The sequence below is a fragment of the Coregonus clupeaformis genome, chromosome 26 (assembly GCF_020615455.1).
Source record: "Coregonus clupeaformis isolate EN_2021a chromosome 26, ASM2061545v1, whole genome shotgun sequence".
NCBI lineage: Eukaryota > Metazoa > Chordata > Actinopteri > Salmoniformes > Salmonidae > Coregonus > Coregonus clupeaformis.
This window is the reverse complement of record NC_059217.1, coordinates 26793833-26865921: the sequence shown is the minus strand read 5'-3', so window position 1 is coordinate 26865921 and position 72089 is coordinate 26793833.

Below are 72089 nucleotides of genomic sequence, written 5' to 3'. Positions count from 1 at the left end.
ACTTGTTCTCCCCACTGTATTTCAATATCTATATCTTGAAACTAAGCATTTCTCTCTATCTAGATTTAGTGTGTGTGTATTGTGTTAAGTAAAAACGTTATTGCTGATGTTGAGATAATCAAAAACAGATCCAGAATGAGACTAACCATTTTCAAATTCCTACTACACACTAGGCATTCTATTAGGTAGCACTAGGGCAAATACATGGCTCAGGACACAGGCCTATGTTAACACATTTTCCTAATACCTTGAGTACTGTTCGTGTTAGACAACTCAACAATCATTAGACTAAGCTGAGGGACCACAACCTTGTAGCATGTTATTGTTCTGGCTTAGCCAACAGTAGCGACAGACTAGAACATCTCCAGCAGTGCTTTTGACACTGTTTCTTACATTGAGAATCACTGACCAGAAAAAATCGAATGGGAGCCTGTGTTACACACACAGTGGGATCCAGTGCCATCTGCATGATGTGAAAAATCTACCATGCCACTTGCATCCTACATGTAACTCCCAGCATGTAATGTGTCAGGAGACCAACTACAGAGACACAAATTAAAAAGGACAGCTCAACCACAGACAGCAGTCATAATAACATTACAGGGAGTGTCATTTTATTAACATGGCAATCTTGATTGCTGTCCTTGAATTCTGACTGGGTAACTAACCTCAACATTCATAATCCTATCATAACCCTAGCCTTCAGCAGCCTTATCTAGGTCTGCAAACCTGGGCGAGAGTGGCTTTACATCCACCCCAGAGAGCCACTATTCTCTCATCCTCTAAGGCTGAAATCCATTACAGACTATTATTTAAGATGGCAGATTTGTTCAATTATGAGTGTATAGGCGTTTGAACTAGCACGCCAGACCATTGTCTTAAATTTCCTATGCATTATTAATACATTTAAACAGTAGCCACATCCAAGTAAGAAACCATATGCATTTTTAATGAGTCTATATTTCAGATTATTAATTTTATATTCAGTAGAAGTCAACCTTAACTGTAAATCCCTGACTGGTGGTAATTAGCAGGCCAGCAGCTGACACATTTCCTGTCACGCTCTTCTCATCTGCATGTTCATTTGGATGCTTGGCAGCCAGACATCACCTCCTAAGACTGTTTAACATTACTGCTGACCCTTAAACGTGATTTATGCTTGATCCGGCAATGCAGTGCGGAGGCTCCATATGCACCGCATTGCCGGATCAAGCATCAATCACATTTAAGGGTCAGCAGTAATGTGATGCAATTGAGGAGCCTCCGGAGGCTTGCGGAGGCCAAATCGAGCTCCGTACAACAATCCTGTGCACCCCCGAAATTTTGTAATAATGCGTTGGGCTCCACATAGCTCTGTATAGCTCCGCATTGACATGCTTGGTTGACGGTAGGTGGGGTCAGTACATCCTGTATAAACACAAACTCACTTCCTTGACAACTTCCTTCACAACAAACATGGAGAACTTTGACAAAAGGTTATCGGAAAATGTTTGCTCATATAAACATTTTTATGATACCTCGTGTGGGGATTTCAAAGACACGAAAATGTGTTTAAACTCCTGGAAAGAGATCAGAGAGGTAATGGGGATAGATGTGGTAAAGAGGTCAATGGAACGCATACCGTGGGGATAGAAGGACACTTGATTGGCGCACATTCAACAAATCTGATCTAACAAAGTGGATATTTGTCAAATCCGTCATGATTGATGTATTGCAACAGGCTCACAATGTGGTTATTAAAGTCTGATTTGGATATATAGTATATGGCTGTTTTTGATGCATAACATTTAAAAGTTGTTCCTTTTCAGGTTTAGAAGAAGTGACTGCTAAATGCTAACTCCCGTTCGTATAAGCTGGTAGCATAGACAGGATACAGAAATCGGTGGTGGTAGTCAGTCGTTTTTAACTGTAATGCAGTTGATTGATGACGCTGACATGAACGTCATTATACTCAGATTTTTACCTCAACATAGCGTGAAATACGCATATAAACAATAGCCTAATTGGAGGCAATTTTGCTGGGGGACAATGGGGAGATTTGGGTTCTTTCACCCACGCATTTCCATGGCATTTCATTGTTTTGGTCGAGTGGAAGGGGAAGCTTGCCACAAGAAGTGGAGGCAATTGCGGGACAATAAAAATTAAGGGTTGAAGTGGAGATGCAGGTGGGAAAACGGTGCCTCCTTTTTACTTAATGATATCTTGGCTGAGCTCCTATGTCAAGCACCGAGAAACCGACTCCAACATCTCAGAAGAGGTAAGGCCTTGTCTTTTCTTTTAGCCAGCTGCTCGTAATTAGCTGGCCGGCTATAGAGATTAGCCCTGAATCACTACGAGTGGTGCGTTTTAAGTGGTACAGACCAATTTATTGGATGAGTATGACACACTCCAATCTGCTCTGATCCCCGAAGCCAAAGAAGTATGAATGCTCTAACTTCTGTGGAGGCTGCATCCCTGTAAATGCTGTATGGCCACTGCAGACCCCAGATTGCCCATACATTGGCTTTTACAGAAATGGAACCAGAAGGGAGGGAACCAATTGGACAGGATCTAGGATTCTGTGTTACCCAAGGAACTAGAACCAGCTACAGTACATGAACTGGAACAACAGAGAGAGAGAGAGGGGGTCCATATCGGTGGATTGTGAACAAAAAACAACTATAATCACTACAATTAATGTGTGGTCATTTACTGTTTGATTCTATTACTGTCAGGGAAATAAAATACAAGCCCCCCCCAATTACATTTTAATTAAGGCGTACATTTAGGTGTGGAACACATTTCAGTAGTGCCTTGTTCAACAGTGTCAGATCAGATCTGTCCCACAGTATGTAATGGGATTTAGTCCTAGCCTATGTATTGTGGGGCCTGGCCCTGAGAGAGGGATGCCTGCCTGTCTTTGGATGGATCCAGGTGTTGCTGAGATGTGCTGTGATTCACTTTGTGACCAAACTGGAGGCTGGGGCTGCTCCTGCTGTGGCCCATAAAGCTGGCACACACAAATGATACCCGCCCAAATTACAGATGAGCCCAGACGCCACGGACAAGGATAATACATCAATGAAGGTGAGCGATGAAGCAGATTTGTCCACTGATGAGACGTGGATGAAAATTACTGTCAAGTACCTAAGTGTCAGGTGGCAAGAGGACAAGTCCCCTGTTTGATGAATGACTGAGCGTGGTTATTCATAGTATCAATACAGTGCAGTGTCGCAGAACAGTGTGTCACTGATATATTCACAATCCTCTGGACTACAGTAGATGAGGTTTCTAGAATCAACTACACAGTGACTGGCACTGGCAGGAGGACATCACTGCTCTTCTGAACTGAAATATAGAGGAATAATTCATTCCCCAATCCCTTAGTATTCAGCTTTAAATATCCAAACCAGAACATGTGATTTACAATAATAATATAAAAAACTGTAGCATTTGAGAGAGAATCCAAAAATGAACTGCTAGGGTAGCTTTGAGAAGGAATAAAAAGACTGTTAATTGGTATGAAATATTCCAGGTATTATATTCAGTTTGCCGATATTAAACAAAGGTCCTGTGAAGGTAATACAATCCTTTAATCTTCTGCAACAACATCCATCGCAATCTCTCAGAGGTGGCACTTTAATATGAATTTTTATTGCATTTCTGTATTTGCATTCAACTACTGAGGGTATGAGACGTCACTCACAGGCACCGCTCCTTTCTTACCTCAGGGGTTGAAAGAAATGGGTGTGCTGCTCACTTTGTGGGTTTCTTTGACCTAATAAATCACGTGTCAGAAACCATTATCATTTAATAATTACATCCATTATGTCTGCTGGGTCATCTCCCTGTCTTCATCTCAGTGGATTATTAATTTCCATCCATCTTTATGACTCTTTATGTAATCTAATGAAGCAGTCACCTCATGAGAATAATAAAGGCATAGCTGTAAACACAGCAGGCCAAACTGAGCGGAATCCAAAACCCCTTTACACTATTCTAAAGGTACCGTACACGCTCATAAAACACGGTAGCAATCAGGTAACTGCCAAAATAAAGGAAACAACAACATAAAGTGGGAATTGAACAGTTTCAAGGCACCTTGGCATAGATTCTACAAGTGTCTGGAACTCTACTGGAGGGATGCGACACAATTTTTCCAAGAGAAATTCCATAATATTGTGTTTTGTGGATGGTGGTGGAAAACGCTTTTTCAGGCGCTGCTCCAGAAACCCCTTTAAGTGTTAATTTGGGTTGAGATCTGGTGACTGAGACGGCCATGGCATATGGTTTACATCGTTTTCATGCTCATTAAACCATTCAGTGACCACTCGTCCCCTGTGGATGGGGGTATTGTCATTGTATGAGGGCATAGCCATGGTAGCCAAAATAATGGCCTGCCCAGCATTTTTATACATGAACCTAATGGGATGTTAATTGGGATATTAATTGCTTAAGTAACTCAGGAACCACACCTGTGTGGAAGCAACTGCTTTCAATATACTTTGTATCCCTCATTTACTCAAGTGTTTCCATTATTTTGGCAGTTACCTGTGTATAGCATTATTCAACATTGTCATCTTGGGAAATTGAGCCTATGATTTAAAAAATGCCTGGAATGAAATAGTCAGGTACAGAACTATTGGCACCCTTGATAAAGATGAGCAAAAAAGACTGTAAAATAAATAATACAAATACTGAGCTATATTGTATGCTCCAATTTTTTAAAATAACATTATATTATTTTATACTAATACAATTGCTCAGATAAAGAGATTTTGTTTAACACCGTGGGAGGGATCAGAACATTCCTCCATAAAGAATATTTCCAGATCCTTGATATCCTTCGACTGCTTATGGTCTGCCCACTTCAATTAAAACCACAGGTTTTCAATGGGGTTCAAGTCCGGAGACTGACATGGCCATTGCAAAATGTTGATTTTGTGGTCAATTAACAGTTTCTTTGTGGATTTTGATGTGTGCTTGGGGTTACTGTCTTGCTGTAATTGTTTTTCCCTATGGACTATAGGCCTATGCCTGTTGTCAAAGACATCTTACTAATGCCATTAATAAATAAGATTAGAATACATTGTAGTGTACAATGGCCTCATTTCTCACTCAGATCATTTGGTTTGGCCAGAATGGACTGTGGGATGGAAGATCCCACTAACCTATAGATTTTTGCCTCCAGGGGATCATTTGAAATTCAATGGGGTTTCTCTGTCCAATAACCCAGCCTGCTCTCTGAGCCTATATCCAGCAGATATTCCCAGCCAATAATGTGTTCTTAATGAACCGCTCAGGCATTTACATGGGCTGCACCCAATCCAACTGGAAACAGATACTGTGAATAATATTTGGTTAAGTGTTTACTGGGGCGGAACAAAATAAATTACCTCTCCAAACTGATAAAGGTAATTACAGCCTAATTCCCATGGAGACGAAGAAAAAAACAAAGATACAGGGAGCTCAATTTGACTCAACCTTGCCACAGCTGCCACAGAACATCTAATGCATCTAGCCAGGTGAGTGGCCCTGTGTTCTTGCACTGCAATTCCCATTGAACCCAATCTTAGCCTATTGTGCATACAGTACCAGTCAAAAGTGTGGACCCACCTACTCATTCAAAAGGTTTTCTTTATTTTTTACTATTTTCTACATCAAAACAATGAAATGCTTTCCAACAGTCTTGAAGGAGTTCCCACATCTGCTGCACACTTATTGGCTGTTTTTCCTTCACTCTGCTGTCCGACTCATCCCAAACCATCTCAATTGGGTTGAGGTCGGGGATTGTGGAGGCCAGGTCATCTGATGCAGCACTCCATCCCTCTTGGTAAAATAGCCCTTACACAGCCTGGAGGTGTGTTGGGTCATTGTCCTGTTGAAAAACAAATGATAGACCCACTAAGCCCAAACCAGATGGGATGGTGTATCGCTGCAAAATGCTGTGGTAGCCATGTTGGTAAAGTGTGCCTTGAATTCTAAATAAATCACAGACAGTGTCACCAGCAAAGCACCCCCCCTCCATAACACCTCCTCCTCCATGCTTTACGGTGGGAACTACACATGCGGAGATCATCCGTTCACCCACACCACGTCTCACAAAGACACAGCAGTTGGAACCAAAAAGCTCAAATTTGGACAAATTTCCACTGGTCTAATGTCAATTGCTTGTGTTTCTTGGCACAAGCAGGTCTCTTCTTCTTATTGGTGTCTTTTAGTAGTGGTTTCTTTGCAGCAATTCAACCATGAAGGCCTGATTCACACAGTCCCCTCTGAACAGTTGATGTTGAGATGTGTCTGTGATTTGAACTATGTGAAGCATTTATTTGGGCTGCAATTTCTGAGGCTGGTAACTCTTATGAACTTATTTTCTGGAGCAGAGGTAACTCTGGGTCTTCCATTCCTGTGGCGGTCCTCATGAGCCAGTTTCATCATAGCGCTTGATGGTTTTTGCAACTGCACTTGAACAAACTTTCAAAGTTCTTGAAATGTTCCGTATTGACTGACCTTCATGTCTTAAAGGAATGATGGAATGTCGTTTCTCTTTGCTTATTTGAGCTGTTCTTGCCATAATATGGACTTGGTCTTTTTACCAAATAGGGCTATCTTCTGTATACCACCCTACCTTGTCACAACACAACTGATTGGCTCAAACACATTAACTTTTAAGAAGGCACACCTGTTAATTGAAATGCATTTCAGTTGACTACCTCATGAAGCTGGTTGAGAGAATGCCAAGACTGTGCAAAGTTTTCATCAAGGCAAAGGGTGGCTATTTGAAGAATCTCAAATATAAAATATATTTTGATTTGTTTAACACTTTTTTGGTTACTACATGATTCCATATGTGTTATTTCATAGTTTTGATGTCTTCACTATTATTCTAAAATGTAAAAAATAGTAAAAATAAAGAAAAACCCTTGAATGAGTAGGTGTGTCCAAACTTTCGACTGGTTTTATTTATTTATTTTTATTTCACCTTTATTTAACCAGGTAAGCCAGTTGAGAACAGGTTCTCATTTACAACTGCGACCTGGCCAAGATAAAGCAAAGCAGTGCAATAAAAACAACACAGAGTTACATATGGGTTAAAAAACATAAAGTCAAAAATACAACAGAAAATATATATACAGTGTGTGCAAATGTAGCAAGTTATGGAGGTAAGGCAATAAATAGGCTATAGTGCAGAATAATTACAATAGTATTAACACTGGAATGCTAGATGTGCAAGAGATTATGTGCAAATAGAGATACTGGGGTGCAAAAGAGCAAAATAAATAACAATATAGGGATGAGGTAGTTGGGTGGGCTAATTTCAGATGGGCTGTGTACAGGTGCAGTGATCGGTAAGGTGCTCTGACAACTGATGCTTAAAGTTATTGAGGGAGATAAGAGTCTCCAGCTTCAGAGATTTTTGCAATTCGTTCCAGTCATTGGCAGCAGAGAACTGGAAGGAATGGCGGCCAAAGGAGGTGTTGGCTTTGGGAATGACCAGTGAGATATACCTGCTGGAGCGCAGACTACGGGTGGGTGCTGCTATGGTGACCAATGAGCTAAGATAAGGCGGGGATTTACCTAGCAGTGATTTATAGATGGCCTGGAGCCAGTGGGTTTGACGACGAACATGTAGTGAGGACCAGCCAACAAGAGCGTACAGGTCACAGTGGTGGGTAGTGTATGGGGCTTTGGAGACAAAACGGATGGCACTGTGATAGACTACATCCAATTTGCTGAGTAGAGTGTTGGAGGCTATTTTGTAAATGACATCGCCGAAGTCAAGGATCGGTAGGATAGTCAGTTTTACGAGGGCATGTTTGGCAGCATGAGTGAAGGAGGCTTTGTTGCGAAATAGGAAGCCAATTCTAGATTTAACTTTGGATTGGAGAGTCTTTATGTGAGTCTGGAAGTTGAGTTTACAGTCTAACCAGACACCTAGGTATTTGTAGTTGTCCACATACTCTAGGTCAGACCCGTCGAGAGTGGTGATTCTAGTCGGGTGGGCGGGTGCCAGCAGCGTTCGATTGAAAAGCATGCATTTAGTTTTACTAGTGTTTAAGAGCAGTTGGAGGCTACTGAAGGATTGTTGTATGGCATTGAAGCTCGAAAAAAAACATGAATAATAAAGCGTGTCTACTGTAAAAGCATTTGATTGCAGCCTTTGCCCTCAACCCTGTATGATTTCAAGGTCGATGGACTGTAGTCTGACTGATGTTACTGATGGAGGGTTTTTTCAGCCAAAGACAGATGTGAGCTTTGCTTTGAGGTTGTCCAGATGCATTAACAGAGAGTATCAGTCGAGTGGCTAAATTCAGTCAACATGAAATAAATGGTCTTGAGATTTTGGTATGATTACATGAGCTGTGCTTGCCTATGCATGGTATAACATTTATATTTCTGATACACCTGTACTATAAATGTACTACATACCTTTCAGCAGCCAGACATGAATAGGCTATGTCATGCTTTGAATTCTAAAACCTATTGATCCCTCCTTTTGATTTCCTGCTTACAGAATAATTTCCGCTACAAATCTATTATCATAAAGAGCTTTTTCCACTGTTAACTGCTGAGCTGCTGAATATTACTTTGACCGTTAAAACAAACAAACAATACATCTCGTCTGCAGTCCCACACATCTTTTTGAAACTTTATCAATGCATTTGCTTTGAAGGCCAGGATTTGTCTGCATATTTTCCCATATGTGCGCTGTAAGCATATGGGTACAGAGGGGAGGTCGTGCAGGGAGACTGTGGCAGGAGAAGCTGTGTGGGGAGAGTGACAGTGTGAAATGACAGCATCCACAGTCCAGATGGGAGTATTGACATCCCTATCCCCACATGCTGGAGCTGACATCACACCAGAGTAGCGTCACAAGGCATACCGCCATAAGGGAAACAAGCTCATTCTAAAGCCTGTTCTCTGAATCCCTGAATCACACACTACAAGCTCACTGACTTTTATTAAACTAATGAGCAAGATAATCAGTTTTATACTCGAGCAGGAAGCTAAACAAGAAGATAATGAACTCACCCCGTTCACATGACAAACTATACATTTTTGCATCACAGAGAACAAACAAATATCTCTACAACAGTAATATACCCCATTAGTGTTATTATTATTACTTACTAACTTACTACTTTTGGGCAGTTTGGCTATTCAAATTCAGAGGCAGGAGGATATCTGTTAGTAATAGTATGGTAATCAAGTGAGGCTAGCTGTCTGTGTTGATTCATCGGCCTGCCATCCCAGGGCTCCTCTCCACAAAGCACTTCTCAAATGAAATCCACTAGCAGGACACATACACCAAGAGGGAGGGGAGGGGACAAAGCAGTAAGCAATACCACCGCTCAAATTGCTTATGGATAAATTTCCCTAATAAATAAACAGATTAATTATTAATATGCGAGGAACTTTAAAGTGCTTGCTTGGTTCGGTTGCCTGGTAGATTAATTTTTCTTTTCAGTCTGATAATAGAGTATGATTTCTTGTTGTGGAATTTGTCTCTAGTGTATGTTTTTAGAGGAAAGCTGGAGGAAGTACTTTAATTAAAATGAAAAAGCTCTGTGGTCAGAGATTCACCTAACTCAAGGGCAAAATAAACATCAGAGCCACTTTTAAGAGGTAGGAGGCAAGTTTTGGAGTTACAATTATGTTTTGATTTTAGATATCAGCCTTGGTGAGATATTGTACCTCACACTCTGTACCTCACAGGTAAAATAATTCATAAACAAAAATATAAATATCCAAACAAACAACCCATCAAACCTGTGAATGCAATGTGTGAAAGTTTATGCACAGAACTAACTTTTATTATTTATTATTTTTTTATATTTTTACCTTTATTTAACCATGTAAGCCAGTTGAGAACAAGTTCTCATTTACAACTGCGACCTGGCCAAGATAAAGCAAAGCAGTGCGATAAAAACAACAACACAGAGTTACATATGGGGTAAAAAAACATAAAGTCAAAAAATACAACAGAAAATATATATATACAGTGTGTGCAAATGTAGCAAGTTATGGAGGTAAGGCAATAAATAGGCTATAGTGCAAAATAATTACAATTAGTATTAACACTGGAATGCTAGATGTGCAAGAGATTATGTGCAAATAGAGATACTGGGGTGCAAAAAGAGCAAAATAAATAACAATATAGGGATGAGGTAGTTGGGTGGGCTAATTTCAGATGGGCTGTGTACAGGTGCAGTGATCGGTAAGGTGCTCTGACAACTGATGCTTAAAGTTAGTGAGGGAGATAAGAGTCTCCAGCTTCAGAGATTTTTGCAATTTGTTCCAGTCATTGGCAGCAGAGAACTGGAAGGAATGGGGGCCAAAGGAGGTGTTGGCTTTGGGGATGACCAGTGAGATATACCTGCTGGAGCGCAGACTACGGGTGGGTGCTACTATGGTGACCAATGAGCTAAGATAAGGCGGGGATTTGCCTAGCAGTGATTTATAGATGGCCTGGAGCCAGTGGGTTTGACGACGAACATGTAGTGAGGACCAGCCAACAAGAGCGTACAGGTCACAGTGGTGGGTAGTGTATGGGGCTTTGGAGAAAAAACGGATGGCACTGTGATAGACTACATCCAATTTGCTGAGTAGAGTGTTGGAGGCTATTTTGTAAATGACATCGCCGAAGTCAAGGATCGGTAAGATAGTCAGTTTTACGAGGGCATGTTTGGCATCATGAGTGAAGGAGGCTTTGTTGCGAAATAGGAAGCCGATTCTAGATTTAACTTTGGATTGGAGATTCTTAATGTGAGTCTGGAAGGAGAGTTTACAGTCTAACCAGATACCTACAGTGGGGGAAAAAAGTATCTAGTCAGCCACCAATTGTGCAAGTTCTCCCACTTAAAAAGATGAGAGAGGCCTGTAATTTTCATCATAGGTACACGTTAACTATGACAGACAAAATGAGAAGAAAAAAATCCAGAAAATCACATTGTAGGATTTTTAATGAATTTATTTGCAAATTATGGTGGAAAATAAGTATTTGGTCAATAACAAAAGTTTCTCAATACTTTGTTATATACACTTTGTTGGCAATGACACAGGTCAAACGTTTTCTGTAAGTCTTCACAAGGTTTTCACACACTGTTGCTGGTATTTTGGCCCATTCCTCCATGCAGATCTCCTCTAGAGCAGTGATATTTTGGGGCTGTCGCTGGGCAACACGGACTTTCAACTCCCGCCAAAGATTTTCTATGGGGTTGAGATCTGGAGACTGGCTAGGCCACTCCAGGACATTGAAATGATTATTACGAAGCCACTCCTTCATTGCCCGGGCGGTGTGTTTGGGATCATTGTCATGCTGAAAGACCCAGCCACGTTTCATCTTCAATGCCCTTGCTGATGGAAGGAGGTTTTCACTCAAAATCTCACGATACATGGCCCCATTCATTCTTTCCTTTACACGGATCAGTCATCCTGGTCCCTTTGCAGAAAAACAGCCCCAAAGCATGATGTTTCCACCCCCATACTTCACAGTAGGTATGGTGTTCTTTGGATGCAACTCAGCATTCTTTGTCCTCCAAACACGACGAGTTGAGTTTTTACCAAAAAGTTCTATTTTGTTTTCATCTGACCATATGACATTCTCCCAATCCTCTTCTGGATCATCCAAATGCACTCTAGCAAACTTCAGATGGGCCTGGACATGTACTGGCTTAAGCAGGGGGACACGTCTGGCACTGCAGGATTTGAGTCCCTGGCGGCGTAGTGTGTTACTGATGGTAGGCTTTGTTACTTTGGTCCCAGCTCTCTGCAGGTCATTCACTAGGTCCCCCGGTGTGGTTCTGGGATTTTTGCTCACCGTTCTTGTGATCATTTTGACCCCACGGGGTGAGATCTTGCGTGGAGCCCCAGATCGAGGGAGATTATCAGTGGTCTTGTATGTCTTCCATTTGCTAATAATTGCTCCCACAGTTGATTTCTTCAAACCAAGCTGCTTACCTATTGCAGGTTCAGTCTTCCCAGCCTAGTGCAGGTCTACAATTTTGTTTCTGGTGTCCTTTGACAGCTCTTTGGTCTTGGCCATAGTGGAGTTTGGATTGTGACTGTTTGAGGTTGTGGACAGGTGTCTTTTATACTGATAACAAGTTCAAACAGGTGCCATTAATACAGGTAACGAGTGGAGGACAGAGGAGCCTCTTAAAGAAGAAGTTACAGGTCTGTGAGAGCCAGAAATCTTGCTTGTTTGTAGGTGACCAAATACCTATTTTCCACCATAATTTGCAAATAAATTCATTAAAAATCCTACAATGTGATTTTCTGGATTTTTTTTCTCAATTTGTCTGTCATAGTTGACGTGTACCTATGATGAAAATTACAGGCCTCTCTCATCTTTTTAAGTGGGAGAACTTGCACAATTGGTGGCTGACTAAATACTTTTTTTCCCCACTGTAGGTATTTGTAGTTGTCCACATAATCTAGGTCAGACCCGTCGAGAGTAGTGATTCTAGTCGGGTGGGCGGGTGCCAGCAGCGTTCGATTGAAGAGCATGCATTTAGTTTTACTACTGTTTAAGAGCAGTTGGAGGCTACTGAAGGAGTGTTGTATGGCATTGAAGCTCGTTTGGAGGTTTGTTAACACAGTGTCCAGTGAAGGGGCAGATGTATACAAAATGGTGTCGTCTGCGTAGAGGTGGATCTGAGAGTCACCAGCAGCAAGAGCGACATCATTGATATACACAGAGAAAAGAGTCGGCCCAAGAATTCAACCCTGTGGCACCCCCATAGAGACTGCCATAGGTCCAGACAACAGGCCCTCCGATTTGACACATTGAACTCTATCTGAGAAGTAGTTGGTGAACCAGGCGAGGCAGTCATTTGAGAAACCAAGGCTATTTAGTCTGCCAATAAGAATGCGGTGGTTGACAGAGTCGAAAGCCTTGGCCAGGTCGATGAAGACGACTGCACAGTACTGTCTATAATCGATCGCGGTTATAATATCGTTTAGGACCTTGAGCGTGGCTGAAGTGCACCCATGACCAGCTCGGAAACCGGATTGCATAGCGGAGAAGGTACGGTGGGATTCGAAATGGTCGGTGATCTGTTTGTTAACTTGGCTTTCAAATACTTTCGAACAAACAACCCATCAAACCTGTGAATGCAATGTGTGAAAGTTTATGCACAGATCTAACTTCCCATCAGAGGCCCCACAGAATCACCAGACTGGCAAGATAGATGAAGATATGCAACTATCTCAAGGATAGGCCCAACTGAAATTGCAAAAACTAGCACCAGGTTGCAATTAAGAGTTTTTTTTTATTGAATTAGGATACCATATGCTGTTCTTGGAGAGGCTACCAGAGTCTGTTTATTCAATTTTCCTGTTTATGTGTGGAGCTAGTGCTGAATACTGATGGCCACTTCAACATGGAACCTGAAAGATAATGCCTTGAACTTGTCTACTTTCTGAAAGGGCACCTTTGATTTCTAAGATGGTGGAGAAAAATAAGCACCTCTTTTATGGTGCCATATCAATGGATGAAAGAAAAAACACTAGATTTTTCATTAATATAGGACAATGTGAAAACAGATATTTTAAAGGTAAAAAGGTTTTAGCTCTGAACTGAAAAAGGACTATATCTTGATATGTGTAGTAAGAAAAACTAAAAGAATGTCTTCCCTAAATCAAAAAGATTTCTCAGATACATATAAAGTACTGTTTCTGTTTTGTTCTTCTTGTAAAACCGGTGTTTGTACTTTGAAAAAGAGAGTCACCAGATCCCCCTGCCTATGGGCAAGATATAATGAGTTGTGGTGTTTCAAGTTGTGCTAAAATATTTTTTTATCGTACAGACAGAGGCCATAATCCTTTCGGATATGCCAGTAGTTAGTGGAGCAATCTCAAATATGAGTTTAAAGTAAAACATTGAGAGTCGCGATAAAAGTGAATGAGTTGTTCAAAGCAAAGCTTTCTAAAGACGGAGACATTAAAGAGATAAACAGTCTTACAAAATTTCAGAAACATGAGGAGCAATGTTCACAAGGACCTACTGCCCGAATCTAAAAAATATAAATAAAATACAAAAAAGTCACAATGTTTTATGTAAATTTTTTAACTGTCTGTCTTAATTATGCTTTCCTTACATCTCATCTAAAACTTGAGACTTACTATTAAAAAACATTGTGTTCCAATTTGCCTGAGGGTTTCAGCTACATGTACTGTATAACAGTTGATGTATTAAGGGGTTGTCATTAAATTATGTTGTGACAGCCATTATGATGTTTTCAAAATAGTCTAGTGTTATGACAGCACAACTCAAGCTGAGTGTTATAACCAGTGTTTTGGGGGGACATAAAAGACTGTAAAAATAGTTATTTTAATTTTGAAAATCTGTTCCAAAGTATTCCCACGAATAATGGAGAGATATACAGTATGTGATCGTATAGAAATGTAAGCAAGGTTTGAAATTATTATGGTTTAGTCAAATGTTATATCTTTTTGGGCTTCTTGCGGTCAATTTGTAGTCTACAAATTATTTGTAATTATACAACGGGTGGGTCTAATCCTGAATGCTGATTGGTTAAAAGCGCATTCCAGCCGGTTTCTATTCCACAAGTTAGCACCGACTAAATCTATGACGTTAAAATGCCTATTTACTCTGTTCCATCTGACTGCGCAATCCACTGTCTCATCAGCCCAGCCAAGCAATTTATAAACCTTATCTCACATTTCTTTAAGACTAGCATTTAGTTTTCAACAGCGGAGATTTGTATAAACCTTGTTGTCTGTCTCTCCGACATTTGCAACATTGTTTCAATATTCAAATTCGAACTCTAGCTGTCCCATAGTAATGAACATGTAGGGGTCGGGAGTCGGGAGGAGACAGACAGACAGGCAGCATTTCTCAGCCAGTCTAAATCATGAATCAGCTGGCATAATTTTTATGGATATATACAAAGAAATGTCAATTGAAAAAAAGTTAAACTAAACGAAGTGCAGCTAGTTTGCAGTCTTTCCAGCTTCAGTTTGAAGTGATTGTGTTAGCTGTGTTGTTGGCTAGCTCCTCTGAGCAACAGTGTCCTGACGAGAGAGCACATTTTCTATGCCATGCCAAATCGTGCCTCATTAGCTCATTGTTATGGATGTATCCAAATAAATGTCACTCGAAAACAGCTTAAACAAATGCAAATGCAGCTACTGTTGTTATTCTATTTGACGTTTGAGTAAGTTAGCTGTAGTTGGCTAGCTAGCAAGCAAGGGATAAGAATGTTGCCAGCCAGTATGGCAATGGAAGATTTAGAACAAACGACTGGGTCGCGTCCATAGTCGCGTCCATAGATACAGAACAAAAAGACTGAATGACTGGGTTGTGTCTCTGGCAACTGAACCAATAGAACGAACGACCAGCCGAATTGTGTAGCAACCCTAGATTTGTGTCGGGACTATATCTTGTGGAAGGATGAAATATTATGAATAAATTAGTCAAAATAACGTTTTTAATGAAATGTATCAATCATTATTTGAATATGTTGGTAACCCGTTGTATAAAAGTGATAATGCCCTTGAAGCCGGTGTTTGGAGCATATATTGCCACGGTTTGCCAGCCCTCGACTTCGCCTCAGGCCTAACAACACCCGTGCCAATACAGTGGCTTGCGAAAGTATTCACCCCCCTTGGCATTTTCTCTATTTTGTTGCCTTACAACCTGGAATTAAAATAGATTTTTGGGGGGTTTGTATCATTTGATTTACACAACATGCCTACCACTTTGAAGATGCAAAATATATTTTTGTGTGAAAAAAAAAAGAAATAAGACAAAAAAACAGAAAACTTGAGCGTGCATAACTATTCACCCCCCCAAAGTAAATACTTTGTAGAGCCACCTTTTGCAGCAATTACAGCTGCAAGTCTCTTGGGGTATGTCTCTATGAACTTGGCACATCTAGCCACTGGGATATTTGCCCATTCTTCAATGCAAAACTGCTCCAGCTCCTTCAAGTTGGATGGGTTCCGCTGGTGTACAGCAATCTTTAAGTCATACCACAGATTCTCTATTGGATTGAGGTCTGGGCTTTGACTAGGGCATTCCAAGACATTTAAATGTTTCCCCTTAAACCACTCGAGTGTTGCTTTAGCAGTATGCTTAGGGTCATTGTCCTGCTGGAAGGTGAACCTCCATTCCAGTCTCAAATCTCTGGAAGACTGAAACAGGTTTCCCTCAAGAATTTCCCTGTATTTAGCGCCATCCATCATTCTTTCAAATCTGACCAGTTTCCCAGTCCCTGCCGATGTAAAACATCCCCACAGCATGATGCTGCCACCACCATGCTTCACTGTGGGGATGGTGTTCTTGGGGTGATGAGAGGTGTTGGGTTTGCGCCAGACATTTTCCTTGATGGCCAAAAAGCTCAATTTTAGTCTCATCTGACCAGAGTACCTTTTTTTCTTAAAGCAATGGCTTTATTCAGGCCACTCTTCCGTAAAGCCCAGCTCTGTGGAGTGTATGGCTTAAAGTGGTCCTATGGACAGATACTCCAATCTCCGCTGTGGAGCTTTGCAGCTCCTTCAGGGTTGTCTTTGGTCTCTTTGTTGCCTCTGATTAATGCCCTCCTTGCCTGGGCCATGAGTTTTGGTGGGCGGCCCTCTCTTGACAGGTTTGTGTGTGGTGCCATATTCTTTCCATTTTTTAATCATGGATTTAATGGTGGTCTGTGGGATGTTCAAAGTTTCTGATATTTTTTTTATAACGCAACTCTGATCTGTACTTCTCCACAACTTTGTCCCTGACCTGTTTGGAGAGCTCCTTGGTCTTCATGGTTCCGCTTGCTTGGTGGTGCCCCTTGCTTAGTGGTGTTGCAGACTCTGGGGCCTTTCAGATCATGTGACAGATCATGTGACACTTAGCTTGCACACAGGTGGACTTTATTTAACTAATTATGTGACTTCTGAAGGTAATTGGTTGCACCAGATCATATTTAGGGGCTTCATAGCAAAGGGGGTGAATACATATGCAGGCCCACTTTTCCGTTATTTATTTTGTTGAATTTTCTGAAACAATATATTTTTTTCATTTCACTTCACCAATTTGGACTATTTTGTGTATGTCCATTACATGAAATCCAAATAAAAATCAATTTAAATTACAGGTTATAATGCAACAAAATAGGAAAAACGCCAAGGGGGATGAATACTTTTGCAAGGGCGGTATATCCTCCAAGCACCGGCTTCTCTGACATTATCACTTAATTATGTTACGCCCCCCTGACCATCCGCTCAATAATTTTTTGGGGGGGATGATCCCTGCTGTAAACCAAACAGATTACCACATACTGCAAAAACCATGAGAATAAATTATTCAATGTAATATCGGTCTGTGGGTCTGAATAGGCCTTATTTGTTGAGACCTGAAAAGCTTCTATAGTGAATGAGGTCTGATCAGGATGAATACAACAACACAAATAAAAGAGGTATCATCTTTCGTAGGCTTTATCTTTCGTAGGCTGTTAAATATAAAACTTGTTTTCTGTGTGGATCCATACATTGTCAAAAGAACATGAGCAGTAAAGGGAACTGAGTGCCATTTGACTCAAGGCCTTACAACCATACTTATCCACAGGAGGATGCTTTGCCTTTATGGGTTAGGAAACTGTGCGAGTGTGTGTGTGTGTGTGTGTGTGTGTGTGTGTGTGTGTGTGTGTGTGTGTGTGTGTGTGTGTGTGTGTGTGTGTGATGGGGAACATCTCTGCAGAGTTAAAACTTTACCACTCTGTGTCAGCCTGCCTGCCAGGGTTTAATTTATTAGCTGGGCCCTACAGGGTCTTACCATTAAATATTAAAATACACCAGTAGTTAGTGTAGCAATCTCAAATATGAGTTTAAAGTAAAACATTAAAAGTAATGATAAAAGGGAATGAGTTGTTCAAAAAGCTTTCTAAAGACTGAGACATTAAAGAGATAAAAAGTCTTACAAAATTACAGAAACATGAGGAGCAATATTCACGAGGACCTACTGCCCGAATCTAATAAATATACAGTATAAATAAAATACAAAAAACTCACAATGTTTTATGTTAATTTTAAACATTATGTTGTACTGTCTGTCTTAATTATGGTTTCCTTAAATCTCATCTAAAACTTGAGACTTATTAAAAAACATTGTGTTCCAATTTGCCTGAGGTGTTCAGCTACATGTATAACAATTGATGTATTAATGGGTTGTCATTAAATTAGGCTGTCAATTGCACTTCCAAATAGAAAGAAGACCCTATAAACCAACCGGTCTTCGTTTACTGATATGGCCCTAATCCTAACCTTTGAACCCTATTTTACCCCAGTTCAATAACTCATCCGCCCTGTTGAAGTCAACATTGGCAAACACTATGAGAGGTGCTAACACCTCAAAAGGGGTTAAGAATGAACAGCAGAAAACGTGATCTACTGTCACACTGTAATAAGACAATATTCTGACCAATGTGTGTCTGTCAGGTTTTTGTGCTCACTGTACTGCATATTTACCTCACATGTAGAAGAGCTGCGTAGGCCTCACTGCCAGCTTGGACATAGCTGATCCCTATAGACACAGTGAGAACACAGAGAGAGAGGGGACTTGTTATTTATCAGCCCTCACTTCATCACACTAATTAGCGTCTGTTTCACTCAAGTTTGCAGTGACGAGTTACTCAAACTGACATCAAGCAGGAAATCTGTTCTGTGCAGAGCGTCTTCAACAAACTGAGATAAAGTTACCACAAGACAAGTTAGACAACAACTATTTTGTACTTCAATCAAGTGACAGAAGACAAGCTCATATCTTACAGATGTTTAATTTCTCACATCCGAAACAACGGTATCATCTTTGAGGAAGTGAAATTTGAACACAAATGTTTTGAAAGGCTTCAGGCCACAAAATCTAATCATCGAGCAGGAAAAAAACATCCAATTAAGAAGATTACATTTTGATTTGTGACAAACAGTAGGCGGAGTGAGGATGATAAAGGATCATGAAGAAGGAGCTAGTGGATGATGAAGAAGAATGAGATACTGTATAGATACAGTGAGGGAAAAAAGTATTTGATCCCCTGCTGATTTTGTAAGTTTGCCCACTGACAAAGAAATGATCAGTCTATAATTTTAATGGTAGGTTTATTTGAACAGTGAGAGACAGAATAACAACAGAAAAATCCAGAAAAACACGTCAAAAATTTTATAAATTGACTTGCATTTTAATGAGGGAAATAAGTATTTGACCCCTCTGCAAAACATGACTTAGTACTTGGTGGCAAAACCCTTGTTGGCAATCACAGAGGTCAGACGTTTCTTGTAGTTGGCCACCAGGTTTGCACACATCTCAGGAGGGATTTTGTCCCACTCCTCTTTGCAGATCTTCTCCAAGTCATTAAGGTTTCGAGGCTGACGTTTGGCAACTCGAACCTTCAGCTCCCGCCACAGATTTTCTATGGGATTAAGGTCTGGAGACTGGCTAGGCCACTCCAGGACCTTAATGTGCTTCTTCTTGAGCCACTCCTTTGTTGCCTTGGCCGTGTGTTTTGGATCATTGTCATGATGGAGTCCCCATCCACGACCCATTTTCAATAGCCTGGCTGAGGAAGGAGGTTCTCACCCAAGATTTGACGGTACATGGCCCTGTCCATTGTCCCTTTATGCGGTTAAGTTGTCCTGTCCCCTTAGCAGAAAAACATAATGTTTCCACCTCCATGTTTGACGGTGGGGATGGTGTTCTTGGGGTCATAGGCAGCATTCCTCCTCCTCCAAACACAGCAAGTTGAGTTGATACCAAAGAGCTCCATTTTGTTGAGTTGATGCCAAAGAGCTCCATTTTGGTCTCATCTGACCACAACACTTTCACCCAGTTCTCCTCTGAATCATTCAGATGTTCATTGGAAAACATCAGATGGGCATGTATATGTGCTTTCTTGAGCTGGGGGACATTGCGGGCGCTGCAGGATTTCAGTCCTTCACGGCGTAGTGTGTTACCAATTGTTTTCTTGGTGACTATGGTCCCAGCTGCCTTGAGATCATTGACAAGATCCTCCCGTGTAGTTCTGGGCTGATTCCTCACCGTTCTCATGATCATTGCAACTCCACGAGGTGAGATTTTTTAAAAACCTTTATTTAACCAGGTAAGCCAGTTGAGAACAAGTTCTCATTTACAACTGCGAACTGGCCAAGATAAAGCAAAGCATTGAGATAAAAACAACAACACAGAGTTACATATGGGGTAAACAAAACATAAAGTCAAAAATACAACAGAGAATATATATACAGTGTGTGCGAATGTAGTAAGTTATGTAGGGTAGGCAATAAATAGGCCAAATTGCAAAATAGTTACAATTTCTTTTTAACACTGGAATGATAGATGTGCAAAAGATGATGTGCAAATAAAAATACTGGGGTGCAAATTAGCAAAATAAATAACAATATGGGGATGAGGTAGTTGGATGGGCTAATTTCAGAATGGCTGTGTACAGGTGCAGTGATCGGTAAGCTGCTCTGACAACTGACGCTTAAAGTTAGTGCGGGAAATAAGAGTCTCCAGCTTCAGAGATTTTTGCAGTTCATTCCAGTCATTGGCAGCAGAGAACTGGAAGTAATGGCGGCCAAAGGAGGTGTTGGCTTTGGGGATGACCAGTGAGATATACCTGCTGGAGCGCATACTACGGGTGGGTGTTGCTATGGTGACCAGTGAGCTAAGATAAGACAGGGATTTGCTTAGCAGTGATTTATAGATGACCTGGAGCCAGTGGGTTTGGCGACGAATATGTTGTGAGGGCTAGCCAACAAGAGCGTACAGGTCACAATGGTGGGTAGGATATGGGGCTTTGGTGACAAAATGGATGGCACTGTGATAGACTACATCCAATTTGCTGAGTAGAGTGTTGGAGGCTATTTTGTAAATGACATCGCCAAAGTCAAGGATCGGTAGGATAGTCAGTTTTACGAGGGCATGTTTGGCATCATGAGTGAAGGAGGCTTTGTTGTGAAATAGGAAGCTGATTCTAGATCTAACTTTTGATTGGAGATGCTTAATGTGAGTCTGGAAGGATAGTTTACAGTCTAACCAGACACCTAGGTATTTGTAGGGTTCCACATACTCTAGGTCAGACCCGCCGAGAGTAGTGATTCTAGTCGGGTGGGCGGGTGCAAGCAGCGTTCGATTGAAGAGCATGCATTTAGGTTTACTAGCGTTTAAGAGCAGTTGGAGGCTACAGAAGGAGTGATGTATGGCGTTGAAGCTCGTTTGGAGGTTTGTTAACACAGTGTCCAATGAAGGGCCAGATGTACACAAAATGGTGTCGTCCGCATAGAGGTGGATCCGAGTGTCACCAGCAGCAAGAGCGACATCATTGATATACACAGAGAATAGAGTTGGCCCGAGAATTGAACCCTGTGGCACCCCCATAGAGACGGCCAGAGGTCCAGACAACAGGCCCTCCAATTTGACACATTGAACTCTATCTGAGAAGTAGTTGGTGAACCAGGCGAGGCAGTCATTAGAGAAACCAAGGCTATTTAGTCTGCCAATCAGAATGCGGTGGTTGACAGAGTCGAAAGCCTTGGCCAGGTCGATGAAGACGACTGCGCAGTACTGTCTTTTATCGATTGTGGTTATAATATAGTTTAGTACCTTGAGCGTGGCTGAGGTGCACCCATGACCAGCTCGGAAACCGGATTGCATAGCGGAGAAGGTACGGTGGGATTCGAAATGGTCGGTGATCTGTTTGTTAACTTGGCTTTCAAATACTTTCGAAAGGCAGGGCAGGATGGATATACAGTGGGGAGAACAAGTATTTGAAACACTGCCGATTTTGCAGGTTTTCCTACTTACAAAGCATGTAGAGGTCTGTAATTTTTTATCATAGGTACACTTCAACTGTGAGAGATGGAATCTAAAACAAAAATCCAGAAAATCACATTGTTTGATTTTTAAGTAATTAATTTGCATTTTATTGAATGACATAAGTATTTGATCACCTACCAACCAGTAAGAATTCCGGCTCTCATTGACCTGTTCGTTTTTCTTTAAGAAGTCCTCCTGTTCTCCACTCATTACCTGTATTAACTGGACCTGTTTGAACTTGTTACCTGTATAAAAGACACCTGTCCACACACTCAATCAAACAGACTCCAACCTCTCCACAATGGCAAAGTCCAGAGAGCTGTGTAAGGACATCAGGGATAAAATTGTAGACCTGCACAAGGCTGGGATGGGCTACAGGACAATAGGCAAGCAGCTTGGTGAGAAGGCAACAACTGTTGGCACAATTATTAGAAAATGGAAGAAGTTCAAGATGACGGTCAATGACCTGAAGAGAGCTGGGACCACAGTCTCAAAGAAAATCATTAGTAACACACTACGCCATCATGGATTAAAATCCTGCAGCGCACGCAAGGTCCCCCTGCTCAAGCCAGCGCATGTCCAGGCCCGTCTGAAGTTTGCCAATGTCCATCTGGATGATCCAGAGGAGGAATGGGAGAAGGTCATGTGGTCTGATGAGACAAAAATAGAGCTTTTTGGTCTAAACTCCACTCGCCGTGTTTGGAGGAAAAAGAAGGATGAGTACAACCCCAAGAACACCATCCCAATCATGAAGCATGGTGGTGGAAACATCATTCTTTGGGGATGCTTTTCTGCAAAGGGGACAGGACGACTGCACCGTATTGAGGGGAGGATGGATGGGGCCATGTATCGCGAGATCTTGGCCAACAACCTCCTTCCCTCAGTAAGAGCATTGAAGATGGGTCTTGGCTGGGTCTTCCAGCATGACAACGACCCGAAACACACAGCCAGGGCAACTAAGGAGTGGCTCCGTAAGAAGCATCTCAAGGTCCTGGAGTGGCCTAGCCAGTCTCCAGACCTGAACCCAATAGAAAATCTTTGGAGGGAGCTGAAAGTCCGTATTGCCCAGCGACAGCCCCGAAACCTGAAATATCTGGAGAAGGTCTGTATGGAGGAGTGGGCCAAAATCCCTGCTGCAGTGTGTGCAAACCTGGTCAAGACCTACAGGAAACGTATGATCTCTGTAATTGCAAACAAAGGTTTCTGTACCAAATATTAAGTTCTGCTTTACTTATGTCATGCAATAAAATGCAAATTAATTACTTAAAAATCATACAATGTGATTTTCTGGATTTTTGTTTTAGATTCCGTCTCTCACAGTTGACGTGTACCTATGATAAAAATTACAGACCTCTACATGCTTTGTAAGTAGGAAAACCTGCAAAATCGGCAGTGTATCAAATAGTTGTTCTCCCCACTGTAGGTCTGTAACAGTTTGGATCTAGACTGTCACCCCCTTTGAAGAGGGGGATGACCGCGGCAGCTTTCCAATCTCTGGGGATCTCAGACGTTATGAAAGAGAGGTTGAACAGGCTAGTAATAGGGGTTGCGACAGTTTCGGCGGCTAATTTTAGAAAGATATGGTCCAGATTGTCTAGCCCAGCTGATTTGTAGGGGTCCAGATTTTTCAGGTCTTTCAGAACATCAGCTGTCTGAATTTGTGTGAAGGAGAAGCGGGGGGGCATGGGCAAGTTGCAGCAGAGGGTGCAGAGCTGGTGGCCGGGGTAGTGGTAGCCAGGTGGAAAGCATGTCCAGCCGTAGCAAAAAGCTTGTTGAAATTCTCGATTATTGTAGATTTTATCGGTGGTGAGTGTTTCCTAGCCTCAGTGCAGTGGGCAGTTGGGAGGAAGTGCTCTTATTTTCCATGGACTTTACAGTGTCCCAAAACTTTTTAGAGTTAGTGCTACAGGATGCACATTTCTGTTTGAAAAAGCTAGCCTTTGCTTTCCTAACTGATTGTGTATATTGGTTCCTGACTTCCCTGAAAAGTTGCATATCGCGGGGGCTGTTCGATGTTAATGCAGTACGCCACAGGATGTTTTTGTGCTGGTCAAGGGCAGTCAAGTCTGAGAAGAACCAGGGGCTATATCTGTTCTTAGTTCTGAATTTTTTGAATGGGGCATGCTTATTTAAGATTGAGAGGAAAGCGCTTTTAAAGAACAACCAGGCATCCTCTACTGACGGAATGAGGTCAGTATCAATCCAGGATACCCGGGCCAGGTCAATTAGAAAGGCCTGCTCGCTAAAGTGTTGTAGGGACCGTTTGACAGTGATGAGGGGTGGTCGTTTGACCGCGGACCCATTACGGACGCAGGCAATAAGGCAGTGATCGCTGAGATCCTGGTTGAAGACAGCGGAGGTGTATTTAGAGGGTGCATTTGTCAGGATGATATCTATGAGGGTGCCCATGTTTACAGATTTAGGGTTGTACCTGGTAAGTTCGCTGATCATTTGTGTGAGATTGAGGGCATCTAGTTTAGATTGTAGGTTGGCCGGGGTGTTAAGCATATCCCAGTTTAGGTCACCAAGCAGTACGAACTCTGAGGATAGATGGGGCCAATCAGTTCACATATGGTGTCCAGGGCACAGCTCAGGGCTGAGGGGGGTCTGTAGCAAGCGGCAAAAGTGAGAGACTTATTTCTGGAAAGGTGGATTTTTAGAAGTAGAAGCTCAAACTGTTTGGGCACAGACCTGGATAGTATGATAGAGCTCTGCAGGCTGTCTCTACAGTAGATTGCAACCCCACCCCCTTTTGGCAGTTCTATCGAGATGGAAAATGTTGTAGTTGGGGATGGACATTTCTGAATTTTTGGTGGCCTTCCTAAGCCAGGATTCAGACACTGCTAGAACATCACGGTTGGCGGAGTGTGCCAACGCAGTGAATAACTCAAACTTAGGGAGGAGGCTTCGGATGTTAACGTGCAAGATACCAAGCTTTTACGGTTACAGAAGTCAACAAATGATAACGCCTGGGGAGTAGGAGTGATACTGGGGGCTACAGGGCCTGGGTTAACCTCTACATCACCAGAGGAACAGAGGAGGAGTAGAATAAGGATACGGCTAAAGGCTTTAAGTACTGGTCTTCTAGTGCGTTGGGTACAGAGAAAAAAAGGGGCAGATTTTCGGGCGTTGTAGAATAGATTCAGGGCATTATGTACAGACAAGGATATGGAAGGATATGAGTACAGTGGAGGTAAACCTAAGCGTTGGGTAACAATGAAAGAGATAGCATCACTGGAGTCACCGATTGAGTTGGTCTCCGCATGTATGGGGGGTGGGACAAAGGAGCTATCTAAGGCAGGTTTCAGCTGGGCTGGGGGATCTACAGTGAAATAGTACAATAAGAAATAACCAAAACAGCAATAAGCAAGGCATAATTGACATGGGAGAGAGGCATAAAGCAATCACAGGTGTTATTCGAGAGAGCTAAGACAACAACTGGTAATTGCTGAGGCTAAACATAAACAGGATGCGGTACCGTATAAAGGAACAGTCCAGCAGGTATCAGCTGTATAGCTGAGTTTTCATAAGGTCTGGTGAACAGCAATAGGAGAGTTCGGAGGTAGTTCGGGGGCTGCTACAGCACTGGCGAGCAAGAGGCCACGGCTTGCGTGTGCTAGCGGGCCGGGGCTAGCAGATGGATCTTCGTGGTCGCTGTTGTAATGGGAAGCCTGTTGAAACCACATCCAACGATTTCGTCGGCAGACCAGTCGTGTTGGATCGGCGGGGCTCCATGTCAACACTAGGAGGTCCCGTCCGGTTGACAGAGAGGTAGATAGCCGGGAGATGGGCCTGGCTCGAGGCTAGATCAAGGCTAACTGGTGCTTGCTTCGGGGGCAGTGGTGATTAGCCAACAGCAACATCCATTCGGTTGCGGCTAGCTAGTTGCGATCCGGTGTCAATGTCCAGTGATTCAGAAAATCCAATGTTCTGGGTGAGAACCGCTAATGGTGGCTAATAGCAAGTAGCTAGTTAGCTGGCTAGCTAGTTTCAACTGGAGATTCTAGATAAAAGGTAAGTCAATAATAGAATCCGTTCCACATTGAGTGAGACGGGTTGCAGGAAAGTATATTTTGTAGAAGGATGAAAAGTGTGATAGGGAAATATGTACGAAAAATACAAAGAAATACAAAAAACAGACTATTTACACGGACACACAACAAAGAACACGACCGCACTGCTACGCCATCTTGCATGGAGCCCCAGGCAGAGGGAGATTGACAGTTATTTTGTGTTTCTTCCATTTGTGAATAATCGCACCAACTGTTGTCACCTTCTCACCAAGCTGCTTGGCGATGGTCTTGTAGCCCATTCCAGCCTTGTATAGGTCTACAATTTTGTCCCTGACGTCCTTGGAGAGCTCTTTGGTCTTGGCCATGGTGGAGAGTTTGGAATATGATTGATTGATTGCTTCTGTGGACAGGTGTATTTTATACAGGTAACAAGCTGAGATTAGGAGCACTCCCTTTAAGAGTGTGCTCCTAATCTCAGCTTGTTACCTGTATAAAAAACACCTGGGAGCCAGAAATCTTTCTGATTGAGAGGGGGTCAAATACTTATTTCCCTTATTAAAATGCAAATCAATTTATAACATTTTTGACATGTGTTTTTCTGGATTTTTTTGTTGTCTGTAGACTGATTATAGACTGATCATTTCTTTGTCAGTGGGCAAACGTACAAAATCAGCAGGGGATCAAATACTTTTTTCCCTCACTGTAGATGCTGGGTGGGAAGAGGGAATTGGCTTCATAGTGCTTTCCATCATCCCAGGGCCACCGTCAGCAGGTACTGTAGCACTGTGCAGCAGCAGTGTTGAGGTGTAGCGATGGTGGTTTTAGGAGCAGGCAGGTGGAGGGGGAAAGAGAGGGGTCACAGCTGAGCATTGATCGACCACTAAGCCCCTTGACCACAATAAAGGGGTTATCGATTGAGAAGGTGTTAGTGAGAGCTGTCTAAATGCTGATAACAAGGTTCACTCCATCAACAGACTGGGGGCCAGTCCAGTAGAGTAATAAACCAAACATTACACCGCAGATCACCACTGACATTTTGGTAAATGCTCTTGTGTCCGACGGCGTGATTCTCATTTGCAAAAACCCCACCTGAAAGGGAGCAGTGGTTGATGTACTGCATGTATTCTTCAACCAGGAAAAAAATAGAAAAAGGTACACATGCTCCGAGACAGCTTCTACATCCAGGCCATCTTACTGCTGAACAGCTAACTCTTGCTGTCTCCCTGCAGAGACCTGCACCTTAGTGGCTATTTGCACCTTAGTGAACATTTGCACCTTAGAGACTATGTGCACCTTAGAGACTATTTGCTCCTTAGTGACTATTTGCACCTTAGAGACTATGTGCTTCTTAGAGACTATGTGCACCTTAGAGACTATTTGCACCTTTGTGACTATTTGCACCTTAGAGACTATTTCAACCTTAGAGACTATTTGCACCATAGAGACTATGTGTACCTTAGAGACTATGTGGACCTTTATGACTATTTGCACCTTGGAGACTATATGCACCTTAGAGACTATGTGTACCTTAGAGACTATGTGCACCTTAGAGACTATGTGAACCTTGGATACTATTTGCACCTTAGAGACTATGTGCACCTTAGAGACTATTTGCACCTTAGAGACTATGTGCACCTTTGAGACTATTTGCACCTTAGTGACTATTTGCACCTTGGAGACTATGTGCACCTTAGAGACTATATGAACCTTTGAGACTATTTGCACCTTAGAGACTATGTGCACCTTAGAGACTATTTGCACCTTAGAGACTATGTGAACCTTGGAGACTATGTGAACCTTGGAGACTATTTGCACCTTAGATACTATTTGCACCTTAGAGACTATGTGCACCTTAGAGACTATTTGCACCGTAGAGACTATGTGCACCTTAGAGACTATGTGGGCCTTTGAGACTATTTGCACCTTAGAGACTATGTGCACCTTAAAGACTATTTGCACCTTAGAGACTATGTGCACCTTGGAGACTATTTGCACCTTAGAGACTATGTGCACCTTGGAGACTATTTGCACCTTAGAGACTACGTGCACCTTTGAGACTATTTGCACCTTAGAGACTATGTGCACCTTTGAGACTATTTGCACCTTAGAGACTATTTGCACTAGGGCTGACCCCAATTAGTCGACTGGCTGATTGTTTGGTCAATAGTCTGTTTGTCGACCAAGTTTGTTTTTAGTCGAGCAGTAGCAAGTATATATTTATATATATGCTACTAGTCAAAAGTTTGGACACACCTACTCATTCAAGGGTTTTTCTTAATTTTTTTATTTTTTTACATTGTAGAATAATAGTGAAGACATCAAAACTACGAAATAACACATATGGAATCATGTAGTAAAAAAGTGTTAAACAAAGCAAAATATATTTTATATTTGGGATTCTTCAAATAGCCACCCTTTGACTTGATGACAGCTTTGCACACATAACTGGCACACAGATCGGTAGAAATTGTAAGATAAATTGCCATTCCACATGAGAAATGTTGCAGACTCCTCGTGTAGCCTATTACCGGCAACTTCAGGAGCGTAACGGCAGAATCTGTGAAATCCAGCAGGAGCGGGAGGATGGTCGGGCCAGGTTAAGTTTATTTTCTTCTGGTTGTCTTGATCTCTGGCTCCCTCTTGAGTCATTTGTGTCTAATGTCATCCAACAGTGCGCTTAAAGCATTAGACAAGCTCAATGCATATCGTTGATTTTATTAAAACAAAAACAAAATAATAAAAACAAAAATTAACGTTTAAAAATGTTAACCAATCGATTAGTTGAAAGAACAGATGACTTTTCTGGTACCCCGTGTATATAGTCAAGTTATCGCTACTCATTGTGTATTTATTCCTTCCTCGTGTTATTAATATTTTTATTTTATATTTAGTTTTGCTCTGCATTGTTGGAAAGGATTTCACTGCTAGTCTACACCTGCTGTTTACGAAGCATGTGACAAATACAATTTGATTTGATTTGAGTGTACATATTAGGCTGTTACTATGCATACTACTGTCAAGGCTGAGGTGTATGTGGTGTGGGAGTCAGGCGCAGGACACCGAAGCTTAGTCCAACAAAGTTTACTTGTGAACCACAAGGCAAAGATACAACGATCGGCCTCAAAACAAAACAGAGGCGAGCTATTACGCAAACCATGCGTAAAACAATAAAACAACAAAACAGAGAAAAAACACGCAGCACTACGGACAGGCGAAAAACAACACACAACCTAACCAGTACAACACAGGCAACTTATAGAACACGTAATCAGACACAAACGGACACAGGTGTAACAGACAGACAAAAGCAATCAAACATAGAAACATTCAACGGTGGCAGCTAGTACTCCGGGGACGACGAACGCCGAAGCCTGCCCGAACTAGGAGGGGGAGCAGCCTCGGCAGAATCCGTGACAGTATCCCCCCCCCTTGACGCGCGGCTCCAGCCGTGCGCCGACCCCGGCCTCGGGGACGGCCAGGAGGACGCGGACCCGGGCGCGTGGGATGCCCACGGTGGAACTCCGTCAGGAGGGATGGATCTAGGATGTCCCTCCTAGGCACCCAGCACCGTTCCTCCGGACCGTACCCCTCCCACTCCACGAGATACTGGAGACCACTCATCCGGCGCCTCGAGTCCAAGATGGTCCGGACCCTGTATGCCGGGGCCCCCTCGATGTCCAAAGGGGGCGGAGGGGTCTCTCCTATCTCATGTTCTTGGAGTGGGCCAGCTACCACCGGCCTGAGAAGAGACACATGGAACGAGGGGTTAATATTCTTGTACTCAATAGGCAGTTGTAACCTGTAACACACCTCGTTCAATCTTCTCAGGACTTTAAAGGGCCCCACAAACCGCCGACCCAGCTTCCGGCAGGGCAGGCGGAGGGGCAGGTTTCGAGTCGAGAGCCAGACTCGATCTCCCGGTGCGTATACCGGTCCCTCACTGCGGTGGCGATCGGCGCTCGCCTTTTGTTGACGGATGGCCCGCTGCAGATGGACATGGGCAGCGTCCCACGTCTCCTCCGAGCGCCGAATCCACTCATCCACCGCAGGGGCCTCGATCTGGCTCTCGTGCCATGGTGCCAGGACCGGCTGATAACCTAAAACAAACTGGAAAGGCGTTAAATTGGTGGAGGAGTGGCGGAGAGAGTTCTGGGCCATCTCTGCCCAGGGGATATACCTAGACCACTCCTCCGGCCGGCCCTGGCAATAGGACCTCAGAAACCTACCCACATCCTGGTTGACTCGTTCAACCTGCCCATTGCTTTCTGGGTGGTACCCCGAGGTAAGGCTCACCGAGACCCCCAAGCGTTCCATGAACGCCCCCCAGACTCTGGAGGTGAACTGGGGACCTCGGTCAGACACAATATCCTCGGGGACCCCATAGTGCCGGAACACGGGTGGGTAAATAGGGCCTCAGCGGTCTGTAGGGCAGTAGGGAGACCCGGCATCGGGAGGAGACGACAGGCCTTGGAAAACCGATCCACAACGACCAAAATGGTGGTATTCCCCTGGGAGGGGGTAGGTCGGTCACAAAATCCACCGAGAGGTGGGACCATGGTCGTTGTGGAACGGGCAGGGGATGTAACTTTCCCTGGGCAAATGTCTAGGCGCCTTACACTGGGCGCACACCGAGCAGGAGGAGACATAAACCCTCACATCCCTAGCTAACGTTGGCCACCAGTATTTCACGCTAAGGCAGTGCACTGTCCGGCCAATACCTGGATGTCCAGAGGAGGGTGATGTATGAGCCCAATAAATAAGGCGATCACGAACCTCGAGCGGAACGTACGTCCGCCCCACAGGACACTCGGGGGAGTAGGGTCGGTACGCAGTGCCCGCTCGATCTCCGCATCGACCTCCCACACCACCGGAGCCACCAGACAAGACTCCAGCAGTATGGGAGTAGGCTCAATGGACCTCTCCTCTGTGTCATACCGCCGGGACAGGGCGTCTGCCTTACCGTTCTGGGACCCTGGGATGTATGTGAACTTAAAAACAAACCGGGTCAGGAACATGTTCCACCTAGCCTGACGAGGGTTCAATCTCCTAGCTGCCCGGATGTACTCCAGGTTACGGTGATCAGTCAGAATGAGGAAAGGGTGTTGAGCCCCCTCAAGCCAATGCCTCCACACCTTTAGGGCCTGGACTACAGCTAACAGCTCCCTGTCCCCTACGTCATAATTACGCTCCGCCGAGCTGAGCTTCTTAGAATAGAACGCACAGGGGCGGAGCTTAGGTGGCGTGCCGGACCGTTGCGACAGGACTGCCCCAATACCGGCCTCGGACGCGTCTACCTCTACTTGGAATGGTAAAGAGGGATCCGGATGCGCCAGCACCGGAGCCGAGGTGAACAGGTTTTTCAGTTTGACAAATGCCCTGTCTGCCTCAGCTGACCACTGCAAGCGAACCGGACCCCCCTTTAGCAGGGACGTAATGGGAGCTGCAACCTGTCCAAAGCCCTGGATAAACCTCCGGTAGTAATTAGCAAAACCCAAAAACTGATGCACCTCTTTTACAGTGTTTGGAGTTTGCCAATTACGCACGGCCGACACACGGTCAACCTCTATCTTCACACCAGACGCGGACAACCGATAACCCAAAAAGGAGACGGACTCCTGGAAGAACAAGCATTTCTCTGCCTAGACATACAAGTCATGCGCCAACAGTCTCCTCAACACTCGGCGCACCAGGGCTACATGCTCGGCTCGTGTAGAAGAGTACACTAGGATGTCGTCGATGTATACTACCACACCCTGCCCATGCATGTCCCGGAAAATCTCGTCAACAAAGGATTGGAAGACTGAAGGAGCATTCATTAACCCGTATGGCATGACGAGATACTCGTAATGACCCGAGGTGGTGCTAAATGCTGTTTTCCATTCATCCCCCTCCCTAATGCGCACCAGATTGTATGCGCTCCTGAGATCCAACTTTGTGAAGAACCGCGCTCCGCGTAATGATTCTGTCATAGTCGCAATCAGTGGAAGAGGGTAACTGTACTTAACCGTGATCTGATTGAGACTACGGTAATCAATACACGGGCGCAAACCCCCGTCCTTCTTCTTCACAAAGAAGAAACTCGAGGAAACCGGGGAAGTGGAGGACCGTATGTATCCCTGTGCCAAGGACTCGGCTATATAAGTCTCCATAGCCGCTGTCTCCTCTTGAGACAGGGGATACACACGGCTCCGTGGAAGTGCCGCTCCTGTTTGGAGATCTATCGCACAATCCCCCTGTCTATGAGGTGGTAGCCGCGTTGCCCTCGTTTTGCTGAACACAAGTGCTAAATCCTCATATTCAGGGGGAATGCGCATTGCGGGCACTTGGTTCGGACTCTCTACCGAGGTCGCCCCTAAGGAAACACCTAGACATCTCCCTACACACTGGGCAGACCACTCCATAAGAGCCCTCTGTTGCCACGCAATGGTAGGATCATGGGTGCTTAACCAGGGAAGCCCCAGCACCACGGGATACGCAGGAGAGTCAATCAGATAAAACTGAATGATCTCCTCATGACCCGCCTGCGTCGTCATCTTAAGTGGTGCTGTGACTTCTCTGATCAACCCCGACCCCAACGGCCGGCTGTCTAGGGCATGAACAGGAAAGGGGGCTTCTACCGGCCGAAGGGGAATTCCTAACCTATAACAAAATGCACGATCAACAAAATTCCCAGCTGCGCCTGAATCTACTAGCGCCTTATGCTGGGAATGAGGTGCCACCTGTGGAAATCTCACAGGTATACTCATGTGACCAACAGAGAGCTCTGGGTAAGTGGGGCGCCTACTCACCTGAAATGACTCCCCAGTGCGTGACCTGTTGTCTCCTCTCCCAGGAGACCCTCCCCAGCACCTGGCCGCGGTGTGTCCTCCACGGCCACAGTTGGTGCAGGGGATGGCCCCCCTCGGGTTCTCTCTCCTCCTCTCTCTAGCGCCAGCACCTCCGAGCTCCATGGGAATCGGCTCGGAGGTGCTGGAGGGTGGAATGGACGAACCCCACTCGGGACGTCCGCGGGTGGCCAGCAGGGTGTCGAGACGGATGGAGATGTCCACCAACTGGTCGAAGGATAGGTTGGTGTCCCTGTAGGCCAGCTCACGACGAACGTCCTCTCGTAGGCTACACCGGTAATGGTCGATGAGGGCCCTCTCATTCCACCCCGCATCCGCCGCTAGAGTCCGGAACTCCAGGGCGAACTCCTGTGCGCTCCTCTTCCCCTGTCGGAGGTGGAACAGACGCTCCCCCGCCGCCTTCCCCTCAGGTGGATGATCGAAGACAGCCCTGAAGCGGCGGGAGAACTCCGCGTAGGTGATGGTAGCAGCGTCTATTCCCCTCCATTCGGCGTTGGCCCACTCCAACGCCTTGCCGGATAGACAGGAGATGAGGGCGGAGACGCTCTCGTATCCCGAGGGCGCTGGGTGTATGGTGGCCAGGTAGAGTTCCACCTGCAGGAGGAACCCCTGACACCCGGCTGCAGAACCATCATATGCCCTCGGGAGCGAGAGCCGAATGCCACTGGGTTCCGGTGCTGGGAGAGGAGGACTGGCCGTTGGTGATGGTATGGTGTGGGAAGGCGTGGGCACCTCTCCCGTAACCAACCGGCGCAGAGTGTTGGACACCTCGTTCATGGCGGCCCCAAGTTGCCAGATCATGGTGTCTTGGTCGCTGATCCGATCCTCCAGCGACTTGGGTGCCGCCGCTGCTCCTGCTGACTCCATACTGGTGTGTTGTTCTGTCAAGGCTGAGGTGTATGTGGTGTGGGAGTCAGGCGCAGGACACCGAAGCTTAGTCCAACAAAGTTTACTTGTGAACCACAAGGCAAAGATACAACGATCGGCCTCAAAACAAAACAGAGGCGAGCTATTACGCAAACCATGCGTAAAACAATAAAACAACAAAACAGAGAAAAAACACGCAGCACTACGGACAGGCGAAAAACAACACACAACCTAACCAGTACAACACAGGCAACTTATAGAACACGTAATCAGACACAAACGGACACAGGTGTAACAGACAGACAAAAGCAATCAAACATAGAAACATTCAACGGTGGCAGCTAGTACTCCGGGGACGACGAACGCCAAAGCCTGCCCGAACTAGGAGGAGGAGCAGCCTCGGCAGAATCCGTGACAACTACCTCTTCTATTACTGGTTATTTTTTATTTGACTCTTTATTATTGATATTGATTATTTTGCTACACCTTCTATACCTGCTGTAAACTGTGTACGTGACGAAAAAAAGTGATTTGCTCTGGTTTCAAGGCCTGAAAGGCCAGAATACTACGGTACAAACGGAATGACAGAGATGAATCAACAAAATAGAAAATAACTAGTTTTTTTTAAGCTTTAAGGCATACTATCTACCACATAGCACTAATGTTCCGAATGGATTCTTGATCAGAACAAAAAAATACCATTATGCAAATCCCCCAAAATACCATTATGCAAATCATGTGTCAAAAATGATGCCACCTACAAAATTAAGTCAGCTGATTAATGCTCACTTTGTCATTTGTGCATTTGACTGGACGGGCCATTATTTTGAAGAGGAAAAATACATGACATTTCACCTATAAATAACAGGCGGCTCCCCGCCAGTCTAGAGGGCACGAGCTGGAATTAAAAACCCACTTAGGGTTCTGATCCTACAAGGTCAAGTCTTCCCCTTAGTCACAGACAGCAGGAGAGAGAGAGAGAGAGAGAGAGAGAGAGAGAGAGAGAGAGAGAGAGAGAGAGAGAGAGAGAGAGAGAGAGAGAGAGAGAGAGAGAGAGAGAGAGAGAGAGAGAGAGAGAGAGAGAGAGAGAGAGACAGAGAGACAGAGACAGAGAGACAGAGAGTCAGAGACAGAGAGACAGAGAGACAGAGACAGAGAGACAGAGACAGAGAGACAGAGACAGAGAGAGAGACAGAGACAGAGACAGAGAGACACCAGTGATAACATACTCCAGTGCCTTGCCTTCATTAACCTTTTTGTCTTTATTAAAATTAAAAGACAAGGACCCGGACCGAGCAAATCTTTATCAGCTCAGCGGGGTGGCACTGGTGACATTTTAGGAGTTTCCATGTCACTTCAGGAGGATCTGCTGGAGACTAGCTGGCTCCCAGCAGGTGTGTTCTTCCTTCCCCTGAGGCTGAGACTCTAGGTCTTCCTTAAACCATTAGTGTATGACAGATACCCCAACACCCCATCCACCCCAAATGTGTAGCACCCATAGCGGATGCATAGCAGCCATTTTTCACCAGAACACTCACTACTCATCAGCCATCATATTGGACAGCAGTTGGAAGGGGCGTCATGCAACCATCATTTTAGAGGGGGCACGAAGTACATGAGGATGGAGGCGGGGTGGAGAAAAGGGAAGCTGGCCCCCTCCGGCAGAATGTCACATTTTTCAAACATGTTTTCCCTGCAATCTAGAGCCATAACCATTATGCCTAGGTTATCTAAGCATACCATTTCAATTGTCATTTTAATTAATGATGGACATTGATTCTTTAAGAACTTTTATGCCTTAGGAGTTTAGTATAACTGCCACACTGGTATATAGTATCATAACCCAAGAATTAAAGCAATTTTAGTATTTTCTCAAGTCTGGCAACCTTGCCAGCAGGCATGCCAGCTAAGATAGTTAGACAAGCTACTCTAACATGATTGATAGCATGAAAAGGCTTGGTAGCTAGTTCTGATGTTGGGAGTTTGGGAACCTACTGTATCTTAACAAGCTCTCACAGTCTCACTGCAGAATCAGATGTCCAAACCCTTGTCCATGAACGTCAAATTTCGAAGGTTAAGTATAGGCATTAATTCCAAATGGTTAAGTTAAGGGTTAAGGTTTGGGATAGGAAAAAAAACAAAAAAAAACGAGTGCCTAGCACTGGCATTGAACACACAACCCTCGGTGCTGGATCTGCCATCCCCGTCCATAACGCCCTAGAAAACCCAAGCCTATGTAGTGTATTAAAGATTATGACTTTCTTAATGGAACCAGAGGATGTTTATCTTACTTCAAATGTAGCCGTTTGTAGGGTGACGCCCCAGGGGAGACCGGTGATTGGACGAAAGAGGGAGCAACCCATTTTTGCCATTGTTTATAAGTAGGAGCTAGACAAAGAGGCGGCAGAGGCATTCAGTTTAATTTGGGACGGTGCTTCTCCAGACACCGCGGGTCTGTAACTTATGCTGTAAACTTGTGATATTAATAAAAGCTTCTAATCAAGGTGCAGCCTAAGCGGACTCTTTGTTTGACAGCAATAGCCACCAACATCCCACTTCTGACACGACAGAATGGGGGCTCGTCCGGGATACTGATTGCATCGTTCTTGGTTCCTTTCCTGAGTCGCGAGTTGACTACTGCTCAAGCCGGCTTTAAAGGTGAGATTACTCACAAAATTTGGGCATTAGTTATTCCGCTGATTCATGAGAGGGCATTGAAGGTGTACAGTGAAAATTAGTTGGGATTGTGCGGATGTGGTGCGATTGCGGTCGACTAGGAGTCTGTAATAATTATTCTAAAATGTGGTTGCATTGGTAAACGGTAAATAATTGGAATTTTAGAGCAATCGATGGTAGGAATTAAGGCAGATATGCGCATACATTAGAGCACTGTACCGCTTAAGACCCCAGGGGGGCCATTTAGAATGGGCCGACAAATCCGGTTGCGCGTTAGAATGTGCAGTCGGTGTGTTTTAAAGAAAACTCGGGTTGATGAAATTTATCTGATTGTGATTATTGCTCGACTTTCATCCGACGGGGGGTCCGCTTGGGTGTAATTTCTCGGTGAATTGTCGTTAAATCCACGGTAGCACAAACGGTAGGAAAATAAGTCAAAAGAAAAGGGCAGTGCAGGATGCTTATTGTGTGGGGTAGGCCACAGTTAGCTAAAGGCTAATGCTAATGCTAATGCTAAATGCTGGTTCAGGCCACATTGTACATAAAGGCTAATGCTAAGGCTAAATGCTAATTGTGTTGCGTGCTACATGCTAACGGGTGTCCTTAGAGGTCCCATTGCGATGGGATAAAGCCTCTTAAATTATGTTTGTGTGTGTGTGGAATTCAGAGTTCTACGCAAATGTGAGCTCTGTTAAAATAATAAATAAATAATAAATAGTGTTATTGTCTGACTATAAGTGTAAAATAGAGAACTGAGGTAGAATGCTGGCGTTCTATTGTTTGGCCATCGTATTGTTAAATGGATTTGCGCATGCGCTTGATTTTACGGCGCTAAAACTACAACACGAGGGGATTGGCTAAAACTACAACACGGGATTGTGGGTAAAGTGTCATATTTCTGTGGGGTTGTGTGCCGCAGGGGGAGACAGAGAAACACAGACGAGGGAACAAAGAGGAAAGATTTGAAAATGAATTAAATCTTCTAGTTGTTACATCGGCTGTTGGTTAAAGATGAAATTTGTTTTGTGATCTATTGAATTTATAAATTAGATATATGTTGACGGATTATAATAAATTAAATTAAATGACGATTAAAATAAATAAAAATTAAATAAAAATGTTATTGATCTATTTAGTCCTGAGTTGATTCTTAGAGCGAATGTGAATGAAGGAATATTAAATATGGTTGAAATAACTCTGTGATTGCATTAACTACTGAAATCTTTTTGTGTCTCTGTTCTTTTGTCATATGAGAGGAACAATGGAGAGAGAAAGAGAGGTGGTGCTGACGTACACATCACGTGACGCGACAGAGGATCAAGTCAAAAAGGTTTTGGTACTGGTCTGGTTACAAAATCTTCCCCTACAGGATATTTGATGTTATGACAATTTCACATAGGCTTGGCAAATACTGATTCATTAAAAATTGCATTTTAGAGTCTCTGGCATCACTTGGGTTTGATTGGAATTGTGTTGGGAATCAAGGACTGACATTATTCTTTAAAATTAAGATAATTAGGTGCTTATAGAGCAAGGGGGTTATGGGAATTGTAGTGTTGTAAGGTTAGAAGGCTTTGTTTTTGGGATTGCTTTGAAGTTGACTAACTTACATTTACTTTCCTGATGGGTTGTGGTAAGATAACCACCACTAATATTAGAACATATAAATTGGTAAGATATGATATAGAAATAAAAAATTGGTTTTAATTATTCATAATTTTTAATTGATTTTTTAATTGATTTTTTATTTTAATTAGAAATGGTTTTTGAATAAAAAAATTAATTGAATAGACATATTCATATTTTGGTTTTCAAAATTCAAATTTTTTTTGGGGGTTGTTTGGTTTATATTAATAATTAAAGGGGGGAAGCCATAGGCTATATAGTCTAAAATAAAATAATTCACGATAAAGGAATATAAAAGGGTTGTTACAATGGGGAAAAACGACATCAAGGCTATGAAAGTCATTACACCGGTTGATATAGTAAAAAATAGTAATCCTTTAACTAAAGTAGTGTTAGGTTATCCGGCAAATGAAATAAAAGTTGCCCTTCATTCTCAAACAAAAACTGATAAAAGATTCCAGCGATAAGATAAAGGTATAGAGAAAATGCTAAAGGAAGAAAAGGCGACAGAAAAACTAATGGCAGAAGTTAGTACACCTTTCTCACATACGGATTCAGCAAAAAGACACCCACCTTATGAGAAGGAAGTAGAGCTTAGGGATGTTTATCCTCAGCTTCCAGTGATCATCCAGCAGGGTGATTATTGCATCAGAGATGAAGATGAAGGAATAATAGATAGAGGACAAGCAGAAACGACGATAAAGATGAATCCAAAACTCCAGAAGGAAGAAAATGAGATGTCTGGAAGAGAAGAGTGAGGTTAAGGAAGATGGAACTCGAAGAAGATGATGAAGATGAAGATCAGAGTGATTGAGAAGAGGTGGAAGATGATATTTCGAGGACCGAACTTAGAATATAAGCTTTTGAAGAATCCTGATATGTCAACAGCAAGAAAGAACAGGATCAAGAAACTCTCAGAAAACTCAATCATACAACTGGTGGAGAAGAGAAGCTTTGGTTATGAAGAATCAGAGTGAACCAAATCAACAATCACTGTTACAGCTTCAACTGAACAAGGCCAACCGCAATTGTACCAGCCACCAAGGGCGGTACCAGGTGTTTCATATCCACAGCCAGTTTCTGGACAGACACAGAATTGGAGAGGAAGAGGACGAGAAGGCTTAGAAGGAGGAGGAAGATTTCAGCTACACTTCCAGCAACTTTCAGAAGACTGTTATAATTATGGACAGGGTGGTCACTTTACCTGTGAGTGCAATGGGCCAGGAGGAAACAACAGAGAACATTTTTAAGGAAGATACAGGGGCCAGTCAAGATCACCTGTTCTCCAGGTGAACCCTAAGGATTCTAGAGTGCCTAGAAGATACGAAGGGGGGTGTCAGCTGATAGCACCGATTAGAGAAGAGGAAGAAAATATCTAACAATTGAAGTAAAAACAGAGGACTATGAGAAATAATGGTGAATAGTGGAAAAACTTATCTGTGTTCAGCCTAAAGAGGTTAAACATCTCACTATGTAAAATTAACTAATTAGATAGGGATTTGAGGTAATAAAACAGTTAATTACTCTTAAGGAACCAATTGAGCTCTGCTATAGAACTCAAAGAGAAATTAAAACAGACATACTAATATTAGAACATATACCTATTGCATTGTTGGGAAGAGATGCATTGTTTAAATTGAATTGTACAATAAGATGTACACTAAACGGCTGTCTGGTAGAAGATTTTAAAAAGTAGGGGTTTTGGGAATCATATTTGCTTAAAAAGATAATATCATAGGAAGGATGATAATCTATTAGACTGCCTATTAGACAATCTGTCTGAAAAATAAAGTTAAAAGGGGTGACTGTTATTCTGGGTTACATTCTTACACCAAGGGATTTCAGGCTAGGCTAAAAGGTGTTTAGTCGTTTGCCAAGTCTGTGTGTAAAGAAGTCAGAAGCATGTGGGGACTTCCCAATCACATATCCTAAAAATTTGGTGGTAAAAGGATTTTGTGAATAAATCAGTGGAAAAGGTTTTTAAGGGTTAGGAGAAAAGATTAGATTAAAATAAGTTAGGAGAACTAGGTTGAAGGAACTCTAAGACAGTAAGCTAAGTTTCAAAGTTAGTAGTAAGAGAGAGAACAGTGGTGAAGGACATTTTAGAGTTTAGTGGGAAGATATGGTAGGAGTTTAGATCTGTTAGGAGCAGATGCGTTGCTGAATGATAAGAGAAGATTGAGGGTGATTGAGTATCTATATTTACAGTTCCCAGCAGGGAGATCAAGGTAATTATAGGTGTATTTTTGATAATCAAAAGTTTGAAAGTCAGGGATTAGAGGTAGGACTGAGAGTTGGAAAAAGTGACACTAGTGGTGATAGATGGAAGTACAAGCAAAGAGTTCAAAGCTTTGGGGAAAATGGATGAAGTAACTAAGGACATTAACACTTCAGTCTATTAAAACAACAGTGAGAAGCAATTTAACTCTTTCAACATTGATAGTTATTAAAGCCATAAATATATCGCATTTGATTATAAGGGAACCAATAGCTCCAGCACCAATTTTAGAGGAAAATACTTATTAGGGTTAGGATGGGGACGTTCCTCCCACATGGAGAGATAATTATGGAGAAGAAGTATTGTTATCAGGACCAGATGTAGAAGCTGTTGCACCTAGTCAAAGGAGGTATAGTTTGTACAACAATATGAAGTGGAAGAGGGTTATGAGTGATTGTTCACTTATTTTGCGTAAATGATAAGAGAAGATTAGGGAGAATATGTGTACTTATCTAGTGCAAGCATTAAAATTTGTTCCGGTTAAGAATTATTGGTTAAAGGGCTATGTAATTCGTAAAGTGACGCTTATAATGGAAGATTTGAAGTCTGTTGAAGTTTCCACAGTCACCAAAGGAGTTCAGGAAGAATATGTTACAGTAGTCACTCCAACAGTAAATAATGCACATAGGATATCGGTAGCTTTCCCACTAGAAATAATTAAGGTTAATACATCAACTAAATCAACTACTTTAATGGTAACTTTGGAAAGGGATTAATGATACGATGGCAATAGCAAATGTAGGAAGTATGACACCGACACGACAACAACTTTTCTGAAATTAAAGGAGGTAGCAAGAGAGACTCAGGGGTTTATGATACGGATAGAGAGTGCTGTCAATATAGATTCATCTGAAATAGTGAAGAATACTATCATGGAGGCACAGGATGAGGTCTTTGATTTTAATGACAGACAAGGAGAGGTATCTGATCAGTACCGCTCGTTAGGGAAGAGAGAAACTAAATGGATGGGTTTGATTCTTCTGTTGTGAAAATTAGAGATAGTTGGGCAGGTAGGAATCTTTGGTTCCAGCAGCTCATTCTGTAAGATCAGTGAGGAATCTTGAGGGTCCATGTCTGTTGAGAATTCCAGCCAAACATTTTAGAGACGGTCGCTCGACCTCTATCAAGTATGTGTCAATCTTATGCTTTGTCATGACTGTGGTATCAGCAACAATCAGTAACCGATAAAATAATGTCGTTGTCAAAACATTTGTTTAAGCCTAGGTTTAGGTGTTCTGGGTTAAGTAAATTAACTTATGTGAATTTGTTAGATGGGAAGGAAAATCAGGTAACAGCAAACCCTGAAGCATTGGAGGTGAAACCATTGAGGGCTAAAAATTGTTTTTGTTCTAATAAAACATATGATGTAAGGGGTATGTTTATGGGAATATCAGATTGTGATGTTATATGATAACTTTGGGTATGCATGACCTTAAGGGTAGTAATGAGAAATATGTTACTTTTTATGTTCCAGTTAGTAAGAAGAGCAGGAATTTGATGGTTAAAAGATTAGCTTTTGCCTGACAATGTGACTATGGGGAATTTTAGAGATATTTTGAGGGTTTGTGGTGATAAAGCATATATATTCTTACCCTATCGATGGATAGGATGTTGTTACATGTCAACGTTGAAGCTTCCATATGAGGTTTCTACCATTAAAAGAGGGGTAGCACCGGACACAGATAAATCTAGGTTTGGAAATAGGGTGAAAAGAGACATGGCGACATGTCATAGTCTTCAAGCCTATCATTGAAGGATAAATCTAAGGGAGAAGGGGGGACTTTTTCCATGGTATGGTGTAACATTTGGGAAGATCATATTGATAATATTAGTTATACTTTGAGTCCAGATAGTTCAGATATTATCACTAGGGTTATATATGCATTGAAGAATATAAGGGATGCATTTGGTAGATCTGAAGGAGCTGGATGGTCAGCGAAGACTTGGTTGCAAGATCAGGTAGGCCAGTAGGAGCAGTGATGGATTACATTTTAATAGCAGTTTTGATAGCACTGTGTGTGAGGTTTGTAATTTGTTACTGACCTTTGAGAAAGCTATGATATTGAGATAGGTTGGAGAGTGATGCCTGGAGACAACACTCAGATGCCGTTGTTGACTGTTCCTGATCTGGATGAAGATGGACAAGGGGGTCTGGATGGAGTATTAATGGATAAATATCATTTTTGAATATTTGATCATTTAAAAAAAAAAAAAAAAAAATCAATATAAGGGTGATTTTAGTATGATTGTATGAATCAAAGGGGGGAAGTGTATGAATGAATCGTATTATCCTATTTCATTAGTCTATCATTTATATTGATTCATACATCATTTATATATACTTTTTATATTCTTAATTGATATTGATGTTTAATTTGAAAGTGTTGTTTTGCAAAAGATACTGTTTGGTCTTTTCTTTTCTTCCAGAAGCATTTCGGGGAATATGTGGAGATTGAAATACTCAAACAAGGACAATATGAAGGGACAATATGAAAGGACAATGACTGGAGGAGATGGAACAAAGAAGGTGTGGAAAGATTCCGATTCCATCATCAACAATTCATTGGAAGAGGAGACTACGGAGGAGATGAAGTGTAGTGGACTACATTCCAGTGTCTGCAATGAAATATAGACATATTTGCATGTGTAATACATAATTTGTGTCATATTCTTAGGTATTAATTTTTGTAGAATGATATTTGATGTTATTGGATACATGTGGGGATCTTAGATGTTTTTGTTTATTTCGTTGATGCTTAGGGACAGGGAGTCTAGGCAGGGAGAGGTCCACTGTAGGGTCCAATGGGTTGACCAGCCTTAGAGTGGACATTTTTTGGATAGGATTTTGTTTGCAGGGGCTTACATGTGTATTTAATTGCATCATAGTTTCAAATGCATTGATAGGGATTTATGAGTTTATCTGGAGTATCTAGGTGGTTGCCTGGGGCAGAGGAACCGTGAGAGAATTTTACTGTCTTGATTGATGGATGGATATCTGGAAAGATGGCTGCCGGACAGTTTTTCGCTCTCACACTCCATAGAGATTTGTTCATATTTCATAATAATGTATTCACACTTCATAAACATTTGTTCATATTTCATAGAAAGGTATTTACACTCTAGAGAAAAATGTTTTTTTGGTTTAATGTTAAAGATACTCAATAAGATAAATTGTTACTAGTCATAATCCTATTCTGTTTGTTTTCGAGACTTTTAGTTAGTCTCGAAGGGGGGAAATGTAGTGTATTAAAGATTATGACTTTCTTAATGGAACCAGAGGATGTTTATCTTAGTTCAAATGTAGCCGTTTGTAGGGTGACGCCCCAGGGGAGACCGGTGATTGGACGAAAGAGGGAGCAACCCATTTTTGCCATTGTTTATAAGTAGGAGCTAGACAAAGAGGCGGCAGAGGCATTCAGATTAATTTGGGACGGTGCTTCTCCAGACACCGCGGGTCTGTAACTTATGCTGTAAACTTGTGATATTAATAAAAGCTTCTAATCAAGGTGCAGCCTAAGCGGACTCTTTGTTTGACAGCAATAGCCACCAACATCCGACGGGACACGACACCTACTTGATGGTAATAGTGCGCACCGTTGCCCCTAGTGGCCGGTGTTGAAGTCATCTCCTGACGTCCTGCTTAACTGGACAGACGTCTAATTTTGAAAGTGGATCTTGTGCGACCTGGCTGAGATTTAAAGCCAACATCATAAAAATGCTAGGTGGCTAGTATTACAGAGAAACAACAAAACATTTTCGTTTTTCATTTATTCATCAAAAAGGAATCAATAGGCTACATAGCTTGATCAAATTCATTTACAAAAAAAACATATGTTTTATTGTCACATACACCAGATAGGTGCAGTGAACTGTGATGTTTTTACAGGGTCAGCCATAGTAGTACAGTGCCCCTGGAGCAAATTAGGGTTAAGTGCCTTGCTCAAAGGCACATCAACAGATTCTTCACCATGTTGGCTCGGGTATTCGAACCAGTGACCTTTCGGTTACTGGCCCAACGCTCTAATTGCTAGGCCACCTGCTACAAACATACAGTATCTTAAAGCCAGGCCCCTACTAAGCCATGCCTCCAGAGGAACCCATTGCTACATTGAACCGTTAAAGGTTCCTCCAAGTCCCACTCAACTAACCGAAGGTGTGAATATGAAACATTGACTACCAATGATTTGTTGAGGAACTCCAGGGTTCCTCGAGTCACTATTAATTCTAAGAGTGTGGACGGAACCACTTACTAGGTAGAATTTTAATCTGTCAAAATACTGCTGACATATTTTTATAAATAATTATGGGAAAACGTGGGCTTAAAGGTCCACTGCAGACGTTTTTATCTCAATATCAAATTATTTCTGGGTAAAAATTAAGTACCTTACTTTGATTGTCTGGGATAGGTCTGACTGGGGAGGGGAAAACTGAAAACTATTTGTTATTGGCAGAGAGGTTCTGGACCAGACTGACTTTTTTAGTGTCCTGTGCCTTATAGTGCCAGAAAGCCCCATCTGTCTGCTCTCTGCTCCCACTCTCTCAATGGAGCTGACTTGAAGAGTCAGGTTTCAGACCTAAAATTTGCATAGGGAGTGACGTGTCACATTTTCTGGCCTATCCAGACAAATAATTAATTTGCTCTTCCTCTGAGTGACGGAGAGATAGCATATGGAAGGTGACAGTCTAGTGAATCCAACAGTTGTGGTTTCATCTTGCTGTGATATTCTCAGACAGATTTAGAGCTCTCAACATGAACAAATACTAAATCATTTCATAGAATTTAAACAAGACCACTTTCTCTTGATCACAGATGGACGAAATCACGTTGTGCTTAAAGCTGCAGTTGTAACGAGTCTGCACACATTTGAATGGTGTCTTTGTGCCGCTCAGCGGATGTTTAGGAGAAAATTCTCTGTCGTCAGATACATGAAATAGTTCCAATATTGTACTGTCACTAAGAATGACTATTATTTTACAGCTATAGAAAAAGGTGAAATCTTATAGTAAGTTGTTTATAATTTGATTGTTACTATATTTAGAAAGCATTTCAGTCATTACAAGCCCTATTGGCCCACTTTTGTTGAATAGGAAAAAAATTATATAGGATTTTTCATATTTTAATAATATTTGTACTATGTGCTTGTGTTCTCAAAAGTGAGTACACCTCAGCAATTTATAAAAAAATGTTTTACCAGAAAGGTGAGTTCAAGACTTTTCTAAAACTCTGCAACATTACCAGTTTATTGTTTATGGTGATCTCATGAAAAATTATTACGTTTGGGTATGTCTATTTAGGCGGAAAACAAAATGTTTCCCTATTAGAGGTTTTAACAAATTTACCGCCTGGTGATGTCACCAAAACAGGCTGAAATTTCAGGTGGCCTTTTCTAGCAACTCTTACACTAAAAGGATATTATCATCATTTTCACAATTTCACAGTGTTATTCCAACCTCAGCGTGGAAATATTTATAAAACACAGGAAAATCAGTATTTTGATTGTACTGGGCCTTTAAAAATGAATTCTAGTAATTCATTGAACATCCAATTTTTTTTTCAACAGGAGAAATCTGAGGGGCTTGCAAAAGTATTCACCCCACTTGGCATTTTTCCTATTTTGTTGCCTTACAACCTGGAATTAAAATTGATTTTTGGGGGGGGGTTGTATCATTTGATTTACGCAACATGCCTACCACACAACATTACTATTTTTTATTGTGAAACAAACAAGAAATTAGACAAAAAAAACAGAAAACTTGAGCGTTCATAACTAACCCTTATTTTTTTCATTTCACTTCACCAATTTGGACTATTTTGTGTATGTCCATTACATGAAATCCAAATAAAAATCTATTTAAATTACAGGTTGTAATGCAACAAAATAGGAAAAATGCCAAAGGGGATGAATACTTTTGCAAGGCACTGTACCCTTGTGCCCCCTATGGGCATGACACTTTTAGCAGTGGGGATGAGAAACATTGCAACTCATCTAAAGAGAAACGGGCTTACAGCTCAACTGAAGCACAAGATCTATAGGATCTAAACATGTTTTCAAGGTAAGATAAGGTATAATACAGTAAGATAAGGTAAATTAAGATACATTCATATTCACAATATACTGTATTGTCAAGACCACATGATAATAGACACACTATTGCTGTTGAGAAACATGACAATGTCTTTCCAAGATGGCAAAAATTGGAGAATAAATTATTAAACATGAATATGCGTCAATTTAATGTTTGTCTGTAATATCTGTCTGTGGGTCTGAATGGGTCTTATTTGTTGAGACCTGAAAAGCTTCTATAGTGAATGAGGTCTGTTCAGAATATGACAGGATATGATACAATACAAATAATAGAGCTAACATTGTCAAAAGAGCATGAGCAGTAAAGTGAAATGAGTGCCATTCGACTGAAGGCCTTCCAACCATATTGATCCACAGGTGGATGATTTGCCTTTATGTGTTAGGAAACTGTGTGTGGGAGGTGTGAGCATGCGTGCATGCGTGTGCGTGTGCACGCGGGTGTGTGCTTGTGCCTATTCCTGTGTGATGGGGAACATCTCTGCAGAGTTAAAACTTTACCACTGGGACAAAGTCAGCCTGCCTGCCAGGGTGTGATTCATTAGCTGGGCCCCACAGGGTCTTACTATTAAATAATGCAGTAAGGCATGAGATTAAATTACATCATTGAAAAGTATAGCCCAAATTAGATGCACCACATATGCCCACAAGGCATAAGTGTAGCTTGGAATCATAGATGTGGACAAAGGTCAATTCAGCACCCATAATAAAAAAGATTCAGAGGGAAAAAAGGATGGAGGTAGCAGATACATTCAGCATCAATATTTGAACAAAAAGCTAAGGATTCACACAAACACTATGCTGAGTCCCATTTGTACAACAAAAGCCTTTAACCATTTTCATTAAGCCAAGGAAAATTACAGAAAGATTTTTCATAGAATAAAAATAAATACCAAGTAGACTCCCATCAAAGGTAAAAGCTTCCAAGTATCAGACTAATTGACAATGCGAATTAGCAGTATTTTGCAAACATAGAAAAAACTGATACTGCATAAACACTGCTAAGGTCAGGTAGACTGAATCCAGCCCTGAGTCTGCCCTTTGTGCAGAGTCCACACATTTCTCAAGGTGTAAAAACAAGGGGTGTAATGGATGGACTGACACAAAGAGAGGTGGTGACAAATGTTGATCATTGAGATGATAGGAATCTTGCCAGGGGGCATGGTTACAGCTGGATGGAGTCATATTCATCTGTGTTTTGGAATCATACATTTTGTTTGTTTAATTATGCTGTAGATGATAAGCGGTTCTGGACCGGTTCCGGTTCTGGACCGATTCCGACCGATAATTCAGTATTTCTGTGTACAGTGCGCGCTGTGAATGGTGCAACATCAATTGCTTTATGTTATAGTGTGGACACTATATAAATAATTACACTGAATATGTGTTGTACTTGTTGTACTTGTACTTACCTGCTATTCATGTGTGCATGGTTATTATTGGGATTGACCGTGACCTTTCCCCTTTGATGATGTCATCACCAAGAGTCAGATCTGTACAATGTGATTCTACCACAGGTTGAGTGGGCTGTATCGTTCTGCTGTTTTTGTACTGTTTGTATGTGGCTGTACACCTTTTATTTATTGGGTTGAAAGTAAAGGAAAGTAATATTGAAATGCGTGTGGCCATTCCTTGTCAAGTTACTACACTTTACATTCCCTAAACGCGGTGGTTGTCCCGATTCATATGAGCTATTGCAAGCGCAGATTTGAGGTTCAGAGACACAAGAAATTGTATATTTGCATAGGGAGCGACACGTCACATTTCCTGGCCTATCCAGACAAATGAACAATTTTCTGTGCCTGTGAACTTCGTAGCTGCGCTTGCAATAGTGCATATGTAACGGGAGAGTCTAGTGGATGCAACAATAGCAGCTACAATAGCTCTCAAAAGGAAAACTATTAAAGGTGAAGCTGTAACTAGTCTGCACACATTTGAATGGTGTCTCTGCACTGCTCAGTGGACTTTTGGCAGAACATTCTCTGTTGTCAGTCATATGAAATGGTGCCTATATTGTACTGTCACTAGGTATGATCATATTTATTTTACAGTTACAAGAAAGGTGAAATCTTATAGTTTAGTTGTTTATAATTTGATTCTTACTTCTTGACTATGATGAAACCAAAACACAATATGCAGTGTCATTAACCCAACACTTAACAGACACAACATGCAACCACATCTATTTACACTGAACAAAAATATAAACACAACATGTAAAGTGTTGGTCCCATGTTTCATGAGCTGAAATAAAAGATCCCAGAAATGTTCCATATGCACAAAGCTTACTTCTCTCAGATTTTGTGCACAAATTTCTTTACATCCCTGGTAGTGAGCATTTCTCCTTTGCCAAGATAATTAATCCACCTGACAGGTGTGGCATATCAATAAGCTGATTAAATAGCATAATCATTACACAGGTGCACCTTGTGCTGGGGACAATAAAAGGCCACTCTAAAACATGCAGTTTTGTCACACAACACAATGCCACAGACGTCTCAAGTTTGAAAGGGAGCGTGCATTTGGCATGCTTACTGCACCAGAGCTGTTGCCAGATAACATAATGTTAATTTCTCACCATAAGCCGCCTCCAATGTTGTTTTAGAGAATTTGGCAGTACGTCCAACTGGCTTCACAACTGCAGACCATGTGTAACCACACCAGCCCAGGTCCTCCACATCCGGCTTCTTCACCTGTGGGATCGTCTGAGACCAGCCACCCGGAGAGCTGATGAAACTGTGGGTTTGCACAACCAAAGAATTTCTGCACAAACTGTCAGAAACCGTCTCAGGGAAGCTCATCTGCATGCTCGTCTTCCTCACCAGGGTCTTTACCTGACTGCAGTTCAGTGTCACAACCGACTTCACCGGGCAAATGCTCAACTTCGAAGGCCACTGGCACGCTGGATAAGTGTGCTCTTCACGGATGAATCCCTTTTCAACTGTACCGGGCAGATGGCAGTCGTGTGGGCGAGCGGTTTGTTGATGTCAACATTGTGAAAAGAGTGCCCCATGGTGGCGGTGGGGTTAAGGTATGGACAGGCATAAGCTATGGACATCAAACACAATTGCATTTTATCAATGGCAAATTGAATACACAAAGATACTGTGACAAGATTCTAAGGCCCATTGTCTTGCCATTCATCCACCTCAACCACCTCATGTTTCAGCAAGATAATGCACAGCCCCATGTTGCAAGGATCTGTACACATTTCCTGAAAGCTGAAAATATCCCAGTTCTTCCATGGCCTGCATACTCACCAGATATGTCCCCCATTGAACATGTTTGCGATGCTCTGGATCGATGTGTACGACAGCGTGTTCCAGTTCCCGCCAATATCCAGCAACTTTGCACAGCCATTGAAGATGAGTGGGACAACATTTCACAGGCCACAATCAACAGCCTGATCAACTCTAAGCGAAGGAGAGGCAAATGGTGGTCACATCAGATTCTGACTGGTTTTCTGATCCACGCCCCTACCTTTTTTTAAGGTATCTGTGACCTATATGTGCATATCTGTATTCCCAGTCACGTGAAATCCATAGATTAGGGCCTAATGAATTTATTGCAATTGACTGATTTCAATATATGAACTGTAACTCAGTAAAATTGTTGAAATTGTTGCATGTTGCATTTATATTTTTGTTCAGTATATATGTAAAAATAATTTCAGTCATGTTAAGCCCTATTGCCCCGCTTTTGTTGAATAGGGAAAAAAATCATATATGATTTTTCATATTTTTATAATATTTGTACTATGTACTGTACACTTGAAGTCAGAAGTTTACATACACCTTAGCCAAATACATTTAAACTCAGTTTTTCACAATTCCTGACATTTAATCCTAGTCAAAATTCTGTCTTAGGTCAGTTAGGATCACCACTTTATTTTAAGAATGTGAAATGTCAAAATAATACTAGAGAGTGATTTATTTCAGTTTTATTTCTTTCATCACATTCCCAGTGGGTCAGAAGATTACATACACTCAATTAGTATTTGGTAGCATTGCCTTTAAAATGTTTAACTTGGGTCAAACGTTTCGGGTAGCCTTCCACAAGCTTCCCACAATAAGTTGGGTGAACTTTGGCCCATTCCTCCTGACAGAGCTGGTGTAACTGAGTCAGGTTTGTAGGCCTCCTTGCTCGCACACGCTTTTTCAGTTCTTCCCACAAATTTTCTATAGGATTGAGGTCAGGGCTTTGTGATGGCCACTCCAATACCTTGAGTTTGTTGTCCTTAAGCCATTTTGCCACAACTTTGGAAGTATGCTTGGGGTTGTCCATTTGGAAGACTCATTTGCAACCAAGCTTTAACTTCCAGACTGATGTCTTGAGATGTTGCTTCAATATATCCACCTAATTTTCCTTCCTCATGATGCCATCTATTTTGTGAAGTGCACCAGTCTCTCCTGCAGCAAAGCACCCCCACAGCATGATGCTGCCACCCCTGTGCTTCACTGTTGGGATGGTGTTCTTCGGCTTGCAAGCATCCCCCTTTTCCTCCAAACATAACGACGGTCATTATGGCCAAACAGTTCTGTTTCATCAGACCAGAGGACATTTCTCCAAAAAGTATGATCTTTGTCCCCATGTGCAGTTGCAAACCGTAGTCTGTCTTGTTTATGGCTGTTTTGGAGCAGTGGCTTCATCCTTGCTGAGCGACCTTTCAGGTTATGTCGATATAGGACTAGTTTTACTGTGGATATAGATACTTTTGTACCTGTTTCCTCCAGCATCTTCACAAGGTCCTTTGCTGTTGTTCTGGGATTGATTTGCACTTTTCGCACCAAAGTATGTTCATCTCTAGGAGACAGAACGTGTCTCCTTCCTGAGCGGTATGACGGCTGCGTGGTCCCATGGTGTTTATACTTGCATACTATTGTTTGTACAGATGAACGTAGTACCTTCAGGCGTTTGGACATTGTTCCCAAGGATGAACCAGACTTGTGGAGATCTACAAAAAAAATTCGGAGTTCTTGGCTGATTTCTTTTGATTTTCCCATGATGTCAAGCAAAGAGGCACTGAGTTTGAAGGTAGGTCTTGGAATACATCCACAGGTACACCTCCAATTGACTCAAATTACAATGCTGTGAAAAAGTGTTTGCCCCCTTCCTGAATTCTTATTTGTTTGCATGTTTGTCACACTTAAATGTTTCAGATCATCAAACAAATGTAAATATTAGTCAAAGATAACACAAGTAAACACAAAATGCAGTTTTGAAATGAAGGTTGTTATTATTAAGGGAAAACAAAATCCAAACCTACATGGCCCTGTGTGAAAAAACTTCCGACTTCAACTGTACTTAAGCTTGTGTCCTCAATGAGTACACGTCAGCAATTTATAACTATTCTGACCAGAAAGGTGAGTTCCAAACCTTTATTAAAACTATGCAGCATTAACAGTTATTGTTTATGGCCATCTAATGAAAAATAATGTCTATTAAGGCGGAAATTTACATTTTGTTTAAGAGTTAAGAATCCACTATACAATTGGAGTATGTTATCATCTCCTCATGAATATTTTAAATGTGTTGAGTGATCCCTTAGAATCCAATCTTATATAACTTTATACAATTATTATCAGTTTTATTTCCCTACACTGATTATGCCTTATTTATTTACCTGTGGTCCAAGTTGTGGTGTTGTTCTGTCATTAGATTATTCTAAAGGCTGTTTCAGTTTGGCAGCTAGCTATAGTGGTTTTCTATGAGTGTAACTTGAACGCATGACTCATGGGCTTGCTGAGGAAGAGGAGCCCCAACCCATGGAGATAAGGCTGCAGCTTCTCCTCCAGAATCTGCCTGGCCGCGTCCTGCTGCAGTAGGCCCGTGTCTAAAACAGGGACGACAGTTTTCAGAAATCAAACCTCCCTGGGAGACAATGCTGTATTTCTGGAATAAACAGTGATTCCTGGTGACAGGTACATTTTGGAGAATAAGTGTGTGGGATAAATGGTGCTGGGAACGGTGCGACTCAGTCAGCTGCTGAGCACGTAATGGATGAGCAGTGCCATCCTCCAGTGCCGCCGAGGTCCACAACACATCACTCTCCATTGCCTCGCCCTAGAAGACACACACTTTGACTCTGGGAGTACCTTTTAACTCCACTTTTATGTGTTAAATAATGAATCAGCAGCTAGATGAATGGGAGAGATAGAATGCAGGGAGATTAATACAGACAGATAAAGAGAGGAGGTGTTGAGGAGCAATAGAGGAGGAGGAATACCAGATCACTGAGAATAAGTCATATTCTGATAATCCTTTTAGCAGTCTGACGGAACAGCAAATATGACAAAACACATAGAAGATTCATAACCTCTCATTCAAAATGTTTTCAAATGCAAGGACTCAACCATGCTCTAACTGATAATGATGGAGTATAAAGTGGTTCTTTGGAAATAAGTGAGTTTCTCTCAACAGAAAACTTGGAAAGATACAGGCATCTGTTTCTGCATACAACTCCTTGGCGTACACATCACTGACAATCTGAAATGGTCCACCCACACAGACAGTGTGGTGTAGAAGGCGCAACAGCGCCTCTTCAACCTCAGGAAGCTGAAGAAATTTGGCTTGGCCCCTAAGACCCTCACAAATTTTTACAGATGCACAATTGAGAGCATCCTGTCGGGCTGTATCACCGCCTGGTATGGCAACTGCACCGCCCGCAACCGCAGGGCTCTCCAGAGGGTGTGGTCTGCCCAACGCATCACCGTGGGCACACTGCCTGCCCTCCAGAACACCTACAGCACCTGATGTCACAGGAAGGCCAAAAATATCATCAAGGAAATCAACCACCCGAGCCACGGCCTGTTCACCCCGCTATCATCCAGAAGGCGAGGTCAGTACAGGTGCATCAAAGCTGGGACCGAGAGACTGAAAAACAGCTTCTATCTCAAGGCCATCAGACAACCTCTTAAGGATCGGACCCTTTTTTTCAATTTTCGCCTAAAATGTCATACCCAAATCTAACTGCCTGTAGCTCAGGACTTGAAGCAAGGATATGCATATTCTTGATACCATTTGAAAGGAAAAACTTTGAAGTTTGTGGAAATGTGAAATTAATGTAGGAGAATATAACACATTACAACTGGTAAAATGCAAGATAAAGGCCACAATATAATATTGCAGTTTAGGGGCAATTTAGATTTTGGCCACTAGATGGTAGCAATGTGTGTGCAAAGTTTCAGATTGATCCAGTGAAGCATTGCAATACTGGACTATTTTGTATCAAGTCTGCCCAAATGTGCCGAATTGGTCAATGTATACATTTTCAAGTACATAACAATAGAGAACATACAAAAACGTGTCTATGTCCTGGAAGGATTGCTGTTACTTACAACAGTCATGCTAATCACAGTAGCGCACGTTAGCTCAACCATACCGTATACGGGATACCGATCCCGTAGAGGTTAAATAGCCATCACTAGCTGGCCCCCACCCAGTAACCTGCCCTGAACTTAGTCACTGTCACTAGCCGACTACCACCCAGTCACTCATCCCTGCACCTTGGTGGCCGCCTTCGGAAAGTATTCAGACCCCTTGACTTTTTCCACATTTTGTTACGTTACAGCCTTATGATTTTTTTGTGTGCAATATACCCACAATACCCCATAATGACAAAGTGAAAACAGGTTTTTAGAAATTTTAGCAAATGTATTAAAAATAGAAAACAGAAATACCTTATTTACATAAGTATTCAGACCCTTTGCTAAAAGACTCGAAATTGAGCTCAGGTGCATCATGTTTCCATTGATCATCCTTGAGATGTTTCTACAACTTGATTGGAGTCCACCTGTGGTAAATGTAAGTAAATGTAAATGTAAATTTGAAAGGCACACACCTGTCTATATAAGGTCCCACAGTTGACAGTGCATGTCAGAGCAAAAATCAAGCCATGAGGTTGAAGGAATTGTCCGTAGAGCTCCGAGACAGGATTGTGTCAAGGCACAGATTTAGGGAAGGGTACCAAAAAATGTCTGCAGCATTGAAGGTCCCCAAGAACACAGTGGCCTCCATCATTCTTAAATGGAAGAAGTTTGGAACCACCAAGACTCTTTCTAGAGCTGGCCGCCCGGCCAAACTGAGCAATCGGGGGAGAAGGGCCTTGGTCAGGGAGGTGACCAAGAACCCGATTGTCACTCTGACAGAGCTCTAGAGTTCCTCTGTGGAGATGGGAGAATATTCCAGAAGGACAACCATCTCTGCACCACTCCACCAATCAGGACTTTATGGTAGAGTGACCAGACGGAAGATACTCCTCTGTAAAAGGCATATGACAGCCCGCTTGGAGTTTGCTAAAAGGCACCTAAAGACTCTCAGACCATGAGAAACAAGATTCTCTGGTCTGATGAAACCAAGATTGAAGTCTTTGGCCTGAATGCCAAGCGTCACGTCTGGAGGAAACTTGTCACCATCCCTACGGTGAAGCATGGTGGTGGCAGCATCATGCTGTAGGGATGTTTTTCAACAGCATTGACTGGGAGACTAGTCAGGATCGAGGCAAAGATGAATGGAGCAAAGTACAGAGAGATCCTTGATGAAAACCTGCTCCAGAGTGCTCAGGACTCCAGAGTGCTCAGACTGGGGTGAAGGTTCATCTTCCAACAGGATAACAACCCTAAGCACACAGCCAAGACAACGCAGGAGTGGCTTCGGGACAAGTCTCTGAATGTCCTTGAGTGGCCCAGCCAGATCCCGGATTTGAACCCGATCGAACATCTCTGGAGAGACGTGAAAATAGCTGTGCAGTAACGTTCCCCATCCAACCTGACAGAGCTTGAGAGGATCTGCAGAGAAGAATGGGAGAAACTCTCCAAATACATGTGTGCCAAGCTTGTAGCGTCATACCCAAGAAGACACGAGGTTGTAACCGCTGCCAAAGGCGCTTCAAGAAAGTACTGAGTAAAGGGTCTGCATACTTATGTAAATGCAATATTTCCGTTTAAAAAATATATAAATTAGCAAATATATAATAAAAACCAGTTTTTGCTTTGTCATTATGGGGAATTGTGTGTAGATTGACGAGGGAAAAAAAACAATTTAATTAATTATAGAATAAGGCTGTAACGTAACAAAATGTGGAAAAAGTCAAGGGGTCTGAATACTTTCCGAATGTACTGTACAGTATGTACAGTAGACATGGAATCACTGGTCACTTTAATAATGGAACACTGGTGACTTTAATAATGAAACACTGGTCACTTTAATAATGAATCACTGGTCACTTTAATAATGGAACACTGGTCACTTTAAGCATGTTTACATACTGTTTTACTAATTTCATATGTATATACTGTATTCTACTCTATTCCAGTCAATGCCACTCCGACATTGCTCGTCCTTGTGGTGAGTGATTTTGAAGGGTCAGGCGCAGGAGAGTAAATCACAGAATAACAGGTTAATTCCGAAAACACAGCGGTACACAGCAATGCGTCAAACACTCCAGTGAGGAAATCAGGTGCACTGGAAACAACAAAGCACACGGGTGAAATATCCCGGCGATACAAAATACAAGGAGCTTCACCGAGCTAATCTAACCTCCACAATAAACAATCACACACAAAGACAACGGGGCAGAGGGAACAATTACCCCACCCGACGCCTCAAATCCAGGATGGAACGGACGGAGTATGCCGGGGCCCCCTCGATGTCCAGAGGTGGCGGAGAGACCTCCCGCACCTCAGACAAGCTGGAGCGGACCAGCCACCACCGGCCTGAGGAGAGACCCATGGAACGAGGGGTTAAAACGGTAATCTGGAGGGAGTAGTAACCTATAGGTAACCTTATTTATGCTCCTCAGGACTTTGAACGGCCCCACAAACCGTGGGCTCAGCTTCCGGCAGGGCAGGCGGAGGGGCAGATTCCGGGTCGAGAGCCAAACCCGATCACCCGGTACAAAGACCGGGGCCTCACTGCGGTGGCGGTCAGCGTTGGCCTTCTGGCGACGCACGGCGCGCTGGAGGTGGACGTGAGCAGTGTTCCACGTCTCCTTCGCGTGCCGAAACCAGTCATCCACCGCAGGAGCTTCGGTCTGGCTCTGATGCCATGGTGCCAGAACTGTCTGATATCCTAAAACACATTGAAATGGCGATACATTAGTGGATGAGTGTCGGAGAGAGTTCTGGGCATATTCGGCCCATGGCAAGAACACCGACCACTCCCTCGGCCGGTCCTGGCAGTAGGACCGCAGGAATTTACAAACATCCTGATTCACCCGTTCCACCTGCCCATTAGACTCGGGGTGAAACCCAGAGGTCAGGCTGACCGAGACCCACAGACGTTCCATGAACTCCTTCCAGACCCTGGATGTAAACTGGGGACCCCAGTCAGACACTATGTCCTCTGACACCCTGTAGTGCCGGAAGACGTGCGTAAACAGGGCATCTGCAGTCTGCAGGGCTGTGGGGAGACTGGGCAGAGGAAGGAGGCGGCAGGCTTTCGAAAAGTGGTCCACAACGACCAGGACGGTGCTGTTACCCTGAGAGAGGGGGAGATCGGTGAGAATAGTGTGTGCCCAATAGATCAGACGGTCACAGACAAGAGACGGCACGCACCACAGCCCAGCTGGGCACTGAGGTGGAGATGGCTCTGTGCGTAACGCCCGCTGTATGTCCGTGTCCACCGCCCATACTACCAGCGCCACAATGCAGGAGTCAGGGAGTATGGGGGTGTTGTTTATGGACCTCTCCTCTGTGTCGTACAGCCGTGACAGTGCGTCTGCCTTCACGTTCTTTGTACCCGGTATGTAGGACAGTGTAAAATCAAACCAGGTGAAGAACAGGGCCCACCTGGCCTGGTGAGGGTTCAGCCTCCTCGCTGCCCGGATGTACTCCAGGTTACGGTGGTCAGTCCAGACGAGGAAAGGGTGTTTTGCCCCCTCTAGCCAGTGCCCATGCGGTCAGGGCTCGGACAACAGCTAACAGCTCCCGATCACCAACGTCGTAGTTCTGCTCCGTCGGGTTGAGCTTCTTGGAGAAGAAGGCATGGGGCGGAGCTTGGGTGGCGTGCCCGAGCATTGAGATAGGGCAGCGCCTATTCCTATCTCGGACACATCCACCTTCACTACGAACGGTAATGATGGATCGGGATGGACCAGTACCGGGGCTGATGTGAACAGAGCCCTGAGTTTACTGAAAGCCCTGTCAGCCTCAGCAGACCAGCGGAGCCGGGACGGCCCACCCTTCAACAGAGAGGTGATGGAAGCTGCGACCTTGCAAAAGCCCCGGATAAACCGATAGTAGTTGGCAAAGCCAATAAAGCGCTGCACCTCCTTTACCGTGGTTGGAGTCAGCCAATTACGCACGGCTGAAATGCGATCTCACACCTGAGGTGGTGTTGCGGTATCAGAGGAAGGAGACGGATCGTTGGAAAAACAGACACTTTTCTGCCTTGGCATAAAGGTAATGTTCCAACAGTCGGCCCAGCACTTTGCGAACCAGGGACACATGCTCGGCACGCGTAGCGGAATACACCAGAATGTCATCGATGTAGACCACTACACCGCGACCAAGCATGTCCCGAAACACCTCGTTCACAAAGGACTGGAAGACTGATGGAGCATTTATCAAAACGTACGGCATCACCAGGTATTTGTAATGAGCTGTGGTTGTGCTGAATGCTGTCTTCCACTCGTCCCCCTCTCGGATACTCACCAGGTTGTGTGCACTCCGGAGATCAGTTTTTGTGAAGAAGCGCGCCCCATGCATTGACTCGATTACCGATGGAATGAGGGGTAGAGGATAGCTAAAACGAATTGTCCCCTTGTTCAGTGCTCGGTAATCAATGCAAGGGCGCAGCCCTCCGTCTTTCTTCTTCACAAAAAGAAACTCGAGGACGCAGGTGAAGTGGAGGGACGTATGAACCCCTGGCGCAGGGACTCTGAGACGTATGTCTCCATCGCCTCCATTTCAGTTCAGGGGATATACATGACTCCTGGGAGGCACAGCATCTACCCGGAGGTTTATTGCACATTCCCCTGCCCGATGAGGTGGTAATTTGGTCGCCTGCGTTTTGGACGTGTGCGCCAAATCTAGGTATTTGGGGGGAATGCGCACGGTGGAGGCGGTGTCTGGACTTAACCGTGGTTGCACCAACGGAAACATCTAGACACCTTACCCTGACACTCTCACGACCACCCTGTGAGAACCCTCTGTGGCCGTGAAAAGATGGGGTTGTGTAGTGCTATCCAGGGAAGACCCATCACAACAGGGAAATCAGGAGACTCAATAAGAAAAAAGGTGACTTGCTCTCTGTGGTTTTCTTGCGTAACCATTGTGACTGGTGCTGTAACTTTCCTAATGAACCCTGTGTAACGATCCCGGCAGTCTGAGTCGGGTCCTGTCTGTGGACTAGTTTTTATGTTCGTGATCTCCAGTTTCCCGAGGGTTCTGGAACGCTCCGGGGAGCTCTCTTGATTTCCGCACCTGCATCCCATCAGCAATCTGCACACCTGGTCCTGATCATCACCCTTCTTAGGCTCTGGCCTAACATCCATTCCCTGCCGGATCGTTAGCCATAAACAGTATGTTTTGCAGGCGTATAAGCCTCAGAGTACTAGCGTTAGTTTTGTTGTTTTTTGCATCTTGTTGACCTGCCTTGTACTTACCTCCGTTTGTTCTGTCTACAGTCATTCTCCCGGAACCTTCACCCAACCCCTGCCGTGCCATCAGTTCATCTGCTACTTCACCACCACCTACTCATCTCCGCCACCCGCTCCGTCTACTGGACTATTCTGCACCTTTTCCCTGTAAATAAACACTCTCATTCGTTCAACTCACCTTGTCCTGGTCTGCTTCTGGGTTCGGTCTTAGAGAACCGTGACAGAACGATCCGGCCATTAATGAACCCAGCGGACCTGGACTCTGTTCGCCATGCCATTACCCATCAGGAGAAGATGTTGGGCCATCATAGCACGGTACTACAGGAGATCGCGTTGTCAGTTCGGAACCTTTCTACCGGTCTGACGGAGGTCCAGAACCAACGCAAGTCTCCGGTGGAGGATCCACTACCGGTTTCACCCATCTCGCCTGCCGCTTCTGGAGCTGTGTCCTTCCGTGAGCCCAAGGTTCCGACGCCGGATAAATATGAGGGGGAGCTGGGAAGATGCCGTTCCTTCCTTATGCAGTGTGGATTAGTGTTCGATCTACAGCCCTACTCTTATGCCACAGACAAGGCTAGGATAGCCTTTGTGATTGAGTTGCTGCGTGGTCGAGCGCTGGAGTGGGCTTCAGCCGTTTGGGAACGACAGGATCCCTGCATGGCGTCATACCAGGGGTTCACGGCCGAGATGAGGAAGCTCTTCGACCATTCCGTCCGAGGGAGGGACGCAGCTAGGCGCCTGTTTTCGCTTCGCCAAGGAACTGCGCAGCGTGGCCGACTTCGTGATCGAGTTCAAGACGTTGGCTGTGGAGAGTGGGTGGAATGAGGAGTCTCTGCAAGCGGCCTTTACCAGGGTCTGTCGGAGCAGCTCAAGGATGAGTTGATCTCCTATCCGAGCCGAGTGACCTGGACAGCTTGGTAGCCTTGTCTATTCGGGTGGATAATCGAGTCCGAGAGCGAAGGAGGGAGAAGCAATGGGGTCCGTCCAATCGATCAGCTTCTCAGTTCCCAGTCGGGTCGGGTGGTGGACCAGAACACGTCGATCATTCTCCACCACAAAGGATATTTGGAGAGGTTCTCTCTCCCGATTCTGAACCCATGCAAATGGGGCGGCACGGGTTAACCAAGGAGGAGCGTCAACATAGACGTAAGACCAACTGTTGCCTCTACTGTGGTAGCTCGGGACATTACATCTCCACTTGTTCCCAGCGGTCGTCAAACTGCCCGGCTCGCTAAAGTTGGGAGGACTTTTAGCGAGCCAGTTTCAACCTCTCAGTACCTCTGTCAGACCCCGCTTCCCGGCAACCCTTGTGAACAGGAATCAGAGCTTAGCGATTAACGCTTTTGTCGATTCAGGTGCCGATGGAAGCTTTCTTGATGCCGAGTTGGTGGAACAGCTGGGGCTTTCCAAGGAGCAATTGCCGGAAGCCATTGAAGCGACCACTCTGAACGGCAGTAGTCTGGCACGTATCACGATGAGGACTGAACCGGTTAAGATGCTGTTGTCGGGGAATCATTCGGAGATGATTTCATTCTTCATTCTGCCGTCTTCCCATGTTCCTCTAGTCCTTGGATACCCCTGGCTGAAGGAACACAATCCCACGTTCGATTGGGTGACGGGCAAGGTAACGAGTTGGAGCCTTGATTGTCATGCTAACTGTCTCAAGACTGCCTGTCCCCATTCGGTTCCCAGTCAGGTGATTGAGGCTAAACCCCCAGATTTGTCCCTGGTTCCCGAGACATATCACGATTTGGGGGAAGTGTTCAGTAAGCAGAAGGCTCTGTCACTCCCTCCCCACCGACCATATGATTGTGCCATCAACCTGTTCCCTGGAGCTGTCTACCCCAAGGGAAGGTTATACAGTATCTCCCGCCCTGAACGTGAGGCTTTGGAGACCTACATCAAGGAGTCCCTAGCTGCTGGTCTCGTTCGTCCCTCGTCATCACCCCCTGGGGCAGGATTCTTCTTTGTGGGTAAGAAGGATGGCTCTCTTCGACCGTGTATTGATTATCGGGGGTTGAATGACATCACGGTCAAGAACAAGTATCCCCTGCCCTTGATGAGTTCTGCCTTCGACTCCTTACAGGGTGCTACGGTGTTCACCAAGCTAGACCTACGCAATGCGTATCACATGGTCCGGATCAGAGAGGGAGACGAGTGGTTGACGGGTTTCAATACACCGATGGGTCACTTCGAGTATCAGGTGATGCCGTTTGGACTGACCAATGCTCCAGCGGTATTCCAGAGTATGGTGAACGACGTCCTGAGAGATATGATCGGTCTCTTTGTGTTTGTTTACCTGGATGACATTCTGATCTTCTCGAAGGAACCTTCCGACCACGTCCAGCATGTCCGGCAGGTTCTGCAGCGATTGTTGGAGAATCGCCTGTTCGTGAAGGCCGAGAAGTGCGAGTTCCACGCCCACACGACATCCTTTCTCGGGTACATCATCTCCAGGGGAGAGATTAGGATGGACCAGGAGAAGGTTAGAGCGGTTCTGGAATGGGCCCAGCCCGGTACGAGATTGCAGCTCCAGAGATTTTTGGGGTTTGCGAATTTCTACCGCAGATTCATCCGGGATTACAGCCGTGTGGCCGCTCCGTTAACGGCCTTGACTTCCAGTATCAGGAGCTTCAAGTGGAATCCGGAGGCGGATCGAGCGTTTCTGGATTTGAAGAGGCGATTCACCAACGCACCGATTCTCTCTCAACCGGACACGGACCGTCAGTTCGTCGTTGAAGTGGGCGGTCCGATGTGGGAGTTGGCGCCATCCTGTCGCAGCGATGCTCCACGGACAGTAAACTCCATCCCTGCGCCTACTACTCTAGCCGCCCGCCTGCGGAGAGGAATTACGATGTGGGTAACCGGGAGCTTCTCGCGGTGAAACTTGCCTTGGAGGAGTGGCGCCACTGGTTGGAGGGGGCGGAGCAGCCGTTTATTGTCTGGACTGACCACAAGAATCTTGCTTACGTGCAATCGGCTAGACGTCTCAACTCCCGTCCAGGCCAGGTGGTCGTTGTTTTTCGGACGATTCAATTTTTCCCTGACGTTCCGACCTGGATCTAAGAACGGCAAGGCGGACGCCTTGTCTCGGATGTTCTCCAAGACGGAGGAGAGTGGGTCCAAGACCGAGACAATTCTCCCCCGGAACTGCGTCGTGGGAGCTGTTAGGTGGAAGATTGAGGAGGAGGTGATGGCGGCTCTTCGGACGCAGCCCGGTCCCGGTAACGGTCCACCCGGTCGGTTGTTTGTGCCTGAGTCGGTTCGTCCTGCGGTCCTCAAATGGTCCCACGCCAGCAAGATGGCTTGTCACCCTGGCGTGGCTCGGACGATGGCGTTTCTTCGCAGACGTTTTTGGTGGCCTGCCATGGCCGAGGATACTCGGGGTTATGTTGCTGCCTGTCCAGTGTGTGCGCAGAATAAGAGTACCAATCGGCCCAGCTCTGGACTACTTCACCCCCTTCCTATTCCCCGGCGACCATGGTCGCATCTGGCCCTGGACTTTGTCACTGGGTTGCCCGCTTCTGAGGGGAACACGGTCGTTCTGACTATCGTGGACAGATTCAGCAAGTTCGCCCACTTTGTGCCAATTGCCAAGCTTCCCTCTGCCTCGGAGACGTCCGAGATCCTGGTTAGGGAGGTTTTCAGGGTCCACGGGTTGCCCAGTGATATCGTTTCCGACCGTGGCCCTCAGTTTACCTCTGCTGTCTGGAAGTCCTTCTGTTTGGCCATTGGAGCTACAGTCAGTCTCACATCTGGTTTTCACCCCCAATCTAATGGTCAGGCGGAGAGAGCCAACCAGAAGATGGAATCCACGCTACGCTGCCTGGCCTCTTCCAACCCCACCTCCTGGGTCTCTCAGTTGCCTTGGGTTGAGTATGCCCACAATACTCTCCCTACATCTGCCACTGGGATGTCACCCTTCCAGTGCCTGTATGGCTACCAACCTCCCTTGTTCCCTTCTCAGGAGAAGGAGCTCTCAGTGCCTTCTGTTCAGGTCCATATTCGTCGTTGCCACCGGACCTGGCATCGGGCCAGAAAAGCACTCCTTAGAGTTTCGGACCGGTATCAGCTCCAGGCGAATCGTCGCCGGATCCCCGCTCCCACCTACACCATCGGAGATAGGGTCTGGTTGGCCACACGGGATCTTCCTTTACGGACTGAGTCTAGGAAGTTGTTACCGAAGTTCATTGGTCCGTTTGTGGTGGAGAAGGTGATCAATCCGGTGGCAGTTCGACTCAAACTCCCGAGGACGCTCAGAGTCCATCCCACCTTTCATGTCTCCTGCCTCAAGCCTGTTTTCCTCAGTCCTCTGTTGCCTCCTCCGCCTCCTCCTCCTCCTCGGATGATCGGAGGTGGTCCTGCCTACACGGTGCGTCGCATCATGGATTCCAGACGGCGGGGCCGGGGTTTCCAGTATCTCGTGGACTGGGAGGGGTATGGTCCTGAAGAGAGGAGTTGGATTCCGCGGCGACAGGTCCTAGATGCTGACCTCATCAGTGACTTCTACCGCCTCCATCCTGGCGCTCCGGGGAGTCCGCCCGGTGGCGTTCGTCGGAGGGGGGGTACTGTAACGATCCCGGCAGTCTGAGTCGGGTCCTGTCTGTGGACTAGTTTTTATGTTCGGTGATCTCCAGTTTCCCGAGGGTTCTGGAACGCTCCGGGGAGCTCTCTTGATTTCCGCACCTGCATCCCATCAGCAATCTGCACACCTGGTCCTGATCATCACCCTTCTTAGGCTCTGGCCTAACATCCATTCCCTGCCGGATCGTTAGCCATAAACAGTATGTTTTGCCAGCGTATAAGCCTCAGAGTACTAGCGTTAGTTTTGTTGTTTTTTGCATCTTGTTGACCTGCCTTGTACTTACCTCCGTTTGTTCTGTCTACAGTCATTCTCCCGGAACCTTCACCCAACCCCTGCCGTGCCATCAGTTCATCTGCTACTTCACCACCACCTACTCATCTCCGCCACCCGCTCCGTCTACTGGACTATTCTGCACCTTTTCCCTGTAAATAAACACTCTCATTCGTTCAACTCACCTTGTCCTGGTCTGCTTCTGGGTTCGGTCTTAGAGAACCGTGACACCCTGACCCTAATGTTCGACTGTCAAGTGCTTTGATGGGCAGTGGAATGGATAGGGGAACCAATGGATTATCTAGGCTATGAGCTAACGACCTGTCCATAAAGTTCCCAACTGCACCTGAATCGACCAGCGCCTTACACTGGGACACTACTGTATAATCAGGAAAGGTGACTTGTATGGTGAAGTGCGCAGCAGAGGGCTCTGCGCTACCTGGGGTGACACGAGAGTGCCCTGCCTGCCGCCTCCAGACCCGGAAGAACCCTGACGACAGCGTGCACTAGAATGTCCTCTCCTGCCACAAGCGTGACACTGGAGCTGTCGTCTTCCGTTCTCCCCGATCACTGCACCACCCAGCTCCATCGGAACTGAATCCGGGTTGAAGGGGGGTGAAATGGGCAGGCCACTTCCATGTCCACCAGCTGGTCGAAAGTCAACATGGCATCCTGGCAGGCTAGCTCCCTTCGGACGTCCTCTCGCAGGCTGCACCGGAATCTGTTAATGAGGGCCCGCTCGTTCCACCCGGACCCAGCCGCTAGAGTACGAAACTCCAGGGCAAAGTCCTGCACGGTCCTCGTCCCCTGCCTCAGTTGGACCAGTCGCACGCTCACCTCTCTTCCTTCGGGCGGGTGGTCGAAGACTGCCCGGGAAGAGGCAAGCGAACTCCCCGTAGTTGTCCAACGCAGCTCCTTCTTCACTTCAGACCGCGTTGGCCCACTCCAGAGCTTTCCCCGAGAGGCAGGAGATGAGGGCGGACACCTTCTCCCGCTCCGATGGAGCCGGGGTGATGGTTGAGAAGTTGAGGTCCAGCTGCAGGAGGAATCCCTTGGTCGGAATAGATGAATCCCTCTGGGTGCTGGGGTGACCCGATGGTCCCGAACGGTCGGGTCCTCTCCTCTCCAGGCATTGGACGACCTGGAGAACCCAATCCATCGCTTCTCCCAAGCTAGCTAGCATGGCAGAATGCTCCCGGATCTGCGCCATGACTCCAGGCATGTTCTCTTCTCCTGCTGACTCCATGTCTTGGTGTGTGATTCTGTGGTGAGTGATTTTGAAGGAGTCAGGCGCAGGAGAGTAAATCACAGAATAAAAGGTTTATTCCGAAAACACAGCGGTACGCTGCAATGCATCAAACACTCCAGTGCGGAAATCAGGCGCACTGGAAACAACAAGGCACACAGGCGAAATATCCCGGCGATACAAAATACAAGGAGCTCCACCGAGCTAATTTAACCTTCACAATAAACAATCACACACAAAGACAAGGGGGCAGAGGGAACACTTATACAGGTACTAATGAGGGGATATGAACCAGGTGTGTGTAATAAACAATACAAAACAAATGGAATGATGAGATGAGGAACGGCAGTGGCTAGGCCGGTGACGACGAACGCTGAAGCCTGCCCGAACAAGGAGAGAAGGCAGCTTCAGAGGAAGTCGTGACAGTCCTAATATTTATATATTTCTTAATTCCATTCTTTTACTTTTAGATTGTGTGTATTGTTGTGAATTGTTAAATACTACTGCACTGTTGGAGCTATGAACACAAGCATTTCGCTACACCCGCAATAACATCTGCTAAATATGTGTATGCAACCAATAAAATGTGATTTGATTTGATTTGATAAAACAAGCGGATACATCACAAAGCAGTCTCTCCATATGGTTTTACTCCATCTGGGTGGATGAGACATGAAGGGCCAACCTACTGTAATTCCTAATGGCACACAAGTTTGGACTCTCACAATCAGTTGTGTCAGTCTGCCAGGAATCTCTGTAATAAGGCTTTGGCAGCGGAATCAGATTAAATATTGCACTGCTATAAGACTACTGTACCTCTAATGTAAGACTGTCAGGGGAATAGACTGCTACAGTACAGCTACAGTAGAAAGCAATATCAGTAATTTCTCAGAAAAACCCATCTGCTATAAAACGGGACAGCCAAGTCATCAATATAGAGAGATGCTAGATCCCCCACACCTGTCACCTATCTCTCCTCAGCTTTGAGGGAAGAGTGAAATAAACACAAACATAGTCTTCAACTGTACTGTACACAGAATTTAATGAGTGCTGAATGTAGCATGGTGCTAATGATTTAGACTGATAAGCCCAGAGGTTGCAGCCATTGTGGTCAGAGGTTCTTCCTCCTATTAGACAACAATTCAATGGCTAATCTTCAAGTAATATTACAGTATACTCCAAAGACACACCACAGCAGGATACAGGAGGAAATTGTTCAAATCTTCAAATTAGCTAATGATTTATTTTACACCTACAGTGCTGTATAACTGCATTTTTCATGACTGTTATGTTATTAAGGGCTGACTGTGGGAAGAATATTGGGAAATATCAGATCTTCTGAAGTATATGATCTTCTGAAAGTCTCGTCTCCCAGCACTGAGATTCTTTGAAAGGATAAAGAGCATCATCTAACCAACAATAAGGACTTTGTAAATAATACAGCTTTGTAAATTATTCACCAGGAAAAACATCAGCACTGAGTACACTGATGAAATGCCTGATGAAATTAACAACAACAAACTTGTAATGATTTTGAAAATCAGTAACATTCAGATTCAGGAGAGGCTTATAACTGATCCCCCTTTTGTCTATCTATGACATAGAATGTCCAGAGATTTGTTATACGTTCTCTATAACATAGCCCGTATGAGATTTGCTAGCATTGGAACATTTTCAGATTTGCATTTGTTTTTATGTTTTACATGCAATGACCCCATGATGAATGCTTATTGGAATCTACTCTTAACCAGACAATATGTAACAAATAGCAGCTGCACATTTTCTGCCCAGCAAAATCAATATTTTTAATAGCTCTCATCAAATCCGAACAAGCTAGCCTGTATAACAGAACCATGAGCGCGTAATTGAATCATGGAATATCAGGCCATTGCAAAAGCTATGAGATGACATTGTCAACCTGGCATATACATTTAGGCAGCATCTAGCCACAAAATATACTGCTCCGGTCACATAAGTGACAGTAATAAAGCAATTCTTTAGCATTAACGTTTTATTCAAAACTGCATTAATAGGGATAGGAGATTAATTTCAAGCATTTTATGGCCATAATGGCATGGCTAGCATGAAAGGCACCTTGATCATGTGATGGGATAGAAATATTGCTCCACTTCCAAGCACAATGAATAAGCTCAAATAAAAAAAAGGTGCAGAGAAAGCTAAAATGATTATCGTTGTTGAGTGTAAAATCGAATTGATGTTGACCCAGATGATTGAAAAATAGTTTGATTGACAAACACCTTTAGATACTCATCATAAAATCCCTTTGAGTTTAGATCATTACAGATACCGGGGCCATTACTAAGAAAAAGAGGGGCACCAGTGGTTATGTTTCCTTGTGTAGTCTGTGACAGATAGATCCACCCCCCTCCCCCTGGAAAGCAGCAGAGATTCTGAATAGCTTTCATAAACAAGCCTCTTTCCATAGCGTCATTCATCTTCATTAGCTGACTATTCCCTCCATCTCTTGTCTAAAATACTTAATATTTTTGGGGCCAACCCTGATTCGTTAGCGCTGATGCTGGTGGATTCCTGCCTGTGTCTCAATCCCCTCTGCTAATCCTCACTGCTGCATTTCCCACCAAAAACAATACAGCCACAATCTGTTACCATTCGAGTCAGGGACCCAGGCATTTCATGTGGTACACACTATCTCCTCACTAACTAATGAAACAGTGGGGAGAGCCAGCATGCAGACAAATAAACACACACACACACACACACAAACAAATACATTCTCTATCAATTAGGGATCGAATTACATTTAACATATTGACTGCCAATCGAAGTTAGTAGACTGATGGTTAGACTGATTGTTAAAGGGAGAATCTCAGCTAACATCTGGGATCAGGGCTATTCTACTAGGTATTTTAATGATGATGCAGGTCAGGCTATTCCTCCATTGGCAGAAGTAAGCCTATTTCAGCCACAGCACAATACTGCTCATGAAAATTTCATTTTCACTAATGGTTATTTGGGCCTCACAGCAGAAAAGCCATCTCAAAGGAGGGTATCAAACAATCTGGATCTGGACCAATTTCCAACAGCTGGGCACAATTAACGGCTATTATGTGATGGTGAGGTCTGGAAACCCATGGAGATAAGCCTATGACTGACACAGCAGAATGCACTGCAGCACTACATGTGGGCAAATCAAATCCTCTATTTAACTGTGGATGGTTCCTGGATGTTTAGACTGTGCAGAACAAAACAGTCAAGCGTGTTACATGAGCAAGACAATCTATCCAAACCTATTTTTGGGTAACCAATGGCAGTGGTTTACCTGATTCTTCCCCCTCCTCTTCTTCCTCCTCTGTATTAGTGAGAGCAGGCTCCTCCTTTCCAACATCTTGCATTAGAATTCGCTCTGTCTCTGAGAAAACAAGGGTTTAATATTGCTTTAGTTAGAATACAATGACAATAAGACATTTATCAGCTGGCTGGTGTTTGATAAATATTTGTTTGCCTTTAATGAGTCATTCTGTACAACTTGGTATCGCTGGAGCAGGTCAACAAAGAGGCACAGTATATGAGGTGAGCCTGACAAGAAAAATGAAGGGAACTACTTGTGAATTCTAGGAAAGTGCATCCTCCTCACAACAAATAACCCATTATCCACTCTCCCAACGCCCTTAAAACCCACAATAACATCCACTGCTAGGCTCACAAATGGTATTGCCTGAGAGCATTCTATCTGACCTGAGAATAGGTTTTATACATGAGCAATGCATCAAATCAATATCAGCACAACAATATAACACAACATATTAACACACACTGCAAATGAGCATCCAGTTGAAGGAAACTATTAAAGTATGTGCCTTCAAAAAGTGTCTTCAAAAATTATTCACAATCCTTGACTTGTTCCACATTTTGTTGAGTTACAGCCTGAATTTAAAATTGATTAAATTGAAATGTTGTGTTATTGATTTACACACAATACCCCATAATGTCAAAGTGGAATTAGGTTTTTAGAAATGTTTACAAATTAATAAAGAATGAAAAGCTGAAAGGTCTTGAGTTAATAAGTATTAAACCTTTTTGTCATGGCAAGCTTAAATAAGTTCAGGAGTAAACATTTGCTTAAGAAGTCACATAATAAGTCGCATAGACTCTGTGTGCAATAATAGTGTTAACATATTTAAATGACTACCCCATCTATCAACAACATTGCAGTTACTCCACAATACGAACATAAATGACAGCGTGAAAAGAAGGAAACCTGTACAGAATACAAATATTCAAAAACATGCATTCCGTTTGCAATAAGGCACTAAAGTAATACTGCAAAAAATGTGGTAAAGAAATACACTTTTTGTCCTGAATACAAATTGTTGCTTGGGGCAAATCCAACACAAAACATCACTGAGTACCACTCTTCATATTTTCAAGAATGGTGGTGGCTGCATCATGCTATGGGTATGCTTGTCATCGGCAAGGACTAGGGAGTTTGTTTTAGGATAAAACAAAATGCAATAGAGCTAAGCACAGGCAAAATCCTAGAGGAAAACCTAGTTCAGTTTGTTTTCCAACAGACACAGAGACAAGTTCACCTTTCAGCAGGACAATAACCTAAAACACAAGGCCATAAATACACTGGAGTTGCTTACCAATACATTATTGAATGTTCCTGAGTGGCCTAGTTACAGTTTTGACTTAAATCCACTTGAAAATCTATGGCAAGACTTGAAAATGGCTGTCTAGCAATGATCAACAACCAACTTGACAGAGCTTGGAGAATTATTGTACAATCCAAGTGTGCAAAGCTCTTAGAGACTTACCCAGAAAGACTCACAGCTGTAATCGCTGCAAAAGGTGATTCTAACATGTATTGACTAACGAGGTTGAATACTCATCTAATCAAGATATATTAGTGTTTTACTTTCCATTAATAAAACATATATATACATTTTATTCCACTTTGACATTACAGAGTATTTTGTGTAGATCGTTGCCAAAAAACGACAATTAAATCAACTTTAATCCCACTTTGTAACACAACAAAATGTGGAAAAAGTCAAGGGGGTGTGAATACTTTCTGAAGGCACTGTAATCAAAAGAAAAACAACTGTCATCCAGGTACAGTATATTACATGTGACCTTCAATATACTACAATGGCTCTAAGTGCACACAGTAGTACATGGCCATTATGTTCCAATAAAACAACAAACTCACCTGCACCGAAAAAAAGCTAATTTTAAAAGAGACCAGGAAAGGCATGAGTCCTGCATGTGCTATTGTGACAGAAGGTTCTGCAATATAACATACATAATTACAGTTCTAAAAGTAATTAAACATTCTATACAATTAATATAAACAGTCTATAATATATAAATGAAATCATAATTTATTTAAACCTGAACAGTCACAGGTTGCACCTGCTTTGCATAACTCTTAATTTGATATAGCACTTTGGACTGTCACAAGAAAATCTAAAACTTAAATTAAATGATAGTGGTTATTTCAATATAAGATTTAAGAATTAAACAATTATCAAAATGAGTGAGCTCTACCTTTTCAAGAACTATAACACTTTGTTGAAAACAAAGTAGTTTCATTTAATGTTTTGTGTAATTGCCGGCTTTCAGAAAGATATATTTGATGCTCTACAGGTCATAAACCGCTGTATAAATCATTTAGCAAAATACAATACTTTTCGTTCAAAAAGAGAATATGGCTCTGATGTAACTCACCTAAGGTTCCTTTTCCCAGTATAGTTGCAATGGACATAAAATTTAGAAAAAGGTGAGAGAGAAGTTACAAACCGAATCCTTACTTGAAATATATGTGCATAACAAAAAAACATTTAATCCAAACCTGCCTTTGACATCAATACATGATTTACATGAAAGTCTAAAGCGTATTTAGAGTGTTGATCTAAACACCTTTGGTATTTACTTAAACAATAGGTGGAACTGACCCACAGTGTAGCACAGTTTCGCGGGGCTCCCGTGCAAGATCCGAGCAAGGCTCGTTTTAGACATTTTAGAGCTCAGATATTTAAATGCTCCAGGGATAATTCCGTTAGCATTTTGGCATGTTTTTCTAGATTTAGAACATAAAACAACATGTATAAAGAAAACATTATTCCTTAGGTCTAGAACAGCAAATACTTCAATTGTTTAAGCATATGTTGCAGAACAGTGATACAATTTTTTTTCTGAATATTGACAAAATATATTTACTCCATCAGTGAAAGAGTTGACAAGCCACTGATGGAGTTGACAACATATACTCAAAACAGACATACTGTATGTTTGCCTCTAAAAATAAAAGTTCAATACAAATATCTGTAAAATATGGAAAATTACTTATTTGAAAATCCCCAATAAAAACATAACCATTCTATCAGATCTTTCAGCACTCGTTGATGTTAAACAACATTTTTACGGAGTTGACAAGAAAATCTAATTTTCTTCTTCATTCAAGTGGTATACACAGTAGCAATTTAGTTTTTCCTCAGTTTCTTTATGACTCTAAAACCTTATTAAATGTAACATATTTGAACCAAAATTCATATTCTATTTTAATCTATCAGGCAGATGGAGTTGACAGTTTATTTTTGTGATCATGGTGATTCTAATGTTGTTTGCTTAAATCTATCAAAAGTACAGCCCATGAGTGGTCTTGTTGCATTACATGTAGCCTCGTCAACAATAACGTGATTTTGGAGGTATGGCAACGTGAGACTATACTACATGCAATGAGGACATGAATAAAGGGTCCTTATTGTATATAGCAGACCATGCTCATTCCTGATTAATTTTAGACAAATCTGACAAATCTTTTAGGAATCACAGTTTTGAGAGAAATAGTATTTAACGTCACAGAGTGCTATTGCAAGAAACTACATAAGATAATGTTTCAGTTAATATCCATTATTGCAAGTATTTTTTTTTTTTTTACTATAACCCCCCTGCCAGACAAGGATTGTCCCGACTTTCAAGAATCTCTGAGCAAATTTCCTGCTATTCTACAAAGATTTTGGAATTTTTAATTCCAATTAGCTGTTGATTAGCTGTTCAGGAGTCTTATGGCTTGGGGGTAGAAGCTGTTAAGAAGCCTTTTGGACCTAGACTTGGCTCTCCGGTACCGCTTGCCGTGCGGTAGCAGAGAGAACAGTCTATGACTAGGGTGGCTGGAGTCTTTGGCAATTTTTAGGGCCTTCCTCTTACATCACCTGGTAT